General features: G+C 44.7%; 1 protein-coding gene and 1 long non-coding RNA gene across 3 annotated transcripts; both read left to right on the forward strand.

Moving 5' to 3' along the window:
* The first annotated feature begins 4,564 nt into the window (after window positions 1–4,564).
* LOC134483571 (disks large homolog 5-like) lies at window positions 4,565–51,284 on the forward strand. Of its 2 annotated transcripts, XM_063278809.1 has the most exons (3): window positions 4,565–4,731; window positions 5,762–5,921; window positions 50,548–51,284. In XM_063278809.1, exons 1-3 carry the CDS (start codon window positions 4,605–4,607, stop codon window positions 50,693–50,695), a joined length of 435 nt encoding a protein of 144 aa, XP_063134879.1. In that variant the 5' UTR covers window positions 4,565–4,604; the 3' UTR covers window positions 50,696–51,284. The 2 variants fall into 2 exon arrangements, with proteins under 2 accessions (XP_063134879.1, XP_063134880.1); XM_063278810.1 differs by lacking the exon at window positions 50,548–51,284 and having other exon boundaries at window positions 4,572–4,722; window positions 5,762–6,523.
* Window positions 51,285–51,300: 16 nt separating this feature from the next.
* Window positions 51,301–52,710, forward strand: LOC134483573 (uncharacterized). Its single transcript, XR_010060380.1, has 3 exons — window positions 51,301–51,490; window positions 52,211–52,315; window positions 52,433–52,710. It is a non-coding gene; the product is annotated as an uncharacterized LOC134483573 (long non-coding RNA).
* Window positions 52,711–72,089: the final 19,379 nt, after the last annotated feature.

Below are 72,089 nucleotides of genomic sequence, written 5' to 3' on the forward strand. Positions count from 1 at the left end.
ATATAAACCCATTCTAAAGGCAACTCATCCTGAGCGAAAGTGCCTGTAGGATATTCAAGAGTATTTAAACATAATTTAATAACTCTATCTGGATCAATACATGCCAAATATGCATCTTTCCATTTTCAGAAAAGATACCCTTGCATGCCTTCATATAAGCATTAATATCCCCAGCCTCCTTTATAGGTAATAATGCTCTCCTGTACTCTTCATTAGCATTTTCAAAAGCAAGCATTTGCAGCAGTTGTCCTCCAGCTTCCTCTCCTACCATTGTTCTTTCCAATGTTAATTTTAATATACATAAAAACTTAATACATGGTTCATAGAAAGCTACTACCTTTTTCAACCAACCAGTATCATCCTTTATAATAAGTCGGTTGGGCCACACCTTGAATCGATGCTAGCCTAAGTATAGGAAAAGAAAAAGCAGGTGAATTTGTCATCATCATCGTGTGAATCTAATGGTCAACATGCCATCCTCAGGAAACGACTTAGAAAAACCTGCTTCAGGCAGTGGTGCAGAGGGCAAAACTTTTACTTTCGTTTTGTCTTAATGAAGCTCTAGCTTCTTGTTCTGTGTTCGTTATTACCCTGTGTGCATTCATGGCCTTGAACACAGTAAAAATTACAGCCCAAAGAGACCAGAAATTGGAATCTTTTTGCCCTGCCTGACAGCCTTTTTCACCTTAACTTTCACTTTGACCCAGATATCAGAATCCCTGGAACCCTCCTCAGGGAACCAAGGAGTGTACTCTTGCAGTCTCTAAACACTTTTCTAAACCAGACTGATAGACATGAATTCCCTGCACTCTTAAAGATGCTTAAGCATAGCAAGATGAAGAGAAGATTTATCTTGTCCCATTTCCTTGTAATAAAATGTACTTACCTTATTGACTGTCCAGACTTACCTTCAGGGACCCTGTTCCAGTGCCAAAGGTCAACGTCTAGTGTATTGGGAGCCCTTCGTCCGGTCGCATTCCTTTCTGTGTTTCCCGATGCTCAGTGGCCATGCCACTCCAGCATGCTTTGAAATGAACCAGTCCGCAACCACCACCACCACCACCACCACCACCACCACCACCACCACCACCACCAGCACCACCACCAATTTGGTTTTGTAAATAAAGTTTTATTGACATCGCCATCCTCAGCATTTACATCCTGTTCAGTGCTGCTTCTGGCTGCAGCTGCAGGGCTTAGGAGCCACAGAGCCCTTTAGGCTCCCAGAGCTGAGAGCATTGACCTTTTGCCTTGTTTGTGAAAGAGGTGACTGACCCCTGTGCTCGAGGTGGCCTTTCTGTGCCCCTTAACCCATAGCATACGTCTCTGTGCCATCCTCTCCCTTTGCTGTGGTGTGCACTTCCTGGTACATTTCCGTTAGCTCTTGACATTTCCAGAGCATTGGGTCTTGCAAATTGAATTTGCATGGCACCAGGAATAGACCTGATAGCAGGGTGTGGGACACTCCCTATGGGGACCCTGCCCAGGGGCATAAGCTTACTTTTCCAGTCAACTCACTGAACAGTGAGCCTTTGTGGGACAAGGTACTTCACGACATGACTTGACCTCTCTGCAGTGCACCCAATCCCTGCTTGGCTCAGATGTCCCCCAGAGAGGTTGTGTGAGTGTCCCCAGTAGAGGCAGCACTCTGTGTGGTGGCATTGACATGGCATCCAGGAAAGTCAAAACCAGAGAGACATGTCGGGCAGTTGGAAGCAGATGTCTGTGTCCATGGAGAGAAGGATGGACTAGACACTCCTGCAGGGGGTGAGCTGAGAAGCACTTCCTTGGCTTTTTCACAACCATACATCCTGCATGCCATGCTGTGTACCCATGCTGAGCTGAAGCCCCAGGCTTTGAGTCTCCCACAGCTGCTGTGTCCTGGGGCCAGGTTAGGATTAAGCAGACTTCAGCAGGAGAAAGGTGAAAACCCTGGTTGCGGGGTGGGGATAGCACAGTCATAACACTCCTGCACATGAGGCCCCTGACTTAGAGCCGTATAGCAGCTGTGACAAGCCAGCTCTGGTGACACTCATCTGCAATCTCAGCCCATGGGGGGTAGAGGCAGTAGGATCAGTTGTTTAATTATCCTTGGCTACACGGCAAGTTCGAGGCCAGCCTGGGCAACTTTGTCTATGAAAATAAGACAAAATGAGGTCTTGACTCTGAGCATCACAGTCTGTACCTGGCACAGTTGCCCCACCCAGGTAAGAAACCCCTCTGTCCAGAGGCCATAACTGCAGGAGACCCCTGGCCAAGTGTCTATACAGGGCCCTGTTTGACTGGACTGTGCTGAGGACCAACCACGCTCTCCTCAACAGGAAGGACATGGGAGAGGCTGTTACTGTGAGATTCCGGGCCCTGAGAAGGCCAATAATAAACCCTGTCCTTGGGAAAGCCATGGAGACTGCGAACCCAGGGGATCTCTGCAAACACCAGGGCTGGCAGAGAACTCTGATCCTCTACGGCAGCTGCTCTCAATCTGTGGGTTCTACATCAGAGCTCCTGCACACCAGACATTTACACTACAATTCCTCACAGTAACAAAGTTACACTCATGAAGTAGCTCTCCAATAAGTTTATGGTTGGGATCACAACATGAGGAACTGAAATAAAGAGTCACAGTGTTAGGAAGGGTAAGAACCGCCATTCTATAGGAACCCAGGCATCTGCACTCGGTGTCTGGAAGTGTGATAGGCTAGACTTCACCCTCAGCGATGCCAGCATGTGGGCACCAAGCCCAGGTTCCACCCCAATGTTTCCTGGATATGTGCAGGCCTGGTTCCATCAAGAAGTAACAAAGGAACCTTGGCAAAAAACACTGGGTACCAAACAGGTCAGGAAAACACACCCCCTCTGCTGCAACTCCTCTCAGGACGGCTAGTCTTTCCAGGAGGCCCCGGCTATAACCAAACCTTGTCTCCCAGTGCTTGCCCATTGGTGTCTTGGCCATTTTCAGATTTGAGGACTTTGAACAGAATAGCTTCCAGCAGATTTGCATCAATGAATCCAACAAGTAGTTGCAGTCCTACTTCACCCAGCACACCTTCAAGCTGGAGCAGGTGAGAGTGGACACCTATTCCCCAGCCCAGCCCAGCCATCACCCTGAATGTGAGCTGTGTCCCTCAGTATCAGCAGGATGGGACCTGGGCACCATAGGTTCCCCAGGACCTAAAGTTATGTCCTTGAACTAAGTGCCATGCTCAGCCCTTCCAGCCTCTTTCAACCCTTCTGGAAGCTCAACTGCTCCTGCAGCAAGGCAGCAGTGTGCACATTCTGTCACGTCATTTGTGTGTGTCTACAGGAGGTCAGAGCCTGTCCCCTCTGGTCCTTTCTTTTGCTGTATTTGCCTTTCTGAGGAGGCAGGACCCACAGGTATGGGAGGCAGCCACAGGCATATTCTGCAGCCATGTCTGATTCCTCTGAGGCTCAGTCCCACTTACACACCTACCCTCCAACCTCCCAACCCCGTGTCACCCCTGGAGCTCTATAGACCTTCCTGCTTTCTGTTTTTATATAATTGGTGACACGGCAGCCCTCAGTGGTGTCATACAGTGTTAGTTTGTCTTTGCACTGCCTGGAGTTCTGACTTAGGAGAATGGCTACCATTCTCATTCCTGTTCAAGGGTCAGAAACTGAATCCTATGTAAGGCTGAATAATACTCCAGCACATGGCTGGACCATGTTGAATTTACACAGTCACCTATGGATTTTATATTTTGGCTTGTAAACACACATGTATAATACTCAAGTCACACCCAAGTGGAGAATTGCTGGAGGCCACCATTGCTTTCTGAACCGTCTGAGAGACCATCCTGTCCACAGTGTATACGGCACCTTCTCCTCATTGCTCACACAGCATGAGGAGAATAGTGGGGGTTAACCTGGCTTCTCTGTCTCCTACTTTCTGCCACACTAGCCCTAGCATCTTTCTGTATTGCAGCGATAGTTAAGAACGCAGGAGGATTCCAGCTTCCTTGCTCAAATATAGCAAGTTCCTCCTTGCCTGCTTTGAGACTGAGTCTCATGCAGCCCAGGCTGGCTTTGATCTCACCATTAGTTAAGATGGCCATGAACTCCTGGTTCTCATGCCTCAGACGTCTCTGAGTGCTGGGTGACAGGTATGCACCACTCTTAAGTCCTGCCACTGGGACAAGAATGAGCAGAGCCAGCTCTGAAGCACACACTTTGCTGGTGTCAGTGATGACTGACTTATGATCCTGTCTTCCTTGCCCATGGCCCTTCTCCTTGATGCATGCCATCCTTCCTCCCTGTGACTCATGGGGACACCAAGCCTGAGGATGTCAGGAAGAAGTTTACTTACTTCACTGGGTTGGAGGCTGTTAGGTTCCAGCATCAGCAGGAGATGCTCAGTAGCTCTGCCCCAGGAAAGTCTCCTGGAAAGGGCACCTCTGCGTACGCTCAGTACAGGGAGAACATTACCAGGGAGGCAAAGTCTGCTCCCCATGACATCTGCTGTCCCTTCTTGGACATTCTATTGTCTCCTAGAGAGTTCTGGCATCCTCTGTGATGTCACCAGTGTTGTAGTGACAACCAGTGCCCTAGTTTCTCTCAGTCTGAGTCTGGCGGTTACAAGCTAAGACATGTTTTCCCGTCTTCGCAAGCGTTTTGGGAGGGGGAACGTCGATTCTGGAGAGACTAGAGTGAAGGAGTCTGGCCTTTCGTCTCAAAGTAATGATGGACAAAGACAGCACTTCTGGGGTATGTGGAGTAAGTTCTGGGCAGTGTATTTTGAGCTTCCTGCCAGGGTGGCTGCAGGCTTACGCTGACCTTTCTAGCAATGGGCCACAGCAACTGGAGCATCTGAAAAGGAATTGAATTTCCATGAATATCACAATTCCTGAAAGTCAAGGATTTCAGAACTTTAGTTTCCCCATCCCCACTGGGAGGATATGGTAAGGCCAATGCTATTATACTGTGAACTTCTGGTCTTTACTTTTCAGTTCATTTGTTATGTTACATTGATATAATAACACCATCAGTAGTCATGGAGGGTCCACCTTTTCTGACTTTAGACAGGGCTGCAATGTATTTCACTATCATTGCTTCTTTAAATACAGTGGGTATCTGACAGTAGTAACAGGGAGAGATTGTGCTCCAGGCAATAACCTTATGTTCTTAGACCTTCTCTGATTTCTTCTAACTGGCAGGGTCATCGTTTGCTTTATATATTAGAGGTTGTATGTTACAAAATTTTTTCTACAATACCAAATCTATTTTGAACGTGTAGACCAAGATTCAGCCTGTAACCTATTCACACTTCTGGGGCATTTGGTATTTCACATAGGGACACTGATAAGTCTGTTGAATATATCCTCCCCGGAAATGTGTTTTAAATCCAAAGTTGTTGGCTTATAGTATCAGGGTAGGGCATCTGAGTGTCTCCAATCACTCAAGTTTTGTGGATGGTGAATTTATCATCTGAGTTCTGAAGCCACAGGAGTGAGGGTCCTGAAACCAAGCTCTACCCTGTTCAGCTGATAATAATCCTGGAGAAGCCATCTCCGTGGTACATGTAAGCACGTGATGTCCGGCATAGGGAACACCTGGCTGCTTACGTCTCTTGGTCTCTATAGAGTAGTGGGAGAACTGAGATCCCCTGAGGAGGTCTCTTAAGCATAGACCAATCGCCTAGCAGTGACACTGGGTTCCAGGCTTGTTCTGTTTAGGCCTCACTGTGGTCTATGTACACTCTATGCATTCTCCCCATGCAGGTTCACTTGTGTTCTTCTACCTACAGATGCTGGGAGAGAAACATCTTCCCCTGAAACTGCTCTAAGCGAGAAGCAGGCCAAGAAGGAAAAGGAGAGGCTGATTAAAGAGCTGCAGCTCATTACCGAGGAGAGAAATGACCTGAGAGATCGCCTGAGGTTCCTGACAGAGAGATCCATGAAGAACAGGTATGAATCGCTCCAAATGCTCTTGTTTCATTCCTGGGTCTGCAAGGTCACCTTCATCTTATTCTATTAAGGTTTTGGGTTCTAGAAAGCTGTGCCTCCCTAACCACCCTGTGCTAAACCTCACCTCCCATATAGAGGAGATTCAGAACCTGACCCTGAGGATTGAGATGGAAATTGGACTCATCTGCTTCCATTTATTTAAAAGCAGAACTTGTGGTCTGAATGAAGAATTCAGGGATAAAGTCAGGGAGAGTGAGTTCCAAGTGTGCATTTGCAAAGCCCTTGACAGCTGGTGGCTTTGCAAGATTGTAATTACAGTGAGTTTATGGTGAGTCTCTGTACTTGCTAGGCAGGGGACTGAGTGCTGGAAGATCCAGGCAGCAGCCTGGGGTAATGTAGGACCCACCCTGAGTTCATATATTCCTAAATGCCGATGTTCATTGTATTCTATCATTTGGGGCCAGGCCACACTTCAGGCCAAATCCATATTATGAAGACCTGGAGAGAATGGAGGAGGCGGTCATGTCAATTCTGCACAACTTAGAGATGGAGAACACTGAGGTCCATGAGAACAACCATAAGCTGAAGAAGGAGATTACCTTCTCTAGGTAAGTCCTGGTCAGAAAGGCTATCACTTGTGGAATGGGATTTCTGACTTTCTTTGTTCTGGATTGGACGGTCTTCAGCTCTGGTTCTATCTCTTGTGCTATTTACCCATCAGTGTTCCAGGGTCATTAGGACTCAGTTTTCAGTTCCATAAAAGACTGTTCCTCATCCCAGGGTTGTCTAGGCATCTTCAGAAGGCTCTAGAGAGAACAGCAGTGATTGAAGTCAGCAGAAGGTTATTAGGCTGCCCTGGACCTATGGTGTCACACCAGGTTTTACAAAACTCAGTGCGTGGTTAGCCACATGGTTAGCATGACCTTCTCTTGGTTCTACTGACCTCTTTGAGGGTGTTGGCCCAGTACTAATTGATGTTGGCCCCATACATTGGGCTTTCATGGATAGTTGTAGATCCATGTTCTTTCTCAGAGATGTGGACACTAATTGGTGTCAGGCCAAGCAAACAATTTATTCTTCCCCGAATTAACTCTTTATGGTTTGTGCAGCAGCCTTATATGTATCAAGATGCATTTTATTAAGTCTTCATGGGTATGAGGGACCTGGTAGAGTTAGTGGGACTTGGGAGTACGAATGGGAGAAAGGGCCAGCATGATCTTACTATGCATACTGTATTTCCAGAAACCTGCTCAGCCAGCTCCTGATGGAGAACACATGTAGGAAGAAGTTGGTCCCACTGAAGCAGGAGAGCAAGGAGGTACATCTTGATTGTGCACTGAACCAGAAATATTTGGTTGACTTCAACAAGAAAGATAAAGACCAGCAACGGCCAGAACCAGCATTAACAGGTAGGGACGAGCAGATATGTTAGCTTAACAATATCTGATAAAATTTGCCAATTTGATACATCTTTGCTCCTCTTACCACCTTTCTAATTCACACTCACAACCAGCCAACCACCTCATGTAATGGAATTGTTCATTGCTCTGCCTATGCACAAGTATTCTGGGAAGTTAACCACTTTTCAGAAACTGAATTATTGTGCAAGCATATTTTGCTGCTCTTTTTGAAGCTGCAGTCTAGAAATGGTGACAGATGAATAACATGTCTTATTATTGCACATGCACATGATAGATTGGATGCTCTGTAGAGTTTTGAACAATCTCTTGGTTCTTTGACAAATGACACTCTGTGGTCATGTGACCTCCTCTGTAGAAAGCACCTTTGGGATAAGTACCAAGTGCAAATGTCAAATTAGTACTTGTCATTGGCTTTAACCTTGGTGACATATGGACATCTCCTTTCTTCCTGCAACCCAATGAGGTTCCTTCCATTGCCCTGTTCTTGGTTTGCACTGGTATAAGTCTGGGTCCCATATTGGCAGCCCACATTACTGTGAGGCTCTGTGGGGATTTTGCCCTGCCCACAGAGTTAGCAACAATGATATCAGTTAAAAGCTCCATGTCGACTGTCCAATAGACCTGAGGTGGTAGAAGGCAGCATTCTGAGAGCTGGCTTGCATTTCCCCACCAAATCAGTGTCTTAAAAACTGCCTTCCTCTCCCAGGTCTCAGAAAGTGCAAGAGAGCTGGAATTGGACACACACCAGTAAGAGAGCTTCCTGAAGAATAAGTTGCTTTCTCAGGTGTCCCTGATGACCAACATCCTGAATGGTAACAACATTTTTTGGATGAGTATTCTTCCTCAGAGTTAATTTGTCATTTCTTAGAGACCCTAAATTTATATACCACTAAGCCAGCCTGACTGATTGAAGTCTTACTTTCTTCTCAGAAAACAGCACTTGAGAGACAACTTGGGGGACCGCCTTTCATTATGTGTGCTAGAGGAGAAACAGCAATACGTCTGTGCTTCTAAATGTTCGATAAGAATATGCTTTTAGAAATATTTTTGTTATGATTTTAATTGAAGTTTTCTTTTTGTTGTTTCATATTTATATGTTCTTGTTACTATTTTTACTTTCAAATATTTTTAAATATTTTTATTCATTTTAATCCTGTTTTGTTGTAATAATGTATTTGTTATGAATAAAAATTGAATTCTATCTATTGACTCTTAAGACCATCATTCTTACGCAAGGGTTCTGTCCCCTCCTGTGGACTTAGAACTGACAGCTAGAGAAGGATCTCTGCATGTTCCATGGATACTGGGCTAGTAAGTGAATTCAAAGTCACCAAGGGGTACCCAGTGTGATAGTGTCTTTTGTGTGGAGAATGTGGCTGTGTCTCCGACACACACTTTATGATGTAATCACTGACATGCTTTACCGAATTGTTAGGGTCCATGTGGTTCTTCTGAGAGAGCAGCAGATGCTCTACCCTGTGAGTCATCACCACAGCTCCTGCAGGTGGCTTCTGTTATTCCACATGAGGTGCTGTATTAGGTGGACAGGATCACCTCCAATTAAATAGAGAGATCTCAGGAGATGTGTGTTCACAGGGAACTTACTGAGCTGTGCGTGTTCAACGTGTTAGGTTGCCAGGCATCCCTACAGGGCTCTGGTGTCCCCACTGCTCATTGTGGGTCAGGATCATCCTTCAGCATCACTCAGTGTCCATATTAGAGCAGATCTTTCACCTAATATCAATGATGACCATATGTATTATACACATCTGATAAAATACAGAATAGAAACTAGCTTCTTGTAGGCCAGATCGGCATAATCAGTTTTTTGATTGTTAGCAAGAAAATTATTTTAATCTAAGCAGTTTAGGGAGGAACCTCCAGAGCATCCATAGTGAATGTAGCCTGCAGCTGTGAACAGAGGTTTCTGTTGGAGAGCAGGCCTGTGCAAGCCCAGAACTAGGTGGGACAGTTCAAGCTACCCTTTTTCCATGGCCAAACTGGGATCGTATTGAGAATGTATTTTTTCCAGGTGACTGATTTCCAATTTGTGGAATTGAACTAACTTACTGAGAGTGGAGGTGACTCAGAGAGTTAAAGTACAGAAGGACCAATCCAGTATGTCCACAAAAGCTTGCTGTCACCCCAGGGCTTTTAAAAGCTCAGCAGCTAGAGAAGCAATGTAGTATTTGGTTACTGTCATGCTTAGGTCTAGTCATTCATTATAAGCTGACCATGACACAAAAAGAGTCATCTGTGTCAAAATAGAAGCTAGTTGTAACTAGATTCACCCCACACTATCACATCACCACCGTATTTGAGGTTCTCAGTTACTATCTAAGAACCTGGAAGAGGCCTGGGTCTTGCTACACAAACTCATAATTTATGTCTTCAGGACACTGTGTGCTTTGTTCTGTTGATGCTACCATTGGCATACAATACCTTGGATACTTTGTGCTGACATCTGTGACATGAGACAATAGTTCATGTCATCCTATCCTGAATAAAATGTACTTAGAGTACAGTGTAGTGGGAGGGGCCTTCTTTTCCTATGAGATAGCAAAACATTTCCAGTCTTCAGTCAAGTCTGACAGCCATTGTCCAGTGCCTGTCTTGAGATGTCCACATTTTCAGCTGAGAGTCTTCATCGAGGCTGCTCTGTAATTTTGTAGAAGATTAATAGGTTCCAGCCCTAGGATTTAATTCAGTGTGACTGCACTTGCCGAACATGCTCAAAGCCCTGTGTTTCACCCTAGCCCTCTGTGCTTTAGAGAAAGAAAATAAAGAACCACATTGCACTTGAAGTTTCTCCTCCAACAGAAGGAGAGCCTGCATAGGGCCTTTAAGTAACTCTAAGCCCCAGCTTCCCCACAGCTCCCTCCATCAATTCCATTATTGGTGTGTTTTCACTACTACTCACTTTCTTCTGTGTGCAAAGAATGTGCACCATGTCAGTAAAGTGTGTGTGTGTGTGTGTGTGTGTGTGTGTGTGTGTGTGTAGTCCCTAGTGAAATGTGTCGAGGTGCATGCAGACTCATGCTACTACTGTCCCATGGTACCTTGCAGGGAACCCTGAAATGGTGTGCTACTTTAATACAGTCTAACCCGGGTGTGCATGGTTTCTGTAAGGTCACCACTACAGAGAGCAGGAAAAGCTTCAGTAGTCACATGGATGTGATCAATCAGTGTTAGTCATGCCCTTCCAGCATGGTAGACTGCAGGTTGTCTGTCCCCATCACTTTGCTCTCTTGTGCCCAAACAATGCTAAGGTCAGGGCCGTTGAGCCGTGAGGCAGAGGCTCACCACCCTCAGTGCTGCCTAAGACCCCTAAGACTGTCTCTTTCGGGTGTGTGCGTGCTGGACACTCATGGATCCTGAGATCTCCGCAGCTGAGGTGAAACAGTACCGGAGCCATTGCAATGAGGGCACACATTTGGTTGTGGAGCTGGGCCACTCTTTGACTTTTGGTGAGTGGAGAGACAACTGTTGGCTGAGCCTTTGGTGAACCGGATGGCCCCTGGCCACGTCAGCAGTCAGCAGTATCAAAGCTGAGCAACCAGTGTTTTATGTTCCATTTTGTCATCGCTGGTCAGTGTTCTGATGCCACAGCACATGGCTGGCCTCAGTCTCCCCATGTGGCCACAATCCCAAATTGATATGGCCTCCACTTCCCAAGTGCCACTGGGATTTCTGTAGAACCCCTAAGGCAGCAGCAAGCAGGAGCTCCTGGCTATTCCCTCCTTGCTCTCTGGATCTGCAAGTCGTTCTGTGTACATATGGCTATGTCCTCATAAACCCTTGATGCCATGATACCTTAATAAACACTTGAATCATGCCCTGATGGCCAGTTTTCAACTGCTACCTGACACCATCTATAATCGCCTGGGAAATGAGGGACAGTCTGGATCAGACTGGCCTTTGAGCATGACTATGCGTGACTGTCTTCGTTGCTGTGGGAGATGCCAGGCAACCTCTTTTCTGATCCTAGAGTCCCTATACCCAGCCACTTGTCCCCTCTACAGCCAGACCCTACTTCTGCTCCTAGGCACTGTCTTGGACTTCCTTCCCTCAGGTGGCTTCTCTCCTTTGGTTGCTACAGAAAACTGTTATGAGGACAGGAACAGGGAGTTAAGAGTTCAAAGCCATCTTCCCATTGATGTTCTTTCTCAGAGGTCAGTGGGACACTTAAAGAGTTTTGTGTATACATTTTATTAAGCAAGGGACAATCATGCATCAGACACAGGAAACTAACAGCACATCTACCGGACCTCCTTCAACACCCGGGCATCTCTTCTGGCCTGTGCTTCTGTGTGCTGAAACCTGGGGACCAACTTCCTGTGGTGTTTCCCAGGATGACTGTGCACATTACTACACTGGCGTAAATCCTCAAAACTCACAAACAGCAACGGGACCGCCCGCCACAGGAACGGTTCTCCATCAACAGATACCACAGACCAGCAAGCAGAAGCATGGGCGGGTGGTGCTGTGGTTCACACACTTCTCTTTCCTCACTAGGGCAGGTGACCCGCTGAAGAAAACAAGGAGGCAGCAGGATGGAAGAGGTAAACTACAACCCAGTCCTTGCATTAAACACCCAAGCACATTTAGACTAGAGGAGAGAAGTTTGCCAAGAATGAGGGCCACTTTGGGCATCCATCATCAATAGCCCTGGCTGTCTAGGCCAGCATCAGATCCAGCAGTCTCCAGGCAGGTGTCAGCCAGGCCCTCAAGGGCACTAAGAGCATTAACCATGAAAAATAGAACAAGATCTCTGCCTCTTGCCTGCCTGACAGCCAAGCATGTGTATGCCCTGGCTATGCTCACGCTGGGACCCCTGCTAGATATTAAGATATAGAGACCTGATAGTTGATTAGGACCCTGTTCGAAAATGAAGATACCGGATATTTCCCTCTGGCATCCATATGTGCATGCATGGTTGTACAAGCTGGTAGAATCTCTCTCTCTCTCTCTCTCTCTCTCTCTCTCTCTCTCACACACACACACACACACACACACACACACACACACACACGCACACATTCAAAGTTTTGAAGCACAGCAGAAGAATCTCTGGGACTCTAAGCCTGACCAGCCTCATCTGTGAGCCACAGCTTCTGTGTGAGAGCTCCTTTGTGTGAGAGGGGTAGGGTGACTGAGGAAGGTTGCTGGTGTCCATCCCTGGCCTGCATGTGCATGCATACAGAGACATGGACACATGCACATGCTGAGTACCCCTCATCCAATCCTGAAATCTGAAAACACTGAATTTCAAATCCAGGCATTCTCCTAATCTACACCTTCCCTCAGGAATTGGAGATGAGGCCTTGCAAGAATCCTCAACCAGTGAGACTGGCCCAGACCTTCTGAGATCCATTCTGCCCCAGGAGAACACAGCAGGTGGTATCAGGACAACACAGACACTCAAGACTCCAGCCTGACACAGGGACCGCCTGCTGGGTTAGGAGAAGACTCAGCATCAGGTTCCTGAAGGAAAACATCACCTCTGAACACATGGGGTCGCTGTGGCTATGCCTTCAAGGCATCTTCAGCAGCAGCTTAAATGGACTAGGGATGACTATGGGAATCTGCCTGCAGGGTGATGTGGGAATCCTTTTGCTAAGGCTTGATCACTAGATGTTGCCACAGAAACCCTTGAACTCTTCTTGGAGTACAGTCCAGGCAGAGGCTGAACACAAAACATTCTGATTATGAACAGAGCTTAACAGATAATCCGGAACCTGAAGGCCACAGGCCCAAAGGTCTGCACTGCAGGGGTGAGGCATCACCGCAGGGATGACCACACAGTGCAGGGGTGAGGTGTCACTTCAGGGATGACCACACACTGCAGGGGTGAGGCATCACTGCAGGGATGACCACACACTGCAGGGGTGAGGTGTCACTTCAGGAATGACTACACACTGCAGGGGTGAGATGTCACTGCAGGGATGACCACACACTGCAGGGGTGAGGTGTCACTTCAGGGATGACCACACACTGCAGGGGTGAGGTGTCACTTCAGGGATGACCACACACTGCAGGGGTGAGGTGTCACTGCGGGGATGACCACACAGTGCAGGGGTGAGGTGTCACTGCGGGGATGTCACACACTGCAGGGGTGAGGTGTCACTGCAGGGATGACCACACACTGCAGGGGTGAGGTGTCACTTCAGGGATGACCACACACTGCAGGGGTGAGGCATCACTGCAGGGATGACCACACAGTGCAGGGGTGAGGCGTCACTTCAGGGATGACCACACACTGCAGGGGTAAGGAGTCACTGCAGGGATGACCACACACTGCAGGGGTGAGGAGTCACTGCAGGGATGACCACACACTGCAGGGGTGAGGAGTCACTGCAGGGATGACCACACACTGCAGGTGTGAGGTGTCACTTCAGGGATGACCACACACTGCAGGGGTGAGATGTCACTGCAGGGATGACCACACACTGCAGGGGTGAGGTGTCACTTCAGGGATGACCACACACTACAGGGGTGAGGTGTCACTGCAGGGATGACCACATACTGCAAGGGTGAGTTGTCACTGCAGGGATGACCACACACTGCAGGGGTGAGGTGTCACTGCGGGGATGACCACACACTGCAGGGGTGAGGTGTCACTGCAGGGATGACCACACACTGCAGGGGTAAGGTGTCACTGCGGGGATGACCACACTGCAGGGGTGAGGTGTCCCTGCAGGGATGACCAGGAAGCTGACTGAGCTCCTCAGGGCTCTCCCTGTCCTGAAAGTGCTTCCTTCTAGGTGAGCACTGCAGCTTTCAGGGAGCTGGAGGCCTGTGTGGGCAGCAGTAGAAACTGCTAGCCTTGTTATTCACAGCTGAAACTATCACACAGGGCATTCCAGAAGTGAACACCACCAAAGTGGGGCCTTTCACAGCATTCTGGGTAGGATGGCACAAAGCCCCATGACAATTTCGCCTGCGATCCATACCAAATGTCTGCTGTCAGTGCCTGTCTCTTAGGAGCCACCTGGATGATCCAGAGGATGGTCCTAAAGAAAAGGCTTGGCAAAATTGAGGTCTCCAAAGCCAGAGGAGCAGTGAGGAGGTGCAGGGGCCATAGACCATGGAGACTGATATATGCTGATGTTAGACTACCCAGACTCATCCCTGTGTCCAAGTCTGGATGTCACAGAGGCACCTGGCAAAGTTCCCAACAGTGTCCTTCAGGATTCAGCTGTCTCCCTACTTGCCCTCCACCTAACCCACTTCCTGTGGTTCTGGGAGTCAAGGACTTCATCACCTTTTTCGTTTTCTTGTCATATTGCAGGTACTGTGACTCGACCACTCTTCCTCCTGCAGGAGACACATCATTTGTCACAGACAGGACTGCTGCACCAGGAAGACCCAGAGCATAACCAGGACGCTACAATGAAAACATGACTGGCCCTTCATGCTGAATGACAGGAAAAGCACCCAGCCTTCTCTTTGTTGCAGACTGGATTCCTCAGCCTTCCTGTTATAAACAGGGCACTAGTACCCTTCACAGGATACTTAGTGTTTATAAGACATTTATAGAATTCATCTTGTATATAGGCCATTGGGCTAGGAGCCAGCATCAAGGCATCAAGTAGGAGGAAATACAGAAACATTCTAGGAAGGGACAGCCAGGGGCCAGTGGGATGGCTCAGTGATTGAGGACCAGAGTTCAGATCCCAGCACCCACATGGATGTTCACAGTCATCTGTAGAATCAGATCTAGGGGGTCCCATGACCTCCCCAGCTCCCAAGCAGCTACATGTGTGCGTCTTAGACACTTCTCACTCACCGTTTAACAACCTAAGCCACAAAACATCCCACACCTTCTTGGATGGGCCCATCCCTGGGGGAGTCTTCTGTGTTCTGGGCTTCAACTCTAGGAAGGCTTGGCCTTGTTTTATAGGATGTCTTATTACTTGTATCAGCAGAGAGAGAAAAAAAAGATCCAGTCCTGGAACCCTAGAGGACACTGCCATGATGTCACTGCTGTGCTGGAATAGGCTTAGTGATATCTCCATGATCCATCCGAGTCACCTAGAGCTCAGGGAATGATGGAAAAGTCCATGTGAGTTCGCCCAGCCCTTGCAACCATGAGAAAGCTTGGAAAACACAGGGCACATGTGGTGTTTGATCCTGGGTCAGTTCAACCCTCTTGAGCCTGCAGCTAAGACAAACAGATACACTGGCCTGAGTGCACAGGCCAGATCTCAGAACCTGTTTGCCAACCATGGAACACTCTGGATTCCTCCTCTCAGCTGGACCTTGATCTGCTACACCTCATCCACCCAAGCTTCTCAAGAAATGAAGCTACCAGGTTAATACAACCACAAACTGAAGGCAGCAAGAGCCTTCACCCGCCCAGTGGCAATGAGGTCAGTCCATAGGTCTCCTGTCCCTGCACCCTCAGTACCTGTGAGAGCCATGCCCACCTATTCCCTTCCGAGGTGAGGACAATTATACCCACAACCTTGCTTTCAACAAATCCTGCCTTGGCCACTGGTGGGACCCTCATGAGATGCAGCAATCTGATGCAGGCCTCCTCAGACACTTTGGCTTCCTTTCTGGCTGCTGGAGCTTGGGCCCTCTGGTCTGGCCTAATGTAGGATCAGCAACATCCAACTCTGTCGGGCCTCAGCCATCCCACCTTGGGGGCCCTGCTTCACTCCTAGGTGCATTCTTTTCCCACATCTCTCCAGTCTCTCCCTCATCCCTAATTCCCCTCGCCTCTCAGGCCCAGCCCTTCAGTCTCTGATGGAGACTGTCCTGGAAGGACAGGAGCCCCTACCCTGAGATACTCTCCCACCCCTTGCTGCTGGGCTCTGACAACTCTGCCCTTGGGCTGACTCATCTCTACAGGCACAGCCTGCTGCTCCCCTGCCCCTGCAACCCACTTCCTAGCTCTGCTTCACACAAACACTCTAAGATCTCTACACTGGATTCCTGTTCTATTTTGCTCCCCCTCTCTCCTCCAGAAGTTCTGCTGCTCTCTCTCACCACAGCAGGACCCACCAAGACACTGCTCCTGACCCCAGCAGCCACCAGCAGCCCAGGTCATGGGGCTACTAACAGCTTTGGCCCAGGACTCAGGGCTCCTTCCTTCTTCAGTATCGAGACCAGGCTGAGACCATCTGGCCTGCTGCTGGGTCCTTGAAACCCTCAGTCTCACAGCCTCTGGGCACTCTGAGCCCTAGTCCTTATGGCTAACAAGTAGCTGCCCAGTCAAGCAACATGGGCCTCACTGGCTTCCTGGTGTGCCATGATGCTTTCCCTGCATGGCCGGGGATGACTGCATGCTAGGATTATGTCTGGAACTAGACCTGCAGGTAACACCTGATGGGTTGACCAGGCTGTCCTCCTACTCCTGTTCTCAGGAGATTCTCCTGACTAAGCCTCCCAAGTGCTGGGATGAGAAGTATGTGCCACCATGCCAGCTAGGGGTCTTCAGGTGTGATGAAAGACTGGGATCTGTGGTCCTGGTTACTTCCAACAGTGGGGACACCAGTGTTCTGAACATTCTGTCATCTAGGACTTATATTCCATGTACTTCACACGAACACTGGGAGACTTCTGCACTGGTTACCTGTTCTCTTTGAAACCTGTCTTCAGGTATCTGACAGTGGGAGTCTCCATGAAGTTTTTGTCACCCTGAGGATGTGGATATATTAATAAGCTCAGGCAGCATGCAAACACAGCAGAGGTTACAAACAAGACTACCAGGCTGGGGCCACTAAGTGATAGAGTGCTCCTTTGGCATGGTGAGGGCCCAAGTTCTCTTGCAACCAACATCTGCTGGGGATGTAGCTCAGTGATTAGGCACTTGCCTAGCGTATGTGAGGTCCTGGGCTCCATCCCTAGGACTAAACCCTCATCCCCTACCCTGAACTCACCAGGTCCAGGCATCACTGTCAATCCTGAGGGCTTGAGTTTGATCCTTAGGCCCTCTCTGATACAAAAAGAGAAAAAACTCCCTTGATTTGTGTTTGACCCCCACATGTGTCATGCCCGCCCCACTTCAAGTGTATAATTAAGGAAAGCATGAGTAAGTGGTTGAGAGGCACTCACTGCCCTTGCAGGAGACCCCAGTTTGCTTCTCAGCACAAACTGCATGTGACTCAGCAGGTCTCAGGGTAGAACTGGATATGTGACCCTGTGCTAAAGCACTGTCCTGAGTGGGGACTGCAGCTTCTGAAGAGGAATGCAGGCCTGGCCTCCAGACCTCCACCTTCCAGGCCTGTCTTGAGAGCCTGATGCCCTGGCCAAAGAGACTCCATCTCTCCAGAGGAGCACTGCACTCAAATGACACCTCATTGATGAAAACTATCAGTCCCCAAAGGCATGCCACTGAGCAGAGATAGCCTCAGTCATGCACCTCTGCCCATCCCCAGTTCCTCGTGTCAATAACTCAACCTTTCATGAAGTAGATGGCAATGCTTGAGGGAGGATGATCAGTAGTTTACTGGCCAGTCTGGGCTCTATGAGATACTCTCCCTGAAATCAGAGCCAGCAGGAAATTCAGCTTGAAAGCTCTTTGTAGCCGAGCTCAAGGACCTGGTTCAGAGCCTGGGACCCCACACGGTAGGATAAAGTGACTCCCATGGCTTTTCCTCCACCTTCAACACTCATGCTTTGGCATGCACACCCCTACAAGGAGATCAATATACATGGGATAAAAAATTAAACAGAAACATTAATGAAGACAATGCAGACACTTTTTAAAGGATCCCGGGAGCCCTCACTTTGTACTGTCCTTTCCTTTGCCTTGGGAACAGCACCTGCACCAGAGACTGGAGACTTCCTGCAAAAGAGAGAGGAGAGATGCACTGTTCATTCAGCCGGGGAGCTGTGCAAAGACCACAGCCACCCGCCTTTTCCTGACAGTGGGAGCTGGGCCCAAGTGTGGGCTGCTCCTACTAGAGGAACCACAGGAAGAGGACCACCTTCCTCAAACCTTCCTGGAAGTCAGAGCACTGGCTATGGACTTCCCTCAATCCTCAGATGACACAATTTCAGCAATGGCTCAGAGCATCTTAGGACAGAGAGGGACCAGAGCTTCCCCCCAAAGCAAGATCCCTGTCTTATCTGACAGGTATGAGGGCTTAGGGATGGGACAGAGGATGTGACAAGGTTACATGTAGCACAGGGCTAGGTTAATAAGGCAATCAAAGAGGAAAGAAACCTGGAAGATTCCTCATGTGTTCTTTTTGCTCTATTCGTAGGGATGAGGGGCAGTGTGGGGTAGAGGACTAGGACACAGCATAGCCTTCTCTGCTCATGGTGAGCTTTCTAGGCTGCCTGGTCACTGTGACCAGCATCTTTTCAACTGTGCCATTCTACTACCAAGGCTGACACAACTGATGCACCATGTAGCAATAGGACTTTACTGACTTAGGGACATTTGGAATCTCACAATGATCATGTGTCACAGAAGAGTTTTTTTTTTTTTTAAAGAAAAGGATTTAAAAAAAAACTATTTATTTTGTCCATATGAGTGAGTACACTGTCCCTGTTTTCAGACACAACAGTAGAGGGTAGAAGATGAGATTAGAAATGGTTATAAGACACAGTGTGGTTGCTGGGAATTGAACTCAGATCCTCTGGAAGAGCCGTCAGTGGTCTTAACCACTGAGCCATCTCTCCAGCCCCAGTATATTGTATTTTCAATATTGTTTGTTTTATTTCTTTTCTCACGTATGTCTGTATGGCGTTTCTGTGAGTACAGGTGCTCATGTGCTTGTGTAAAAGTCAGGGACAACCTGAGCACAGGTCCTCACCTTCTACCTCTCGTCCATGGCTGTGTATGCTAGGCTAGCCCTTCCCCCTAATCCTAGAGACTGTCCACTTTAGGCTCCTGTCTCCCTGTGGGAAGGGCTGGATGACAGACTCTACTGCATCCAGGTTCATGTGGCTTCTAGGGACCTAAACTGTTGTTGGGCTCGTTCAGATGAAAATAAACACCATTTCACAGCCCTGGCTGGGCCAGGCAGCGCACAGGTCTTTGCTGCTCTTGCAGAAGACTTGAGTTCAGTCTCCAGCACCAGGGTCAGGTGGCTCACAACCACCTGAGACTCCAGGTCCAGGGACTTCCAAGCTCTTCTGGGTAAAGCTACATGGCAAAAGCAGGGCTGGGAGCTGGAGGCTTCTAGTGTTGGCTTCTCCCTGCAGTAGGGGGCAAATCATGGGCATGTGAGGTAACATGGAACCCTGTAATTCTACAAAGTGCAGAAGATCCTGATGTCCCTCATGGTGCCCCAGAGCCTGCTCACCACACATGGAGGCTTCAGTAACATGGCCTTGTCCTGACCTGTGTGCACTCTGCATCCTCACTCTCTACCCCCTGCTTTTCGGCGTTGGAAGTCTCAGGTGTAGGAGGCGCCTACCATAGGCCTCTTCTCTCAGCATTTCAGCATTTTACATTTTATGTAGTTTGTGGTCTTCCTGTGCCATGATATGCACATGGAGAGCAGAGGACACAATGTGGACTCAGTTCTCTGCTTTCATCCATGATCAAACTGAGGCCATGAGGCTGGGTGGCAGAGCCTTTACCTGCTGATCTGTACCCACTTGACCTTCACCACGCATCCTTTGCTGTACACAGATATATCAGCCTGTGACTCTCATCCTCCAGTCTCTTATGAAGCAAACCCCATAGGTGTGGAGCTCTCACAGTTAGCCAGGGCTAAAGGGGAAGGCAGCAAGCCCTTTAGGAACTCTAGAAAAATGTCTATACTGGGACTAAACTCGTGCTGCCATGTAGGGCTACATTTTTCCTTTAAAACAGAAGGATGTGTGGTGGTTGTGGCACAGGCCTTTGATCCTAACACTTGGGAGGCAGAGGCAGACAGGTCTCTGTGAATTCTAGGCCAGCTCCCTCTACAGAGCTAGTTCCAGGTCAGCTACACAAAAGAAACCCTGTTTCCAAGAGTAAAACAAAGAAAGATAAAGAAAGAAAGAAAGAAAGAAAGAAAGAAAGAAAGAAAGAAAGAAAGAAAGAAGGAAAGAAAGAAAGAATTTATATTTTGTATACAATGAGATGCCTGCCTGTCTATGCCTGAAACATCATGTTAACTATAACTCTTGTCACATCTGCATTAATTCAAATACTGAAGGCCAAATGGTTAAATCTTAATGACAATACAATGGGGGGGGGTGCTGAAGAGATGGGTGGTTTAGTGGCTAAGAGCAGAAGACCAGGGTTCAGTTCCCAGTGCCCACATGGTGGCTCCTATTAGCCTGTAATTGCAGTTCAATGGAATCGTTCTGGACTTCATGGGCACCAGACATACCACATGGTGCACAAGCATTTATTAGGTGAAACACTCAGGCCCATAAAAATAAGTAAATAAAATATATGGTTAACAGACACTGTGATTCAGGAAGTTCTTAGTGACTTTGGTTATCATTTCTCTCTCCTGGAGACCTGTCTTCCTCATGCTCAGCCTCCCTGGCTTCTAGGACATTTCTTAGCTCTGTGGAGCATGAAGTACTCAACACCATAAGCCAAGCATTGCAAAGCCATCTGCACCTTCATTGCTACACCTTCACCATGGCTGTGTCTAAAGGGAGAGACTTGGATCCCACAGATGTAAGGCCAAACCTGTTGGGCTATGTGAGCCCAGCCACCCAATAGTCAGATCTTCTCCTGTCCTTGGCTATGGCATGAGGCTCTTAAGACAAATTAATCTGAAGGATCTCAACAGCTATGTTGTTAGACCTCTCATTGCTCTGCCCGACCTACAAGCTCCTTTACTGGCTCAAATTCACACCGGAACTCCTCTCCTGCCTCAGCCACCATCAGCTCTTCTATTCCTCTCCACCTGTGCTCTGAATAATCCACACTAAGGTGGACGTTAACCTCTCCATGGACCTCCAGACGTATGCTTGTGATTACTCTTCATTGGCTGTTTTGTATGGGTAGGTGGGTTCTTCTAGTCTCATGCAGAACACTGCTCACACATTTTGGATCTTACGACACCCTCTTGATTGAGAATTCTGACCAATGACTGACTGGGCCTTCCATGCCTGAAGTCACCCTCTGTCTCCCAGTCCAAGATGAGAATCCCCACCCTAACCCCATGGTGTCCAGTTTCATCTCAGAAGCTAGGCCCTGCACTAGCCAATATCATTTGGATCTTCGTCTCTAATTCTCTGTTCAATCGTTCCTCTCTTCTTTAAAACAAATTCATTTTGTTGTTTATTTTTTGAGACAGGGTTTCTCTGTTTGGCCCTGACTATTCTGACATGCTCTCTGTAGATCAGACTTGTCAGGAAACCATATATCTGCCTGCCTCGGCCTCTTAAGCACTGGGATTACTGGATTGTGCCAGCATGTTTAATTAAAAATTAATTAGTGGCAGTGCATGTTGGCACATGCCTTTAATTCCATGCTTTGGGAGGTAGAGGCATTGTGAGTTCCAGGACAGCCAGGGCTATAAATTAACACCTTGTCTCAAAGAAAACAAGCCAAAAATGAAACAAAAATGTTGCAATATGGTCTTAGGTATGTAACTGAGTCTGTTCTTGAACTCTGAATCCTCCCACTTTTACTCAGGTGCTAATCAGCAGGCTTCTGTCTTGACTTTCACTGAGCACTCAGGGCTGCCAGGACTGTTACCTCTCCCAGTGTAACTCCTGACTCTCTCATCAGCATCATCACAAAACTCCTGCTAAGAATTAAGGAAACCTGAATTCTAAGGAACAGTCGGAGCTCCAGTATTTCCAAAGCTCACTCTAATACAGATGGATCTTATGCTACAGTAAAATGGTCACAGCTGGAGGTCTTAATTCCAGGACTTGGGACAGAGGGGTTGAAGGATCTTGAATTCAGGGTTATTTTTATGTTACATTGTTGCTCAAAGCGAGTTGGGCTGCTACAAGATACCCTGTCTCAAAACTATACCAAACACACCTAAAATGAAACAGAGGAGTTTGAGTGGGCACAGATGGGAAAGCTCGGAACTTTATGGCTAAGCCACCTGCTGCCAGCACCAACGTCCATGCACAGCCCCAATTCTGAGCTGTGTCTGGGACCCCACTTAGGAGCATGCACCAAAGTAGCTCAGATCCAGGGCTTTTGGTCTAAGAGGAATTCAGGCAGTCACACTTTGGATGCCAGTTCTCCAGCTCAACTGCCTGTCAGCCCAGGATCTGGTCTTAGTCATGGCTTGGCATCCCTAAATTCCTCCCAGCTGTGCTCTGAACTCACCCTGTGCCCCGTTCTGATGAATCTGCCATTCTCCATGGGAGTAGCCTCAAGAAGTCCCTCACATCTGAAGCACCACTCTGAGTGCACTGAATACTGCAGGGGAGGGGCGTGGCCAGCAGAGCACCCACCCCTTTCAGCTGTAGAACATTTAGCTCTAGAGTGAGCACTGCTGTGCATTGTGGAACTTAAGCAGTATCCCAGCCTTGGCCTGGGAAGAGCCGTTGACACCCACACTTTATGGGGTGACATTGTCTCCTGAGAATAGAGTCAGGTCAGGAGCAGCAACTGATGTTCACGAGAGACAAACTTTCTTCACCACCTGCCCATGCTGGCCCTAGGATCTGGGCTTTTTGGGTGACATGAGTGCTGAGCTCCCTAGGTAGATGGGTTTTCAGGGGTAAGGTGGTTATTGTCACCAAAGGTATCCACAAGGATAAGTCATACTGTACTAATTCCCATATTAGATCCCTTCTCACGGGTCACAGAGGCCGTGCGGGGTCCTAAATGTGGACCCAGGTTCCTGCGCACTTTTGAGGAGACTGGTCAGGGCGCAGGCTTCAGGACATTTTGTTTGAATTATTTTGGGGGATTTTATTTTTACTGTTGGGGACAAACCTAGGGCTGCCATGTGCTGGGAAAAGGCTTTGCCACAGCTGTAGATCATCCCTAATTATAAACTCCTAAATTCTCCCAATCCTGGAACTTTCTAGGTCCCTCACATGATGCAACCTTTGGGGGATTCCTCACATAGAATCATGGGGTGGATTGCATCCCAAAGAGAGAAATGTTCCCCAGTGTCTGCCTGTGGCTGTGGTGATGAGAGTGCTGACCAGTGGATGGCAGGGCCCATGTGAAACCCTTTTGGTTTCCACTTGAGTGGAATCTTCACCATGCTTTTTTTTTTTTTCTTGAAACACAGGTTGGCCTGGAACTTACAGTCTTCCATCACTCTGACTCAGTTTCCCATGACTGGGATCACAGGCTTAAATTACTATGCCCATCTTTCTTTTCTTGTATTTATAAATCTTCTAAAAGCCAGAAGGATCTAGAATTTAAAATTTTGCGGTCCAAGGCATTTCCAACAGGGGATTCTTGACCTAGGAGTGTCCAGACCAGTGTTTATTGTGTGGGTACTTCATTCCCATAACAGCTTATGCTTGACAAAGAGTTCCAAGGTGTGATGTCACTGGGCATCAGGCGGTGTCCCAAATAGCAGCATCGACTCAGGTTGTAATTTAGGATGGAGAAACTTACTAGGACCCTGGTAATCCTAGCACCCTGGGGCCTCACATGTCCTTAGTCTGATCTAGTGATGAATCAACTGCTCTTGAGGGTGGATTGGAATTCTAGTCACTGTGAGGCAGGAGCATTAGTATCCTACAGCCACTCTGGGCTCCATAGGAAGACCCTGTTTCAATAGTAAAAGGGGTCACCTGCGAGTTCTTACTGTCTTCCCTGAGGCCTTCCTGCTGGAGTTAGAATAGCTGTCTCACCAAGTTGAAGTAGAGGGCAGAATGTTGGTGCATTGTATAATGAGGACTAGTGACAGATAGTCTATGGAAATTCTAGAAAGATCTACAGGTATGTATGTCCTGTGCATGGGAATTGCTGGCTTCCCTGTGTCCTTTGCCTTTAATTTGCAGTCCATGGGGCACCTGGGAATGTCCCAAAACCAGGCTGCACACAGGGCTTGTCCCATGATTCTCACTTGCACCCAGTGCCTGCCTGATTGTCATAAGTCTGAAAGAGCCACTGTATGCTCTCCTGACACCTGCAGAGAGCACTATATGAGACCCTACCATCCCCACACTGCCCATCAGGGTCTACAATGTCCCTCTATGGCACTGAGATGGTCTAAGCTGCTTCCCGCCTATATGCTGCATCAGAATCTGACCATTCCTAATTTCCTCCTCTCACACCCACACTAGAAGCCCTGTACCCACACTAGCCCCAGCTGGCCTGTTGCCTACTGACATCTCATGGACTCTGCCCCAATCCCCTGCCCCGCCCTGCCCTGCCCTGCCCCGCCCCGCCCCGCCCTAATGCCCTGCCCCAATGCCCTGCTGTGCCCTGCCCCAAACCCCTGCCCTGCCCCAGTGCCCTACACTGCCCTGCCCCAATCCCCTGCCCAGCCCTGCCCTGTCCTTACTCAGCTGACATTGTGGACATCTCAAGACAGTCACTGGACAATGGCTGACACACTTGTCTGGAGACTGGAAATGTTTCTCGATCTTGGAGAGGAAAGAAGGACCCTCCAACTACACTGAACTCTAAGGAAGTTTATACAGGTGAGGGATGACAGGGACTGTTTTGTCTCATGTCACACATGACAGTAGAAAATATCCTAGGTATTGGGTGCCGCTGTTAGCATTAACAGAACAAAACACATAGTGTTGGGAAGGATAATAAATTATGAGTAGGATTAGAAAACCCCACGCCTCTTCCAGGTCCTAAGAGGGCAAAAACTACCACCAAATATAGCATTAATGTGATAGGTTGGTTAAATCTAGTTACTAGATTCTAGTGTGATACCTATGACCCTTTTTGTGTCATGGTCAGCTTATAATGACTAGAGGACCTAAGCTTGAGAGTCACCAATGCCTTTCCCTTGCTTCTCCAGCTGCTGAGCATTGAAAAGCCCTAATGGGACAGCATCTGTTTGCAGACATACTGGATTATTCTTCTTCACTTTATCTCTCTGAGTCACCTCCACTCACAGTAAGTCAGTTTAATTCCATAAATTGGAAATGAGTCACGTGGAACATATACTTTCTCAATACAATCACAGATTTCCATGTAAAAGGTGAAACATGAACTGTCCCACCTAAGCTCTGGGCTTGCACAGACGTACTCTGCAAAAGAAACATGTGGTCACAGCTGCAGTCTGCATTCACTATGGATGCTCTTGAGGTCCTCCCTAAGCTGCATAGATTGAGATAATTATCTTGCTTTCTATCAAAAGAATTCATTATGCCAAGTTGGCCTGTAGAAGGAGGCTAGTCTCTTCTGTATTTCATCAGATGTGCTTAATATATATAATCATCGATAGTAAGTGAAAGATCTTTTTGGAATTGAAACTGAGTGATGCTGGAGGATGATTCTGAATGCACAATGAGCAGTGGAGGCACCAGAGCCCAGTATGGATGCCTAGCAGCCTACCACATTGAGCAGGCACCGCTCAACCACCTGTACATACACATCTCCTGAGATCTCTCTCCTTAATTGAAGGTGATCGTGTCCATCTAGTATAGCACATGCCCTGGAAGGACAAAAGCTACCTACAGGAGCTGTGGTGATGACTCCCAGGTTAGAGCATCTGCTGCTCTCTCAGAAGAGCCACATGGTCCCTAACAATCATCTACAATGGGGAATGCTATTCCCTCTTTTGGATCATGAGGGAAATGCACTGACGAGTGCATACATACATCCATACATTTGAAAAAAAATCCATTGAGTTAAATGATAAAAATAAATATAATCAGCAACAATAAAAAACACAGCATATGAATGATCAAGTGAAACAGCACCTATAAAAACCTATTTCCCAAAATGACGTTGATGGTCATTATCTTTGTGGTTTAATACTGATGCTGTATTGTAAGAAAAACTGAGGCACATGGTTCTCGATTAGGATTATTCTATATTCCTTTGTGAAAATTGTCATTTTTTCTGCAGCTCTACAGGCATGAGTGTGTGTTACTCAATATCTGGTGCACACAGTCAATAAGGAATGGGTGTTGTAGACTGATATAGACTAGGATGAGCAGAAGACATGACAGCATGGATACAGTATGTCAGTGATTACATCATAAAGTGTGTGTCCATAAAAAAAGTCACATTATCCACACAAAAGACACTATCACCCTGTGTACCCCTTGGTGTCTTTGAATTCACTGGACAATGTAAAGATCCATATCTAGCTCTCAGTTCTAAGTCTACAGGAGGGGAAAGGACCCTTGAATAAGATTGTCTTAAGAGTCAAGAGTTACAAATCAATTTTTATTCATAAGGAATACAATTTACAAAAAACAGGCATAAAATGAACAACTAAAATGGTATAAAAATGTAAAACAGTAACAAGAATATATAACTATGAAATAACAAAAAGAAAACTTCAATGAAAATCATAACCAAAAACACTTCTTAACAGCATTTTCTTAACAAACATTTAGAAACACAGTTGTAGTGCTTTTTCTCCTCTAGGAGGTGAGATGTCAAGGTACTCCCCTCAGTTGTCTCTCAAATGGTGTTGTCGGTATGAGAAAGGAGAAAGACCTCAATGAGATAGGCTGGCATATGGATACATAAATTTAGGGTCTCTATACATTGAGGAAATTATCTGAGAAGAAGAATATTCCCCCAAAATGTCTTTGACTGTGAGGATTGTCGTCACAGGGAACTCCTGAGAGAGAAACTCATTCCTCAGGGGGCGGTCTTCCTGGGATCCGTCCTATGCCATGTCTCCTGCAGTTCCTGAGACCTGGGAGGAGAAGGCAGCCATTAAGACACTGATTTGGTGGGGCCTGCATACCAGCTGTCAAGTTGCTGCCTTCTGTCCCCTCAGCTGCATTGGACAGACAGCACTGATCTTTTCACTGAAATCATTGCTGATATCTCTGCAGGCTGGGGAACATCACCAGCAACCCTCACAGTACTGTGGGAGAACAAGCTTCTCCTCAGACTCTACCAGTGCAAACCAAGAATGGGGAAATGGGGAGAGACCTAATTGGGGTGCAGGAAGAAAGGAGAAGGCCACATGATACCCAGATCGAAGCCAATGACCAGGACTCATTTGCCATTTGCACTTGGTTCTTATCCCTACAAGGTGCTTCCAACCATCACATGACCCCTGTATGACCTTTGTCACACGACCAAGAACTCGTTCAAATCTCTTCATAGCATCCAATCTGTGATAGGGAGATGCAGTCATGTGATATGTTATTCCTCTGTCACCATTTCTGGACTGCAGTTTCAAAAAGGGCAGAGAAGTATAATTGCCAATAATTCAGTTTCTGAAGAGTGGTTAACTTCCCAGAATACTTGTGCATAGACAGAGCAATGAATAACTCTATCACATAAGGTGGGTGACTGACTGGGTGTGGGGAGATTAGAAAGGTGATAGGGGAAGCAAAGATGTATCCAATAGGCAAATGGTATCAGACATTGTTAATCTGACTCAGCTGCTCGTTCCTACCAAATTTTGCTGGGTCTGGAGGTTGCTGGTCTTCTCCTGTTCGTCTTCATCATTCGGGTTCAAATCAAACAAATATCGCTGTACCTCCTTGCTCTCCTGCTTCAATGTGACCAACTTCTTCTTCATACATGCCTGGTCCATCAGGAGCCGGCTGTGCAGGTTCCTGGAAACACACTCTGCATAGTAAGATCCTGAAGCCTCTTCCTCCCATTCCAACTGCCAAATCCCACAAAGTCCACCAGGACCCAGATACCCATAAAGACTTCATAGAATACATCTCCATACATGTAAGGCTGCTGCACAAACAGCAAACGGCCAATCCAGGGAAGAATAAATTGTTTCTGTGACCCAAGCACCAATAAGAGTCCATGTCTGTCCAAAAGAACAAGGGATCTACAACTATCCATGAAAGCCCAATGCATCGGGGGAACATCAATTAGTAGGCGGCAAATAACCACAAGAGGACAGTAGAACCAAGGGAAGGTCATGCAAACCATGTGGTCCACACATCAAGCTTTGTTAAACCTGGTATGACCCCAGAGCCACAGGTTGGCCTAATAACACTCTGATGCCTGAATCAGTGTAGTTCTATGCAGAGCCTTCTAAAGATGCATAGACACTGTGGTGATAACTGACAGTCTCTTATGGAACTGAAACTGAGTCCAAAAGACCCACGGCACAGTGATATTTAAACAGCAGAAGAGATGGGCCCAGAGCTGCAGACCCTCCGGTCCAGAACAAAGAGAGGCAGACATGGCCATTCCACAAGTGATGGGCCCTTCTGACCAGTACTTACCGATAGAAGTTAATCTCCTTCTTGAGCTCCTGAAATTTCTCTCGATGTTCAATGTTCTTTGTGTCTAAGTTGTGCAGTAATGACATGACCTCTTTCTCCTTTATCTTCAAGTTTTCATAAAATGGATTTGGCCTGAAGTAGGGGCTGGCCCCAGGAAGATAGAACCCAATGAACATCGAGGTTTAGGATTATATGAACTCAGGCTGTGCCCTGTACTACCCCAGCCCTGGAAGGACACTTTTTGAATTCTACATATTTGGATCTTCTTCAGCTTCAGAAACTTGGAATTGTGTGCCCAGGACCACAGAAGCTAAGCACCCAGATAAAGGGTTCCCTGGCTCACTTTTTTCCATCAGGAGGGCTGGATCTGCATTCAAACCTGTTATGCTGTCAAGAGCCTAGGCCACAGCTCTTACGCTAACACACACACACACACACACACACACACACACACACACACACACACGCACATCCAGAAACCTCTGATTTCATTTTTCCTGTTTTGACAAGTGGAATGCTACAAGCTGAATAACTAATATTCTAGAGGCAGACAGTACACATAATTCTGGAGTTGAGACCAGATATTGCCACAAACTTATAATCTGCCCAAGGCATACAAATGTATAGACAAATGTGACCACACAGGCAAAGAACTGTACTGTTGAAAGTGGGGCTTCCAAAATAAAGTACTTACACCTCCATGAAACTATTATACAGGTATATCCTGAGGTCAAAAAACAGACCCCTAAATTCCAAGTGTGCAGGGACATAGAAACATATAAAAGTTGTGCATATGCATGCAGACTTGTGCACACACAGACACACAAACTGGGACACACCCACAAGAAAAGAAAAGTAAACAGACTCAGAGAATGAGAAAGAGAGACAAATATGGAAAGAGCACAATGGGAATCAGTAGAAATGTAAGCACCATTACTGTCTCAGTGTTTAAGGCACACAGACAAGAAGGAACAGGCCTGAGCCTCAGGCCTTCTTTTTTTTTTAATTTTTTTTTTGTTCTTTTTTTCGGACCTGGGGACCGAACCCAGGGCCTTGCGCTTCCTAGGCAAGCGCTCTACCACTGAGCTAAATCCCCAACCCCGCCTCAGGCCTTCTAGTTAAGCATGGAGATGAACAATGTGGGACCTGTCACCTAAGGGTGCTGCCAGGAGATGATAGCGTTCAGTCACCTTCCTAGCAAGTACAAACACTCTCCACAAACGCACAGCACCTAGAACCTTGCAAAGCTGCCACCTGTCAAGGGCTTTCCAATTGTACACTGGGAACTCATGCTCCAGTGACTTTATCCCTGAATTCTTCACTCACATCACAAGTTCAGATTTTCAACAGGCGGAATCAGAGAGTCCATTTCCAAACTCACTCCTCAGTAAGGGTCAGGTTCTGAATCTCCTCTATATGGGAGATGAGGTTTAGAACAAGGTCCTTTGTTTGGAGCAATGCATACCTCTTGCTCATGGATCCACCTGTCACATAAAGGAGGCGATCTGTCAGCTCATTTCTCTCCTTGGTAGTTAGCTCCAGTTCTCTATTCAGCCTCTCCTCTTCCTCGTTGGCCTGCACCTTGTTTAGGATATTTTCAGGGGATGACATCTGTCTGCAGGCCTCTGTAGGTAGAAGAATACAAGTGAACCCGCATGGGGCGAATGCATAGAGCATACACAGACCACAGTGAGGTCCAAACAGGAGAACATGCTTGGAAGCCAGTGTCACTGCAAGGAGTTTGGTCTATATGTAAGAGGCCTCCTAAGTGGATCACAGTTCCCCCACTACTATATAGAGACCAAGAGATGTAAGCAGCCAGGTGTTCCCTATGCCCGCCCACACAGGCTTACAAGTACCAGAGAGATGCCTTCTCCAGGATTATTATCAGGTACGCAGGCTACAACCTGGTTTCAGGACCCTCACCCCTCTGGTTTCAGAAGTCAGATCATCAATTCAGCATCCACAATGACTTGATTGATCAGGGATACTCAGATATCCTACACTGTTACTCTAGTCCAATAACTTTGCATTAAAATGTCATGTAGGGGGAGGACATGGTCAACAGACTTATTAATTACCCCTACTGAAATGACAAATGCCCCAGAAGTGTCAGTAGGTTACAGGCTCTTTCTCTACCTGCCCCACATAGTTTGGCTACTGTAGAAAAATATCTTCCACACAGAACCTCTAATATATGAAGGTAAGAGTGGCCCCGTCAGCCAGAGGTAGTCAGAGGAGTTCTAAGAATATAAGGTCATGTCAGGAGCACAATTCTCTCCCTCTTACTACTGTCAGATAGTCACTGAATTTAAAGAAGCAATGAAAGTGAAGTACATTGATGCCCTGTATAATTCAGAAAAGTTATACCCTCCATGATTCCTGATGGTGTTATTATATCAATTTAACATACCGAATGCACTGTAAAAGTAAAGACTAGAAGTTCACCCAATAATAGCATAGGCAGTGCCATATCCTCCATGTGGTTATGGAGAAACTAATGATGTGAAAACCTTGACTTTCAGGAATTGTGATAATCATGGAATTCAGTATCTGTGGAGATGTTCCAGTGGTTGTGGCCCATTGTTATAAAGGCCAGCGGAAGACCCCCACACACACCCCTGACAGGAAGCTCAACATACACTGCCCAGAACTTACTCCACATTCCCCATGTCCTGTGTCCATCATTACCTTTAGGTTTCATTTGCTTCACTCTAGACTCTTCTCTAACAACATCAACTCTCCCAAAGCGCCTACAAAGACGGGCAAACATGTCTGTGGATATATCCTTTGGACACTAAGAGAAAAAGTAGGGAATTGGTTGTCACAACGATACTGGTGACATCACAGGGATTCCAAGGTCTCTCTAGGAGACAATAGAATGTCCACGAAGGGACGGCTGATGTCATGGATAACAGACTTTGCCTCCCTGCTAATGTTCTGCCTGTACTGAGCAAAAGCTGATGGACCCTTTTCAGGGGACTTCCCTGTGGCATAGCCACTGAGCACCACATGCTTCCAAAGCCAAATTTGGCTCTAGGCTTGATTGGAAAAACCTAAGTCATTGCTATGTATCTAAGTGAGTGCTTCCTCCCCAATCCCTGCACAGAAATGTTTCATCCTACCTCAAATTCTCCTCAGTCAGCAATATTACCCATTAAAGATTACTGAGAAATCACACCAGTTCCTATAAGTAGCCAAAGAGGTCTCCTGTCTCATCATGTGCAGGTGCATGAAATCACACCCAGAAATAGCCTGTAGGGTAGGTTGCGATGTGGGTGTGTGTTATAGGTACAACCTGAAGCTTTGTGCTTAACATTTGACAGTTGCCACCAGATTCCTTAGGAGAAAGAATTGCACTCATTATGGTCCTGGCAACATTGTGGTGATCTGTTAGGAGAGGAAACTGAAATATTGGATCCACCAGTGAATACACCCTCAGGCTGAGTGTGGGGCTCTCCTCTTTGCACTTAAGTTACCAAAGTAGGATTGCTTACAGGCCTCTCTAAGCTATAACGTGTGATTTCATCTGAAAAATAAAATAGTCAGCAGATGTGGGGGGTGCAGCCAAAGGAGTAGGACAAGCCTAGAGACATAACTCAGTGGACAGAGTAAGAAACAAGCATCTTCACTCCTGTTTCATGGATCACCCCACAAAACACAAAAGCATGTATCGTACTAAAAACAAAAACCAAGTTATTTTATTGGATGCACACACTAATACTGTTTACAGTATTAGTAGCAAAGCTCAGATTTTGGGGGCAGATGCATGACTTGAACTATCTTCCTCACAACATATAAAGCAAAAAGTAAATAAATAAATAAATAAATAAATAAATAAATAAATAAATAAGAAAAAAACAGAAAAATAATAAAACACAAAAAGCACAAGCCTCTCATGTGAAGTTACAGAAGAGTGATCCAGTGGTCACTTCTGACCAGGCCATTTTAGCTATGACGGTGCATAGTGACCCTTAATTTGATGGGTCCTATATAAAGCTTTGTGCAATATTGTCATTTTAACAAACCTCATCCAGAACATACATAACGACACAGGATATGATTGCCATGTCCTTGCTGTGTATCAAGTTATTTTTCTGTGTCCTTGATTGTCAGGCATATTACACCAACAATCTGAGATGGCTGGTAGACTTGGAAGAAAGTGGATATGAAAGATCCCCGTTTGATATCAGAACAGCCATTTCGTAAGCATGAGAATCTTTTAAGCTGGCCCTCGCTTAGCCCCTAGACGTTAGACAATAGACCAGAAAGTACAGAAAGCACATTCCCACCCACTCTCTAGGAAGCTGCCCGACCATAAGAACAGAGGGTATAGAACATATTTACTGCAGGGCAATTACAAGACAGGAAACATCTCTGGGAAGCTGACTGACCACTATAGAAGTGAGATATCCTTGGTACTGAATGCAGCTGTGCTATAGGCTGACATCACTATAGCCTTGTCCTGGGAACTCCAGAACAGAAACACCTGCCAAGACAGATATACTTGATCCTTGTCCTGGGAACCCCAGGATAAGAAAACATATATCAAGTCAGAAATCCTTCCTACTGAAATAGCTACATTGATGTGGTTACGGCCTTATCCCCAGGACGAGAAACATCTGCCTAGTTATTCTTGGCACCGAAATAGCTGAGCTAATGAAACTGTGTGATCATAAATGACGGTTTAAGCTGTACATTTCTGTTGTTTGAGGCTCCTTACATCCCTCCTCGTGAGGACCGTGTCGAGCCCCAGTGCATTGGTATCCCAAAGTAAACCTCTTGTTTTTACATCAAGACTGAGTCCTGTGTGTTCATGGGGTGGTGATTGTCCTCAGGACTGGAGCGAGAGTCTCCTCTGTCTGAGGGTCTTTCAGATAAAGCTATAGTTGTGGGTTACACACCTCAATTCTCATTGGCTAATGCTGTCCTCACAGTCCTTGGAGGCCCCTTTGTAAGACTACCTTTTGGAAAGTAGAAGCAGCTTTATTTGAGCTCAAAGTGAACCTGACGAGCAACGTAGAGAACAAGATGGGGTAATTGAGAACCTGTCTAAAACCAGCACAGAAACCCACCCTTCATTCAAAGCATCATCTACCAATTCTTGAATTTTTACCATTCTCTACCAACCAGTCTTTCATTCAGGAAAGGTAGAAAAAAACTGGAAATGATCTTTTTATTCTAAGGATCTTGATCTGTCTTTCCTTTGGTCCACGTTAAGAACAAATGAAATGGGTATCACCATCTGAACAACTTAGTATCACCTACTCAGCATTTCTAGCCTAATACTGTGCCTATGGTAATCTCAAGCTTCCCTGAGTGTTGCTGCCCCAGCAAGAAGAATGAAGAACTGAGGTCAAACCCCACTGAACCTTTCAAGGTTTTAGAAGAAAGCCATCAGAGATACTGCACTTCTTTGTCCTTAGATTAAATCAAGATGATACAACGTGAATCTATTGGGATATTCAACCATACATCTTCCTCACAACCCCACCTATCTGAGTTCATTGCTTGGCAGAATTCATGCACCACCATCCTAGATATTTCTTGATTGATTGCTGCCAAGGGCCAGATTTCCTTTTTTTGTTTTTTGTAGAATTGGGTGTAGTCAATCATAGTTGCCCTCTGTAAGAAATGACAAATATCTATAATAACTGACCACACTGGACTTGTGTATACAAGTACAGTAGTGGAAAATTCAGCATAACTGAGGAGTGGGAAATCACCACTGTGTCCTGGCCTTTCTCTGCCCATATCACAGCTCACAGGCAGCTGGGGCAAACCTTGAGTTCCTCTGTAGAAACAGAGTGATGTTGAATGGACACTGAGCAGGCAGAGCAACACAGCTGAGGCAACTCAATTCCAGCAATAAATGCATTATTTGTTTCCCATCTTAACAGCTCCTTTTGAGGACTTGTCCCCACACCTAGCTTAAACACAGCAATTTTCATACATGCCAGCCTGCTATTTCATATTGTTGCTGTAATACGCCTCCACATCATAGATTTCAAAAAAGAAAGAAAATAAACCTGACACTGAGAAGGGTGATGCGTGTCACCATCTAGTGTGTTAGCGGCCCAGGTATGGTCACAAATAACCAGGACACAGGGGATGCAAAGCAAAGGCAGATGCAACTGCATGCAGCTGCAAGCTTATTAACCCTTATACAGGCATGAATATGCATTACCTCACATTCCCTTTTGGAAAGATATAATAAGATCGTTATTCCCATGATACCAGGAACGACCGAGGCAAGACTAGGCAAAGAAGTGAGACTAAGCAAAGGCTTCTTCTTAAAATATCTGTATAGCAAATCACCCCTCTTCCTAGTATCACAATATACTTGTCATAACCCAGAGAGCATGAGAGCCGCTTCCACAAAAAACGGACACAGTACAGCATAGTGTGAGGTAAAGTGAGAAAAACATTTTCTTCTCAAGGGCGGCATTGCAGCCCCTGCTTGCATCTCTCAGCCGTCTTTCCTTGATCCTGTCTGGGAAGTGTCTCTCAGTGACTCCTCAATTTCTCTCTTTGTCCTTTTGTTTTAAAAGTAACACTTTCTATAACATAGCTAAATGTCCTTGAAGGGGTTTAATCATGCAAAAAGAAAGCAATATAATATATAATGTATGCAACCTTTAATGAGTGTATCTATTTTCTTAGGGGTATTATTCAGATACCTTCCCAGATCTGGATTTAACTTTGGTAATTGTTATCTGTCTACAAAATCAACAATATCGAATAAATATTCCAGTTTTCTGGCATAAAGTCCTCGGGAGTAAGAACTAATGATTTTGGAATTTGCTCGGTGTCTATTGTTATGTCCCTCATTTCATTTCTGATTTTTAATTCATGTATTGTCTCTCTTGTGCATTGTTAGTTTGAGGAAGGGGTTGTCTCTATTGTGGATCTTCTCAAAAAAAAAAAAGAGGAAGAAAAGACAGCTCTTGCTTTCCTTGACTTTGTATTTTTCTCTTTGTTTCTAAAGGCTTGATTTCAACCCTGAGTTTATTTCCTTTCATCAGATCCTACCAGACTCTCTATGGGATGAGGCTTTGCCTCCTCTTGGTAACAGCAGCATGGAATAAATGAAGCTTCTGCTGATCTCTGTTGTGGTGTTGCACATCACAATCTCACCGAAAACCATGCAGAGCCTTGTTTAGGCTCTATTAAAGCGGCCCACTAATTCAGTGTTCCCTGCAAGGTGCCATGGAACAGTAGTAACATAATTCTGCATGCACATCGACAGGTTTCTCCACAGTCTTATGGGTCATTTGATAATAATTTATAGTGAGTTCATGGATGAACACACACACACACACACACACACACACACACACACTTTACTGACATGGTGCATATTCTTTGCACACCAAAAATAAAGTGAGCGTTACTGAAAATGCACCAATAATGGAATCGAAGGAGGGAGCTGTGGGGAAGCTGGGGCTTAGAGTTACTTAAAAGACCCGATGCACATTCTCCTTCTATTGGAGGAGAAACTGGATAGACAATGTGGTTCTTTATTTTCTTTCTCTAGAGCACACAGGACTAGGGTGGCAGCTAGGGCTTTGAGCGTGTTTGGCAGGTATTGTAGCACTGAATTAAATCCTAGGGCTGGAACCCTATTAATCATCTACAACAATTACAGGGCAGGCTGGATGACGACACTCAGCTGACATTGTGGACATCTCAAGACAGTCACTGGACAATGGCTGACACACTTGTCTGAAGACTGGAAATGTTTCTCGATCTTGGAGAGGAAAGAAGGACCCTCCAACTACACTGTCCGCTAAGGAATTTATTCAGGTGAGGGATGACAGGGACTGTTTTGTCTCACGTCACACATGTCAGTAGAAAATATCCTAGGTATTGGATGCCGCTGTTAGCATTAACAGAACAAAGCACATAGTGTTGGGAAGGATAATAAATTATGAGTCGGATTAGAAAACCCCAAACCTCTTCCAGGTTCTAGGAGAGCAAAAAAAAATACCATGAAATACAGCATTAATAGGATAGTTTGGTTAAATCTAGTTACTAGTTTCTATTGTGATACATATTGTCAGTGCCTGCGCCAACAGTGTGTGAATATCGGGTGTAGGTTTGTGGGGTTGAAAGAAAACACGTACACGGGTCACCCCTTTTTAGCGAGTGCCACCAAGGCTTTACTGAGATCTCCTTATATACCAGAGGCAAAAGCCGTGGAAAAACAACAAGGCAGGTGAAAATCCCTACCAGGAAAATAGGACAAGTCTGTGTGGTGAAAGTTCCAGCCCAATCAGGGGCATAAACAGCTTCTTAAAAACAAGAAGCAGGAAAGCTCAGTGGGGAGGAAGGGTGCCATGGAAAATCCCAGCCCCAAATCAGGGGCTAAGAGCAGCTGTCAAAGGTGTACACAATTTCTTGCTATAGCAGGCTGAAAGGCTCAGGGAGCGGGGAGGGAAACACCAAGGTAGGGCCCAACAGGAGCCTTCAATGGTGGCTCTAATGTTTCACTTTCCTATGCCAACTGGCCTCCACACTGTTTCTAGCACCATAATGATTTCAAGTCTTCCTCCTAAGGAATTTTGTGGCAACCGTTGAATGCTAAGCACAAGGCTTCATGAGTGTTCCCCTAACACACACCCATGTTGCAACCTTCCATGCAGGCTATTTCTTGATGTGATTTCAAGCACCTGTACATAATAAGACAGGAGAACATTTTGAGTGCATATTCAAACTGGTATTATTTCTCAGGAATTTTTAATGGCTAATATTGGTGAAGGAGGATAATTTGAGTTAGGATGAGACATTTTTGAGCAGGATTTGGAAGGAAACATTCATTTTGATGCATAGGAATTACTAAGGTTTTTATAATCAAGCCTTGAGCAAAATTTGGCTTTGGAGAAGGAGATGCTCAGTGGCTCTGCCCCAGGAAAGTCTCCTGGAAAGGGGACCTCTGCTTATGCTCAGTACAGGGAGAACATTAGCAGGGAGGCAAAGTCTGCTCCCCATGACATCTGCTGTCCCTTCTTGGACATTCTATTGTCTCCTAGAGAGTTCTTGGCGTCCTCTGTCACCAATGTTGTAGTGACAACCAGTGCCCTAGTTTCTCTCAGTCCGAGTCTGGCAGATACATCCTAAGACATGTTTTCCAGTCTTAGAAGTGTTTTGGGAGGGGGGATGTCGATTGTGCAGAGACTAGGGTGAAGGAGTCTGACCTTTCGTCTCAAAGAAATGATGGACAAAGGAAGTGGTTCTGGGGAATGTGGAGTAAGTTCTGGGCAGTGTCTTTTGAGCTTTCTGTGGAGGCGGGGGGGGGGAGGGAAGGGATGATGGGGGTCCTGCAAGCTTAAGCTGACCTTTCTAGCAATTGGCCACAACAACTGGAGCATCTGCAAAGGAATTGAATTTCCATGAATATCACAATTCCTGAAGGTCATGGATTTCAGAACATTAATTTTCCCATCCCCAAAGAAAGGATATGGTAAGGCCAATGCTACTATTCTGTGAACTTCTGGCCTTTACTTTTAAAGTTGATTCGTGGCTTGTTTTTTGTTTGTTTATTTATTTATTTAGTTGGTAATATTATTTATTGCCAAAGTCAAACACCTGGTTACATCCTGGGACCCACATGACAGAAGGAGAGAAATGGCTCCTGAAAGTTGTTTGGTCATGTGCTGCACACACACACACACACACACACACACACACACACATACACAGACACTCATACTCATACTCTCACTCATACACACACAAACTTTAAAGCAATAGTAATTTTTCTTAGAGTCTGATATAATTGGTTCTAATACAAGGACAGCCTGAGTGTAGTTACTATATAATTAAATAGTACTCATGCTCTCAGGCAAAGAGTTTAAAGTTTATAGGTACCTAATAAAGTAGCATTGGGACATATAAAGAACATTTAAATGTTCAGCAGAAATACAAAGAACAACTAATTTAATTTGTTAAAAGTGAAAGCTTATACAATTCTGAAGGTTTTTATACTGGTTTTATTATACGTGTAACTATGAAAAGAAAACATACATACTTGATCAATGAAATGAGGAAGAGTGATTTAATGAACAGAAAAATGGATGGTACTTCAAAATTTCCATGATTACATATTATCTATTTAATTCCCTCCACAATAGCAAGAAACAGACATTATTATTTACTTAAACCGAGAAAATATTAATTGTTTGGCCTGCTTTTCTGAGCTTCCTTAAGGTATAGTTAATTGACAGAGCTGTGGTTTAAAATTAGGGTCCATATTCTTCTGTTTAAATGTGTGCCTTTTCTTTCTATTTTTTTTCTCCATCTTTATTAAATTGGGTATATCTTATTTACATTTCAATTGTTATTACCTTTCTGGGTTTCCAGGCAAACATCCCCCTAACCCCTCCCCCTCCCCTTCTCTATGGGTGTTCCCCTCCCCATCCTCCCCCCATTACCACCCTCCCCCCAACAAGCCCCTTCACTGGGGGTTCAGTCTTGGCAGGACCAAGGGCTTCCCTTTTATTTCTAGTGGGTGCTGCTCTCCCTGCTCCATGGGAAGTGGATGGGGGGAACGCCGGGGCCTGAGGTGAGTTGGAACTGGGGTAGAAAGGCATAGGGCCTCCTAGGTGAGAATGCCAAACCACCACTGCTGCTGCAGCCACCATGGAGAAGCCCTTGTTCCTGCTGCAGGGAGGAGAGTCTGGTGCCCACAAGATGGCTGAAGGGGAGCTGAGAGTGGACAGCTTCATCACCTGCCTGCTGGAGGTATGAGGATATCGTCCGGGAAAAATTGTGCAGATGACTGGAGCAGAAGTCCGAGGGCTGTGTATCATGTCTCGTGAAATCTTTCTTAGCCAGCCAACAGCTGTGAACACAGGTTTCTTTTGGAGAGCAGGCCTGTGCAGGCCCAGAACCTAGGTGGGACAATTCAAGCTACCCTTTTTCCATGGCCAATCTCAGATCATATTCAGAAAGTATTTCTTGGGCTAAAGAGATGGCTTAGCGGTTAAGAGCACTGACAGCTCTTCCAGAGGTCCTGAGTTCAAATCCCAGCCACCACATGGTGGCTCACAACCATCTGTAATGAGATATGATACCCTCTTCTGGTGTGTCTGAAGACAGTCACGGTGTACTTGTATATAATAAATAAATAAATAAATCTTTAAAAAAAAGAGTATTTCTTCCAGGTGATGGATTTCCAATTTATGGAATTGAACTAACTTACTGATGGTGGAAGTGACACAGAGAGTTAAAGTACAGAAGGAATAATCCAGAATGTCCACCAACAGTTGCTGTCACACCAGGGCTTTTAAAAGCTCAGCTGCTAGAGAAGCAATGTAGTCTTTGGTTATTCTCAAGCTTAGGTATTCTAGTCATTATAAGCTGACCATGACACAAAAAGAGTCATCTATATCAAAATAGAGAATAGTAACTAGATTCACACCACACTATCACATTACTACTGTATTTGAGGTTCTCATTTAATATCTAAGACCTGGAAAAGGCCTGGGTCTTGCTACACATACTTATAATTTATGTCCCCATTGTCAGCTGAGATTCTTCATGCAGCCTGGGGTCAAGGAGGTCATCCCACAAAGCAGAAAACACCCATCTCAGATAAACATGTATAGTTTATTGAATCCAAAATATCCATGAATTTCAGGACACAATTAAATGTTGAAACCTAAGGATAATAGATAGAGAAGAGAATTAAGATTTCTAGTTCATAGATCCAGTAAACACCTTCAACAAATCATAGCAGCAAACTTCCATAAGGTAAAGAAAGAAAAGGCCATAAAGTTACAACAAGCCTACAGAACATCAAACTAATTGTACCAGAAAAATTCCACCATTCACATAATAATTAAAACGCTAAATGCACAGATCAAGAAAGAACATTAAAAGGGGTAAGGTATAAATATCTAGTAACAAATAAATTCAGACGTATCTGAATTACACCAGACTTCTCAACAGAGATTCTAAAAGTCAGAAAATCTTGGGCAGATGTAATGCAGACACAGGCTCCTATATCCAGCATAATCCTCAATCACCATAAAAGGAAGAACCAGGATATTTCATGACAAAACCAAATTTAAAGAATTCTTTTCTGTAAGAAAGCACAACAGAGGCTAATAGGAGGAAAACTCCAAGACAATGAACTAAACTATACCCAAGAAAAACCAAGAAATTAATCTTCTCTCAATAATTTAAAAAAAGAGAAGCACACAAACATAAATTCACCTATAACCAGAAAAAGAAGAGAATGCCGCAATCATTGGCTTTAATATCTGAACAGATCTTCTTTCCCTAATCCCCAAGCTCCCAGGGGCCAAACTGCCAGACAAAGTGTATGCAAGGATGCTCTATGGTTCAAGGTGAGGCCTGTAGCCCCACCAAAGGCAGATCCTAGAGGTGTGAGGTGGGAATGGATATGTGTGGGTGCAGGAGCACTGTCACATAGGCAAAGCTGAGCAGAAATGGGATGTAAATTTGATGAGGGGAGTCTGGAAAGCAGGACAACAGTTGAAATGTAAATAAATAAAATAACCGATTAATAAAAAATAGCCAAAAATAAAATAACAAGTAAAAAGGTAAATGAAAATTAAACCAAACCAACCGAACAAACAAACAAAAACCCCTGTAGTGTATTGGCCTAATTCTGCTTGTATTTTAATGCTAATTTGTGGAACTCAGGACTGGTTAACCCCAAATAACTGACCCTGCTCCCAGTTAACTGTGATTAATAAGAAGACAACAGCCAACAGCTGCACAGCAGACAGATGGGGGAGGGGAGCTTTGAGGGCTTTGCTAGAGAGGATCATGAGGAGGGAAGAAGGAAGAAGCTGCCAGAGAATAAAGGAAGAACGTGTGTGATGGAGAGGAGAGAGGAAGAGGACAGCAGCTATGGTTAAGGGAGAGGAGAGCCTGGTCCTGAGGGCTGTCCAAGGGGAACAAAGAGCAGCCAAGATGCTACACAGTCAGTAAGAGCAGCTCTCAGGCGAGCAGAGATCACCAGAGACCCCAAACCAACAAGCTACGCAAGCATAACTCCATCCATACTCCCTCTCAATATCCCATGTCCTCCATGGGTCTGGCCTCAGCGTGTGTCCTGCGTCAGCACATGTGTCTGTCTCAGCTGACATCATTCTGCCCATCAGCCTGAGGCCAAGGAAACAGTGAGAAACTACACAGCCCATCAGAGGGGTTTTTGCTGTGGTTCTATGAAGTCCCAGCAAATGCAGCTCAACTACAGAATGCAAAGCAGACCAATGCATGTGTGTCCTTAGTGCAGAACCCTTCATCACGTGTCCTTTCACATGCGTGCTTTAGCAGAACATCCTTTTACCTGCGTCTGCCTCAGTGAAACATTCCTTCACACATCTGCCTTAGCCTTTCAACTGTGTCCGCTTCAGGGAACCACTCCTTCAGGTGTAGAATTTCTCAAGATTAGCAAACTGCATACTGAACATTCAGAACAAAACAAGGTGTGTGGTCAGCATGTCCTTGAGCCAAGTCCCTTCTCCTTGTCAGTGTCGGCAGGCGTGTTACAGCAACAATATGAAATGGCTGGCAGGCATGGAACAAAATGGCAAAGCTATTCTGGGGGATGTCACACCATACCAGTCACCCGCTCAGCTGAATTTTTAAGTTTTGATGTTACAAGTGAATATACTTGACCTTCAAATGCTGAGAGAGCCCATTATAATATGAACTATATAATCTAGGCCAAGACCGCCTCTAGGGCAAAGGCCCTCAGCCTGGGGGTCGTGACCCACACGGGGTCTCCTATCAGATAGTTTACACTACAATAAAGATTCATTACAGTAGCAAATTTACAGTTGTGAAGTAGCGACAAAATAATTTTGTAGTTGGGGTCCCCACAGCATGAGGAACTGTTCTAAAGGGTTGAGGCCATAGGAAGGTTGAGAAACACTGCTCTAGGAAATTATGTTTTCTTTCTCTTTCATATTTTTCAGACAGAATCTCAAACTGTAGCTGAAATTGGCTTGGCTTGGAACACGTGTGTAGTTCATGCTGGCATCAGACTTATGGCAATTCTCCTGCTTCAGCCTCCTACTCAGGAGCCTACCAGGGTGAGATCACAACCACGGGTAATGGGATTGCTGTTCTTGGATGTCAACTTGAGTGTACCTGGAATTAACTAATGCCAAATGGCTTGACGCCCTGTGAGGGGGATCTCTCTCTCTCTCTCTCTCTCTCTCTCTCTCTCTCTCCTTCCGTCTTTCTTTTTTCGTCTCTTCAACCCCCTCCTCTTGGTCCTCCTCCTCTTCTTTGTTTTTTTTGAGACAGGGTTTCCCTGTGTAGCTCTGGCTGTCCTGGAATTCATTTTGTAGACCAGGCTGGCCTTGAACTCAGTGATCCACCTGCCTCTACCTCCTGGATGCTGAGGCTAAAGGCATAAGCACCATTGTATTTTTTTTCTTAATTAAATTTTCTGAAGCAAGAAGACCTACTTGTAATCCAAATCTTGGAGATCAGAAGATAAATCTTTAATTCAGATCTTTTGAGATGGAAAGGCCCACCTCTAATCTGACCACACCTTTTTTCTTTTTATTTTTTTCATCTTTATTAACTTGAGTATTTCTTATTTACATTTCGATTGTTATTACCCTTCCCGATTTCCAGGCCAACATCCCTCAACCCTTTCCCCTCCCCTTCTATGTGTGTGTTCCCCTCCCCATCCTTCCCCCATTAGCGCCCTCCCCCTAACAATCATGTTCACTGGGGGTTCAGTCTTGGCAGGACCAAGGGTTTCCCCTTCTGCTGGTGATCTTACTAGGCTATGCATTGCTACGTATGCAGTTGGAGTCCAGGGTCAGTCCACGTATAGTCTTTGGGTAGTGGCTTAGTCCCTGGAAGCTCTGGTTGGTTGGAATTGTTGTTCATATGGGGTCTTAACCCCCTTCAAGCTCTTCCAGTCCTTTCTCTGATTACTTCAACGGGGGCACCGTTCTCAGTTCAGTGGTTTAATGATGGCATTCAGCTACGTATTTGCCGTATTCTGGCTGTGTCTCTCAGGAGAGATCTACATCCAGTTCCTGTCGGCTTGTACTTCTTTGCTTCATCCATCTTATCTAATATCTGTATAGGTATGGGCCACATGTGGGGCAGGCTCTGCATCGGTGTTCCTTCTGCCTCTGTTCTAAACTTTGCCTCCCTATTCCCTGCCAAGGGTATTCTTGTTCCCCTTTTAAAGAAGGAGTGAAGCATGAGCGTTTTGGTCATCCTTCTTGAGTTTCATGTGTTCTGTGCATCTAGGGTAATTCGAGCATTTGGGCTAATTCCACTTATCAATGAGTGCATACCATGTGTGTTTTTCTGTGATTGGGTTAGCTCACTCAGGATGATATTTTCCAGTTCCATCCATTTGCCTATGAATTTCATAAACTCGTTGTTTTTGATAGCTGAGTAATATTCCATTGTGTAGATGTACCACATTTTCTGTATCCATTCCTCTGTTGAAGGGCATCTGGGTTCTTTCCAGCTTCTGGCTATTATAAATAAGGCTGCTATGAACATAGTGGAGCATGTGTCTTTGTTATATGTTGGGGCATCTTTTGGGAATATGCCCAAGAGAGGTATAGCTGGGTCCTCAGGTAGTTCAATGTCCAATTTTCTGAGGAATCTCCAGACTGATTTCCAGAATGGTTGTACCAGTCTGCAATCCCACCAACAATGGAGGAGTTTTCCTCTTTCTCTACATCCTTGCCAGGATCTGCTGTAACCTGAGTTTTTGATCTTAGCCATTCTGACTGGTGTGAGGTGAAATCTCAGGGTTGTTTTGATTTGCATTTCCCTTGTGACTAAAGATGTTGAGCATTTCTTTCGGTGTTTCTCAGCCATTCGGCATTCCTCAGCTGTGAATTCTTTGTTTAGCTCTTAGCCCCATTTTTTAAATAGTGTTATTTGTTCCCTGAGGTCTAACTTCTTGAGTTCTTTGTATATTTTGGATATAAGCCCTCTATCTGTTGTAGGATTGGTAAAGATCTTTACCCAATCCGTTGGTTTTTGTTTGGACCACACCTTCTGCTGGATCATATCAAGGACATGGAAAAAGGAAGTTTGCTTTATTAATTTTCCTTCTTCTTCAGGATTCCTGCATGTACTGAAGACCAGCTGAAATATCCAGCCTTATGGACAAAACCGTTGAGGTCCTGGAGTTGCCCCATAAACCACACAAACTCTGACCTCACTTAGACAGGAATGGTTTATTAAATGCCCACCCTAAGACTGATCATCAGAGATGTAGCTGTGAATTTGTCACGCTAGGACCCTGGATATTTTCTATGTCAGTTTATAAAGACTAAAATGTGAGCTCATAGGCAGGTGCTGGAAGGGCTGTCTGGTTGTCAGCCCTGACTCAAGCCATTTTAGACAACAAAGGTTCATACTGACTTTTTATCTGTTTAAAGATTTATTTATTTATATATAAGTATACTGTAGCTGTCTGCAGACACACCAGAAGAGGGCATCAGGTCTCATTACAGATGGTTGTGAGCCACCACGTTGTTGCTGGGATTTGAACTCAGGACCTCCGGAAGAGCAGTCAGTGCTCTTAACCATGGAGCCATCTCTGCAGCCCTCATATTGACCTTTAATTTTATTGGTCCTACATGAAGCTTATAATTATGAAATTTAAGATTAAGAAACCTCACAACATAAAGAAATTCCTTCCAGTGGTTCCGGAATGGGTGGGTGGGGGAGCACCCTCGAGGAGGCTGGGGAAGGGGGTGGAATGCAGGGTTATTGTAGGGGAAACTGGAAAGGGGCTTAACATTTGAAATCCAAATAAACAAAATAACCAATAAAAAAAACATACACAAGTTATGTGATCATTCCTGACCCTGCTCTGAGTTAAATTATTTTCAGACAACCATGACAGGCAGACTTATTACGGCAAGAATATGAACTATCTGGCAGGCATGGAACAAAATGGCTACAGCTATGCTAGGGGGATTGGCTTCAACAGGGGCAACTACTGCGTTTTAGACCTTCCATTCCTTGTTGAATTAGCTGTACCACAGCCTATAAACCATTCTAATAAATTTTCTTTCTCTATATACAGTCATTCTAGGAGGGATGATTGGTTATGCATTGTTAAATGCAATACTGATCACGAAACCCCATCACTTTCACAGCAATATGCAAGTGTAAGTAAGTTACTGAACAATTGAACAGAAATTAAAATTTACTGCATTTATTGCATGTGTCAGAAGGCATAGGGAACACCTGGCTGCGTACATCTCTTGGTCTCTATAGAGTAGTGTGTGAACTGAGACCCACTGAGGAGGTCTCTTAAGCGAAGACCAAACTCCTTGCAGTGACACTGGATTCCAGGCTTGTTGTTTAGGCCTCACTGTGGTCTATGTACACTCTATGCATTCTCCCCATGCAGGTTCACATGGACTGAACTCAGAAAGCTGGGGTTGGCAGAAAGATGCATGTTTAAATAGCCCACCAGGTTCACATTGTGTCAATGTGATTTAATCTAAGGACAAAGAAGTGGAGTTTCTCTGATGGCTTTCTTCTAACCCCTTGAAAGGATCACTGGGGTGTGGCCTCAGTACTTCATACTTCTTGCTGGGTCAGCAACACTCAGGGAAGTTTGAGATTGCCATAGGCACTGTATTAGGCTAGATATACTGAGTAGATGATACTAAGATGTTCAGATGGTCATACCCATTTGCATGAGTTCTTAATGAGCACCTAAGGAAAGAGAGATCAAGGTCTTCAGAATAGGAAGATCATTTCCAGTTCTTTTCTACAATTCCAGTCTGAAAGACTGGTAGGGAGAGAATGGTAGATAATCAAGAATTCATAGATGATGCTTTGAAGGAAGTGTGAGTTTCTGTGCTGGTTTAGACAGGGTCTCAAGTATCCCATGTTGCCCTCTTCCTACCTGGCCAGGTTCACTTTGAGCTCAGATAAACCTGCTTCTACTTTCCAGTAGACAGTCTTACAAGAGTGGCCTCCAGGGACTGTGAGAACAGCATTAGCCTTTGACAGTTGAGGTGTTTAACCCACAACTATAGTTTTAGCCACTTTGTTCCATGTCTACCAGCTATTTCAGATTGTTGCTGTCTATGCTTGACAATCACGGACACAGAAAAATAACCTGATAGAGAGCAAGGACATAGTGATCACATCCTTTCCTGTTCTGTATGTTCTGGATGAGGCTTGTTAAAATTCCAATATTGCAGAAAGCTTTATATAGGACCCATCACCTTAAGCATCACTGTGCACTGTTCTATCTAAAATGGCCTAATCAGAACTGACCACCAGATCAAACTTCCTGCAATCCTCATATGAGAAGCTTGAGCTTTTTGTTTTGACTTTTTTCTTTCTTTCTTATTTTTTGCTGTATAAGTTGAGAGGAAGATATTTGGGGCCATGGATCTGCCCCCAAAATCTGGGGTATGGATCTGATCAATCAGTGTTGGTGTGTGCACTCAATACAGTATCCATTTTTTACTGTGACAGATGCTTTTGTGTTTGTGGGGAAGCCCATGACCCAGAGCACAAGTACTGGGTCATTGCTCTATCCACGTAGTGATGTGTATAGCCTCGTCCTACACCTTTATGTGCACCCCCTATATCTCTTGACTATTTTATTTTTCTGATACAAGCTCAGCTTCTGATAGAAGGCCTGTCAGCAGTGCTCCTTTGGCGACATTGGCGCAGAAAGGAGAACCCCACAAGCAGCATGAGGTTCCCTTCATTGGTGGCTCCAATATTGCATTTTCCTCTGCCAACTGGTCTCCACACTGTTCCTAGCACCAAAAAGACTTCAACTCTTTCAACTAAGGAATTTTCTGGCAATTGTCGATTGCTAAGCACATGACTTCATGAGTGTTCCCCTAATACACACGCATGTTGTAACCTACCATGCAGACTATTTCCTGATGTGATTTAAAGCACCCGTACATAATGAGACAGGAGAACTTTTGACTGCATATTCAAGCTGGTGTGAAATCTCAGGAAGTTTTAATGGCTAACATTGTGAATGAGGACAATTTGTGTTAGGATGAGACATTTTTGTGCAAGATATGGAAGGAAACATTCATTTAGATGCATAGGAATTACTAAGGTTTTTATAATCAAGCCTTGAGGAAAATTTGGCTTTGGAAGCAGGAGATGCTCAGTGGCTCTGCCCCAGGAAAGGCTCCTGGAAAGGGCACCTCAGCTTATGCTCAGTACAGGGAGAACATTAGCAGGGGGGCAAAGTCTGCTCCCCATGACATCAGCTGTCCCTTCTTGGACATTCTATTGTCTCCTAGAGAGTTCTGGCATCCTCTGTGATGTCACCAGTGTTGTAGTGACAACCAGTGCCCTAGTTTCTCTCAGTCTGAGTCTGGCGGTTACAAGCTAAGACATGTTTTCCCGTCTTCGCAAGCGTTTTGGGAGGGGGAATGTCGATTCTGGAGAGACTAAAGTGAAGGAGTCTAGCCTTTCGTCTCAAAGTAATGATGGACAAGGCAGCACTTCTGGGGAATGTTGAGTAAGTTCTGGGCAGTGTATTTTGAGCTTCCTACCGGGGGCCTGCAGGCTTAAGCTGACCTTTCTAGCAATGGGCCACAACAACTGGAGCATCTGAAAAGGAATTGAATTTCCATGAATATCACAATTACTTAAAGTCAAGGATTTCAGAACTTTAGTTTCCCCATCCCCACTGGGAGAATATGGTAAGGCCAATGCTATTATTCTGTGAACTTCTGGTCTTTACTTTTCAGTTCATTTGTTCTGTTACATTGATATAATAACACCATCAGTAGTCGTGGAGGGTCCACCTTTTCTGAGTTTAGACAGGGCAGCAATGTATTTCACTATCATTGCTTCTTTAAATACAGTGGATATCTGACAGTAGTAACAGTGAGAGATTGTGCTCCAGGCAATAACCTTATGTTCTTAGACCTTCTCTGATTTCTTCTAACTGGCAGGGTCATCGTTTGCTTTATATATTAGAGGTTGTATGTTACAAAAATTTTTTTTCAATACCAAAACTATTTGGAACGTGTAGACCAAGATTCAGCCTGTAACCTATTCCCACTTCTGGGGCATTTGGTATTTCACATAGGGACACTGATAAGTCTGTTGAACATATCCTCCCTGGAAATGTGTTTTAAATCCATGTTCCTAAAATACCAAAAGTATTTGGAACATGTGGACCAAGATTCATCCTGTAACCTATTGGAACTTCTCGGGCATTTGGTATTTCAAGTAGGGGAACTGATAAGTCTGTTGACCATGTCCTCCATGGAAATGTGTTTTTAATCCAAAGTTGTTGGGCTAGAGTATCAGGGTAGGACATCTGAGTGTCTCAAATCACTCAAGTCTTGTGGATGGTGAATTTATCATCTGAGTTCGAACCCACACGGGTGAGGGTCCTGAAACCAAGCTGTACCCTGGTCAGTTGATGATAATCCTGGAGAAGCCATCTCCATGGTACATGTAAGCACGTGATGTCCGGCATAGGGAACACCTGGCTGCTTACGTCTCTTGGTGTCTATAGAGTAGTGGGAGAACTGAGATCCACTGAGGAGGCCTCTTAAGCATAGACCAATCGCCTAGCAGTGACACTGGGTTCCAGGCTTGTTCTCCTGTTTAGGCCTAACTGTGGTCTATGTACACTCTATGCATTCTCCCCACGCAGGTTCACTTGTGTTCTTCTACCTACAGACGCTGGGAGAGAAACATCATCCCCTGGCACTGAACTAAGCGAGAATCAGGCCATGAAGGAAAAGGAGAGGCTGATTAAAGAGCTGCAGCTCATTACTGAGGAGAGAAATGACCTGAGAGATCGCCTGAGGTTTCTGACAGAGAGATCCATGAAGAACAGGTATGAATCACTCCAAATGCTCTTGTTTCATTCCTGGGACTGCAAGGTCACCTTCATCTTATCCTATTAAGGTTTTGGGTTCTAGAAAGCTGTGCCTCCCTAACCACCCTGTGCTAAACCTCACCTCCCATATAGAGGAGATTCAGAACCTTGACCCTTCCTGAGGAGCGAGATGGAAAATGGACTCATCTGCTTCCATTTATTGAAAAGCAGATCTTGTGGTCTGAATGAAGAATTCGGGGATAAAGTCAGGGAGAGTGAGTGTCTAGTGTGCATTTGCAAAGCACTTGACAGATGGTGGCTTTGCAAGATTGTAATTGCAGTGAGTTTATGGTGAGTCTCTGTACTTGCTAGGCAGGGGACTGAGTGCTGGAAGATCCACGCAGCAGCCTGAGGGGCCTGGTACCAAACTGTTCATCTCAATGCTTGACTAGAAGGTCACAGGCTCAGGCTGTTTGTTATTGTCTGTGTGTCTTGCCCTCTGAGACAGCAATGGTGGATGCATTTCTCCTGGTTTTCACAGTACTCTCTGTTTCCATATTTCTCTTTCTCTTTCTCTGACTCTGTTTTTACATTTCTCTTTTTTGTGGGTATTTCTCAGTCTGTGAGTCTGTATGTGCATACATCCAAATGCATATGGACAACTTTTATATGTTTATATTTCCCTCCACACTTGGAATCTAGGGGTCTATGTCTTGGCCTGAGTATTTACCTGTAACACTTTCATGGTGAAGTGAATGCTTTGTTCTGGGAGCCCCACTGTCAACAGCACAGTTCTTTGCCTATGTGGCCACAATTGTCTGTTTATTTGTATTCCTTGTGCAGATTATAATTTTGTGTTGATATAAGGTCTGTTATCAAAACAGGAGAAAAGAAATCACCGGTTTCTGGGTGTGTTGGGTGGGGAACATGGAGAGGTGCGGCCTAGGCTCTTGATAGCTCAACTGGCTTGACTGCAGATTTCCTCTTGATTGAACAAAGGGAGCCAGGGAAGCCTCCATCTGGATGCCGAGATTCTGGTGTCCTGGACGCAGAAAAACACGTTTCTGAAGCTGAAGAAGATCCAATATGTAGAATTCAGAAGGTGTCCTTCCAGGACTGGTTTAGTACAGGACGCACCCTGAGTTCATATATTCCTAAATGCTGATGTTCATTGGATTCTATCATTTGGGGCCAGGCCACACTTCAGGCCAAATCCATATTATGAAGACCTGGAGAGAATGGAGGAGGCAGTCATGTCAATTCTGCACAACTTAGAGATGGAGAACACTGAAATCCATGAGAACAACCATAAGCTGCAGAAGGAGATTACCTTCTCTAGGTAAGTCCTGGTCAGAAAGGCTATCACCTGTGGAATGGCCATTTCTGACTTTCTTTGTTCTGGATTGGACGGTCTTCAGCTCTGGTTCTATCTCGTGCTGTTTACACATCAGTGTGCCAGGGTCATTAGGACTCAGTTTTCAGTTCCATAAAAGACTGTTACTCATCCCAGGATTGTCTAGGCATCTTCAGAAGGCTCTAGATAGAACAGCACTGATTGAAGTCAGCAGAAGGTTATTAGGCTGACCTGGACCTATGGTGTCATACCAGGTTTTACAAAACTCAGTGTGTGGACCACATGGTTAGCATGATCTTCTCTTGGTTCTACTGACCTCCTTTGAGGGTGTTGGCCCACTACTAATTGATGTTGCCCCCATGCATTGGGCTTTCATGGATAGTTGTAGATCCATGTTCTTTTTGAGAGATGTGGACACTAATTGGTGCTCGGGCCAAACAAATAATTTATTCTTCCCGGAATTTACTCTTTGTGGTTTGTGCAGCAGCCTTATATGTATCGAAATGAATTCTATTAAGTCTTCATGGGTATCTGGGTCCTGGTGGAGTTAGTGGCACTCGGGAGTGGGAATGGGAGAAAGGGGCAGCATGATCTTACTATGCAGACTGTATTTCCAGAAACCTGCTCAGCCAGCTCCTGATGGAGAACACATGTAGGAAGAAGTTGGTCCCACTGAAGCAGGAGAGCAAGGAGGTACATCTTGATTGTGCACTGAACCAGAAATATTTGGTTGACTTCAACAAGAAAGATAAAGACCAGCAACGTCCAGACCCAGCATCATCTGGTAGGGTTGAGCAGCTGTGTTAGCTTAAAAATATCTGCTAAAGTTTGACAATTTGATACATCTTTGCTCTCTCCTACCACCTTTCTAATTTACACTCACAACCAGCCAACCACCTCATGTAATGGAATTGTTCATTGCTCTGCCTATGCACAAGTATTCTGGGAAGCCAACCACTTTTCAGAAACTGAATTATTTTGCAAGTATAAAGTCTGCTCTTTTTGAAGCTCCAGTATAGAAATGGTGACAGATTAATAACATACCTCATTATTGCATATCCACGTGATAGATTGGATGCTCTGTAGAGTTTTGAACAAGTTCTTGGTTCTTTGACAAAGGACACTCTGTGGTCATGTGACTTCTTGTGTAGGAAGCACCTTTGCGGGATAAGAACAAAGTGCAAATGTCAAATTAGAACTTGTCATTGGTTTTAACCTTGGTGACATATGGACATCTACTTTCTTCCTGCAACCCAATGAGGTTCCTTCCATTGCCCTGTTCTTGGTTTGCACTGGTATAAGTCTGGGTCCCATATTGGCAGCCCACATTACTTTGAGGCTCTCTGGAGATTTTGCCCTTCCCAAAGAGTTAGCAACAATGATATCAGTTAAAAGGTCCATGTTGACTGTCCAATAGAACTGAGATGGTAGAAGGCAGCCTTCCGACAGCTGCCTTGCATTTCACCACCAAATCAGTGTCTGAAAAACTGCCTTCCTCTCCCAGGTCTCAGAAAGTGCAAGAGAGCTGGAATTGGACACACACCAGTAAGAGAGCTTCCTGAAGAATAAGTTGCTTTCTCAGGAGTCCCTGATGAAAACATCCTGAATGGTAACCAATTTTTTGGATGAGTATTCTTCCTCAGAGTTAATTTGTCATTGCTTAGAGACCCTCAATTTATATAACACTAAGCCAGCCTGACTGATTGAGGTCTTACTTTCTTCTCAGAAAACAGCACTTGAGAGACAACTTGGGGGACCTCCTTTCATTATGTGTGCAAGAGGAGAAACAGCAATACATCTGTGCTTCCAAATGTTCGTTAAGAATGTGATGTTTAGAAATATTTTTGTTATGATTTTAATTGAAATTTTCTTTTTGTTGTTTCATATTTATATGTTCTTGTTACTGTTTTTATCTTTTCAAATATTTTTAAATATTTTAATTTATTTGTTTTAATCCTGTTTTGTTGTAAAAATGAATTCCTTATGAATAAAAATTGAATTCTATCTCTTGTCTCTTAAGACCATCATTCTAACTCAAGGGTTCTGTCCCCTCCTGTGGACTTAGAACGGACAGCTACAGATGGATCTCTGCATGTTCCATGGATCCTGGGCTAATAAGTGAATTCAAAGTCACCAAGGGGTACCCAGTGTGACAGTGTCTTTTGTGTGGATAATGTGGCTGTTTCTCCGACACACACTTTATGAAGTAATCACTGACATGCTTTACCCAATTGTTAGGGTCCATGTGGTTCTTCTGAGAGAGCAGCAGATGCTCTACCCTGTGAGTCATCACCACAGCTCCTGCAGATGCTTTTGTCCTTCCACATCATATACTGTATTAGGTGGACAAGATCACCTCCAATTAAATAGAGAGATCTCAGGAGATGTGTATTCACAGGAAATTTACTGAGCTGTGCATGCTCAACGTGTTAGCTAGCCAGCCATCCCTACAGGGCTCTGGTGTTCCCACTCCTCATTGTGGGTCAGGATCATCCTCCAGCACCACTTAGTGTCCATATTAGAGCAGATCTTTCACCTATTATCAATGATAACCATATGTATTCTGCACATCTTACAAAATACAGAATAGAAATTAGCTTCCTGTTGGCCAGATTGGCATAATGAGTTTTTTGATTGTTAGCATGAAAATTATTTTAATCTAAGCAGTTTAGGGAAGAACCTCAAGGACACCCATAGTGAATGCAGCCTGCAGCTGTGAACACAGGTTTCTGTTGGAGAGCAGGCCTGTGCAGGCCCAGAACCTAGGTGGGACAGTTCAAGCTACCCTTTTTCCATGGCCAATCTGGGATCATATTGAGAATGTATTTTTTCCAGGTGACTGATTTCCAATTTATGGAATTAAACTAAATTACTGAGAGTGGAGGTGACTCAGAGAGTTAAAGTACAAAAGACCAATCCAGAATGTCCACAAAAGCTTGCTGTCACCCCAGGGCTTTTAAAAGCTCAGCAGCTAGAGAAGCAATGTAGTATTTGGTTATTCTCATGCTTGGGTCTAGTCATTCATTATAGGCTGACCATGACACAAAAAGAGTCATCTGTGTCACAATAGAAGCTAGTTGTAACTAGATTCACCCCCACACTATCACATCACCACCGTATTTGAGGTTCTCAGTTACTATCTAAGAACCTGGAAGAGGCCTGGGTCTTGCTACACAAACTCATAATTTATGTCTTCATGACACTGAGTGCTTTGTTCTGTTGATGCTACCATTGGCATACAATACCTTGGATACTTTGTGCTGACATCTGTGACATGAGACAATAGTTCATGCCATCCTAACCTGCATAAACTGTCCTTAGAGTACGGTGTAGTCAGAGGGGCCTTTTTTTTCTCTCTGAATTTTCAAAATATTTCCAGTCTTCAGACAAGTCTTCAGCCATTGTCCAGTGCCTGTCTTGAGATGTCCACATTGTCTCCTGGGAGTATTCATCCAGCCTGCTCTGTAATTTTGTAGAAGATTAATAGGGTTCCAGCCCTAGGATTTAATTCAGTGTGATTGTACTTTCCAAACATGCTCAAAGCCCTACATTCCACCATAGCCTGTGTGCTTTAGAGAAAGAAAATAAAGAAACACATTGCACTTGCAATTTCTCCTCCAACAAAAGGAGAGCCTGCATAGGGCCTTTAAGTAACTCTAAGTCCCAGCTTCTGCATAACTCCCTCCATCGACTCCATTATTGGTGTATTTTCATTACTGCTCACTTTATTTTTGGAGTGCAAAGAATGTGTACCATGTCAGTAAAGTGTGTGTGTGTGTGTTTGTGAGAGAGAGAGAGAGAGAGTGAGAGAGAGAGAGAGAGAGAGAGTGAGAGAGAGAGAGAGAGAGAGTTTGTGTTTGTTTGTGTTTCTGTGCAGGTGTTTGTGTATGTTCATCCATGAACTCACTATCAATTTTCATAAAATGACTTAGAAGACTGTAATGAAAACTGTCGAGGTGCATGCAGACGTGTGTTACTAGTGTCCCACGGCACCTGGCAGGTAACACTGAAATGGTGGTCTACTATAATACAGCCTAAAAACAGGCTGTGGATGGTTTACACAGAGATTGTGACGTCATCACCACTAGAGAGAGCAGCAAAAGCTTCATTTATCACATGCCGCTGTTACCAAGATGAGGCAAAGCCTTATCCTACAGAGAGTCTGGTAGGATTTGATGGCAGGAAATAAACTTAGTACTAAAATCATTCAATTACAAACGAAGAGGATAATACAAAGAGTCATAGGAAGCAAGAGCTGTTTTTTGAGGAGATCCATAAGAGAAACAACCCCTTTCTGAAACTAAGTACACACCACAGTGTCAATACCTAAATTATCAAATCAGAAATGAAAAGGGGGATGAAGCAATAGACATGTGAGTGAATTCAACAATCATTAGGGCTTCTTCAGAGTCCTTTACTACAGAAAAGTGAAAAATCTATTTGATATTGGTAATTTTTCTACACAGATAACAAATACCAAGTTAAATCCAAATGTGGGATTTAACTCATAAGATTATTCTCATAAGAAAATAGATAGTATTTAAACGATGCCACTACAAAAATTAAAAAATATATATGAGGGCCACTAGGCTTTAATGCAGCCTTTCTACCAGACGTTTAATGACGACCTAATAACAATAGTGCTTCAATTATTCCTCTGATTTGAAAGAGAAGGAACATTGCCAAACCCCTTCTCTGAGTTTCTCTTTTTACCTAGAATTCCTGAGTCTGTTGCTTCTTCCATTGTCACCCCATCAATAGAGCTGCAGGGCGAGTCTGTCCAGCCCCAGAGGGTATCTGCCAGCTGACAGGGCTGGGTTTTGCTCTGCTTGCCCCTGCTCCTGCCCCCGCCCCTGCTCTTGCCCCTGCCCACGCCCCTGCCTCACACCCGCACTCAACATCGCCTCCGACCCATCCCACCCTCCCAGTCCCACCACCGCCCTCGACTCAGACCTGTCCCAACCCCCACCCCAGCCTGCCCTCGCCCCTACCCTGCCCCCGCCCCGACCCCCCCACACCCGTCCTCTCCTTCACACCCCCCCCGGCCTCCGCCCTCGCCGCTGCTGCTTGCCTTGCTACCATTCCGTCTTCGACACCCCTGTTGACCCCACCTCCACTGCTGCTACCTTCTCCCACTTCTTTAGCCCAAGACTTTTGAGATCCTGGCTTGCAGCGCTCTGCACTAGGAGGCTAACGGAGGTGAGGAGAGCCTAAGGGACAGACCCCAGGCCTGGCCCCAGAGACTTGTGTCTCCCCCCTCCCCCGAAGTGCTTTCCCGCAGTTCTCCATTCTGGGTTCAGTTTGTGGGGACCCCAGCAGGTGGCAGGCTTTGCTGATCCTCAGGTGTGAGTCTGGGACAGTGGTGGGACTTATGGTTGAGGGAAGTCTTTCAGGTAAATGCAGGCTTTTCTCAAACTCTTGGACCATCTGGTGCCCTCCCTGGGGTCACAGGACCTGTGGAAGTGGGGAAGCCACTTTTCACTGTCCTGTGTGACTTTCCCTGCAGAGTGAGCTCTCCTGCAGGAGGTACTCTCACATGCTTCTTTAAAAGCACCTGTTCCTCAGATCCAGATCAGTTGTGAAAACAGGCTTCTTCATGTCAGTGTGCCAGCTCCCCCTCCCAGCTCAGAGCTGCCACACCTAAGGATCTTCCAGCCCCAGTACTGGTTGGGTCTCATGGAGGAGTTAGAGCAAAGTGCCCCTTCTGAGAAGTGACTCAGAACAGAAGGTTCCTACAACCCAATGAGGTCTCTTCCAGTTGCCCTGTTCTTGGTTTGCACTGGTATAATTCTGAGTCCCATATTGGCAGCCCACATTGCTGTGAGGGTTGCTGGAGATTTTGCCCTGCCCACAGAACAGAAGATTCAGAAGAAAGGCCAGTTTGGCATAATGAATTCTTTTGATAGATGGCAACAAAATTATCTTAATCTAAGCAGTTTAGGGAGGAACCTCAAGAGCATCCATAGTGAATGCAGCCACAGCTGTGAACACACGTTTCTTTTGGAGAGCAGGCCTGTGCAAGCCCAGGAAATAGGTGGGACAGTTCAAGCTACCCTTTTTCCATGGCCAATCTGTGTTTGTATTGAGAAAGTATTTTTTTTTTCCAGTTGACTGATTTCCAACTTATGGAATGGAACTGACTTACTCAGAGTGGGGTTGACTCAGAGAGTTAAAGTACAGAAGGAATAATCCAGATGTCCACAAAAGCTTGCTGTCACCCCAGGGCTTTTAAAAGCTCAGCAGCTAGGGAAGCAATGTAGTATTTGGTTATTCTCATGCTTAGGTCTAGTCATTCATTATAAGCTGAACATGACACAAAAAGAGTCATCTGTGTCACAATAGAAACTAGTTGTAACTAGACTTATACCACATTATCACATTATTACTATATTTGAGGTTCTCAGGTATGATCGTAGAAACTAGAAGAGGCCTGGTTCTTGCTACATATAGTCATATTCTATATCTTCACAACACTGTGTGATTTGTTCTGTTAATGCTACCATTGGCATACAATACCTAGGATATTTTGTGCTGACATCTGTGACATGAGACAATAGTTCATGTCATCCCTTACCTGAATAAACTGTCCTTAGAGTACAGTGTAGTCGGAGGGGCCTTCTTTTCCTCTGAGATAGCAAAACATTTCCAGTCTTCATACAAGTCTGTCAGCCATTGTCCAGTGCCTGTCTTGAGATGTCCACATTGTCAGCTGAGAGTCTTCATCCAGCCTGCCCTGTAATACTGTAGAACATTAATAGGGTTCCAGCCCTAGGAATTAATTAAGTGTTCTAGTACTTGCCAAATATGCTCAAAACCTAGTTTCCACCCTAGCTCTGTGTGCTATACAGAAAGAAAATAAAGAACCCCATTGCACTTGAAGTTTAGCCTCCAACAGAAGGAGAGCCTGCAGAGGGCCTTTAAATAACTCTAAGCCCCAGCTTCCCCACAACCCCGTCCATCGATTCCTTTATTGGTATGTTTTCATTAATACTCACTTTCTTCTTTGTGTGGAAAGAATGTGCACCATGTCAGTAAAGTGTGTGTGTGCGTTTGTGTTTGTGCATGTTCATCCATGAACTTACTATAAATTTTCATAAAATCACTCAGAAGTCCCTAGTGAAAACTGTCGAGTGCAGGCAGACTCATGTTACTACTGTCTCATGGCACCTTGCAGGGAGCACTGAAATCGTGGGCTACTTTAATACAGTCTAAAACGAGGCTGTGCATAGTTTTCAGTGAAATTGTGACGTCATCCCCACTACAGAGAGCAGCAAAAGCTTCATGTATCACATGCTGCTGTTACCAAGGTGAGGCAAAGCCTCATCCCATAGAGAGTCTGGTAGGATTTGGTGGCAGGAAATAAACTCAGAACTAAAATCAATCAATTACAAACAAAGAGAATGATACAAAGAGCCAAGCAAAGCAAGAGCTGCTTTTTTTTTTTTTTTTGAGAAGATCCACAAGACAGACAAACCACAGAGCCTATATCTAAAGTACCAAATCAGAAATGAAAAGGGGGATATAACAAAGGACACTGAGTGAATTCAACAATCATTAGGGCTTACTTCAGAGGCCTTTACTACAGAAAAGTGAAAAATCTATTTGATACTGGTGATTTTTCTAACAGATAACAAATACCAAGTTAAATACAGATCTGGGAAGGTAATGAATAATTCCCATAAGAAAATAGATACAGTCATTAAAGGCTGCCACTCCAAAAATTAAAAATAATAATAATCAGGGCCACATGGCTTTAATGCATCCTTTCTACCAGACTTTTAATGAAGACCCAATAACAATAGTGCTTCAATTATTCCACTGAATTGAAAGAGAAGGAACATTGCCAAACTCATTCCCTGAGTTTCTCCTTTTACCTAGAATTCCTAAGTCTGTTGCTTCTTCCATTGTCACCCCATCAATAGAACCATTTAAAATGGGATGTAATCGATGTCTGGAGCCTCATTCTTTCCCTTGACCTCCATGCGGTGTCCAGAAGGCATGCCTGTTCTCATGGACATGGATTCATCTCTTTTTGCTGCAGCAAGAAGAAAGCCAGCAGAGGAGGCAGGAGCTTACAAAGAGTCAGTAGGATTTCTAGAAAAGAAGCATCCAGATCTCCATTCTCAGAAAACCCCTGGCTTGCTCTCATGTGACTGGGTCCTCAGACACCAGCAGCCTTAGATGAGACCAAGGAAAGCTGTGCAGAGTCCTGGGTCCCCAGGTTCTTGACCTCCTGAGTGACAGCTGTAGACAAGTCCTCCAGGGAATCCTTACAGCTGGTGACATCTGGACAAGGTGAACCAGATGCCAAAATGAGACATGGGAGAGAAATCCTAGACTGTTTGGAAGGAATCAGTCTCTGCTATTGCTTCTCTCTCTGTGTGCCCTGCTGCTATGATGTTCATGGGGAGCTCTCATGCCAGTGGGTCTCCTCCTAATGTGTTTGTTGTTGCAGATGTCCTGGATGTTCTGGACCCCATCAGAACTCAGCCCGTGCTCAGTCACGGAGGTCAGCACCTTCCTGTCCATCAGGTCATGAGACCTGAGACAGTTGAGGTAACGGCAGTTGGCCTGGGTGAAGTGCTCACAGACTTGGACTCTCTTGCATGGCTGTGGCTTCAAGCAGATCTGTTTGTGGCTGTCTCCTTTGTAGTAACTTTTGCAGGAGAAAAGCATCCCCCTGTACCAGGAAGAAGGCCGGCTCCTCTTGGTTAAGCCCAGAAAGCTCATGATTCTTCAGGACCTGGAAGCTCTGTTCCTAAAAACTTGGTGTGGATATTTGCAGAGGTTTCTCTGGGATTTTGCATAATGACTCTGTCCCAGAAGTTTGAGCTTGCAGAGGCTTGGGCAATCTGTAGCATGGTCCCTGGATGCACTTGAGATTGAAGCCACAGGCTTCAGTAGTAGCCGCCACCTACAGCGTGATCCCTGCCTGATCTCCAGTCTCCAATAGGAATAAGCAGTCTTGCCCAGCAGCTCATAGAGCTCTGCCTCTGGAGCCTGATCCTACTCTGCAGTTCCTTTAAGGTCATGCAGCCACTGTGGGTCCACAGGATCTTGGTGATGAAACAGTCTGCCCCAGGATCCCCCATGGTGCACTATGGCTGCAGCTGCTCAGGCTTGTGAGCTGGACTCTGCTTCGTGGAGAAAGGAAACTGGAAAAGGGGATAACACATGAAATGGAAATGAAGAAAATAACCAGTAAAAATTAAAAGAATTAAAGTCATCATCTCAGGAGAATGAGTGGGAAGCCAGGTCCTTAAGCAGGCAGGTTCTCCACAACAATGCATGCTGGGTTCAAGACTGGACATGAGGTGCCCTGAGCTTGGGACTGCCAGGCTCCTACTGGGAAGAGAGCTTTCTTCTTCATTTCCATAAGTCTCTCTAGTTTTCTTTTAAGGCTTTCATCTCATCATTGACTTTCCCAATGACCTTTTATGACAAGCCATTATGGTTAACAAGAATTAAGTAAGGGCTCATTGAGCTGTTGGTAGTTGGAGGTCTGGGGGAAGCCCTGGACAGCGAGATCTTGCCTGCCAGGGGTGGGATGTGCATGGTGGGAGGGACTAGTGGAGTGTCATTGGCCTCAGTATGCACAGGCTTGGGGCTGGTGCCTGGCTGCCTGGTGCGCCTCTGTGGCTACTTGGCCTGGGTCCCACCGCAGATGCCCATGGTGGTTGCTGGCCAGTTGTGCTTGCTCTCCCTGTCCTCGGGGCTTCTGTCAGGGCTGACCACAGCCTTGAACATGGACAAAATGGGCCGGAAATCGGAGGATCATGGGAGCATCTTCAACTTCCCCCTCCCCAAGCACTGGCAGTTGCAGCTGGAGGACAAGCCACTGTGAGTTTCCCCACTTCCAGGCAGGTGTTCTGCACCACCAGGAGAGCAAGGGCAAGCACTGCTGCCACCAGTCCCACATGCGCAAGGCCTATTTGCTGACTGGCAGGGCTTCACTTTGCTCTGCCTGGCTCTGCTTTGCCTTGCTCTGCCCTGTGGGCTCTCACTTCTTTGGCCAAAGACTGTTGAGATCCCGGCTTGCCTCACCTTTCAATAGGCACCTCTGTGAAGTGAGGAGAACCAAAGGGAGAGAAGGCTGACCTGGCCCTGGAGACTTGTGTCTCCCCCTCCACCAAAGTGCTTTCCTCAGTTCTCCACTCTGGTTTTAGTTTGCAGGGATCCCAGCAGGTGGCAGGCTTTGCTGAGCCTCCCCTGTGAGAAGGGGACAGTGGTGGGACTTATGGTTGTGGGAAGTCTTTCAGGGAGATGTAGGCTTTCTCAAACTCTCCGACCATCCATCCAGTGCCCTCCCTGGTTCCCATTCCCTGTGTTTGTTGCGAAGTCACTTTTCGCTGTCCTGTGTGACTTTCCCTGCAGACTGGGCTCTCATGCAGGAGATACTCTCACATGCTTCTTTAAAAGCCCCTGTTCCTCAGATCTAGATCAGCTGTGAAAACAGGCTTCTCCATGCCAGGGTGAGAGCTACCCCTCCCAGCTCAGAGCTGCAACACCATAGGATCCTCAGGCCCCAGTGCTGGGTGGGTCCCATGGAAGAGTTAGAGGATAGCTTCCCTTCTGAGAAGTGACTTAACACAGAAGGTTCACAAGTGACAGTCAACCCCCAAGTATTTCTTCCAGGAGAAAGCACTCAGCTCTCCCCTTTAAACAGTTTAGGCTCCCACATGGCCCAGTTTTGTGATTGGGGAAGATTTTCTGGAGCTTAGTTGGCCAGTCAGAGTGGGGCTACATTCTTTTTTTTTTTTTCTTTATTAACTTGAGTATTTCTTATTTACATTTTGATTGTATTCTCTTTCCCCGTTTCCGGGCCAACATCCTCCTAACCCCCCCTCTTCTATATGGCTGTTCCCCTCCCCATCCTCCCTCCATTACCACCCTCCCCCCAACAATCACGTTCACTGGGGGTTCAGTCTTGGCAGGACCAAGGGCTTCCCCTTCCACTGGTGCTCTTACTAGGATATTCATTGCTACCTATGAGGTCAGAGTCCAGGGTCAGTCCATGTATAGTCTTTAGGTAGTGGCTTAGTCCCTGGAAGCTCTGGTTGCTTGGCATTGTTGTTCATATGGGGTCTCGGGCCCCTTCAAGATCTTCCAGTCCTTTCTCTGATTCCTTCAACAGGGGTCCGGTTCTCAGTTCAGTGGTTTGCTGCTGGCATTCGCCTCTGTATTTGCCGTATTCTGGCTGTGTTTCTCAGGAGAGATCTACATCCAATTCCTGTTGGTCTGCACTTCTTTGCTTCATCCATCTTATCTAATTGGGTGGCTGTATATGTATGGGCCACATGTGGGGCAGGCTCTGAATGGGTGTTCCTTCAGTCTCTGTTTTAATCTTTGCCTCTCTATTCCCTGCCAAGGGTATTCTTGTTCCCCTTTTAAAGAAGGAGTGAAGCATTCGCTTTTTGGTCATCCTTCTTGATTTTCATGTGTTCTGTGCATCTAGGGTAATTCAAGCATTTGGGCTAATATCCACTTATCAATGAGTGCATACCATGTGTGTTTTTCTGTGATTGGGTTACCTCACTCTGGATGATATTTTCCAGTTCCATCCATTTGCCTATGAATTTCATAAAATCATTGTTTTTGATAGCTGAGTAATATTCCATTGTGTAGATGTACCACATTTTCTGTATCCATTCCTCTGTTGGGTTCTTTCCAGCTTCTGGCTATTATAAATAAGGCTGCTATGAACATAGTGGAGCACGTGTCTTTTTTATATGTTAGGGCATCTCTTGGGTATATGCCCAAGAGAGGTATAGCTCGGTCCTCAGGTAGTTCAATGTCCAATTTTCTGAGAAACCTCCAACTGATTTCCAGAATGGTTGTACCAGTCTGCCTCCCACCAACAATGGAGGAGTGTTCCTCTTTCTCCACATCCTGGACAGCATTTGCTGTCACCTGAGTTTTTGATCTTAGCCATTCTCACTGCTGTGAGGTGAAATCTCAGGGTTGTTTTGATTTGCATTTCCTTTATGACTAAAGATGTTGAACATTTCTTTCGGTGTTTCTCAGCCATTCGGCATTCCTCAGCTGTGAATTCTTTGTTTGCCTCTGAACTCCATTTTTTAATAGGGTTATTTTACTCCCTGCAGTCTAACTTCTTGAGTTCTGTGTATATTTTGGATATAAACCCTCTATCTGTTGTAGAATTGGTAAAGATCTTTTCCCAAGCTGTTGGTGGGGCTACATTCTTAATCCATACTCATTCACACAACAGAACATCTTCCCCCCCACCCACGAGGCCTTGACTTGAACCCAGGTCCTTCCAGGACCAACAGACCTGAGAGAACAGATTGTAGCACAAGAGAGAAAAGAAGCCAGAATAGTTTAAACTGGAGAAAACCCACATATAGGCCATTTACCAACTTTAGGGGTTGTGCATATTGTGGACTTCAGAATCTTAAGGTCAGATTTTTCTGATTACACCTTATAGGTGAAGCTGAAGTCTACTGAGGGTGGGATCATCCCAGGCAGGGAGGGGATCTGACTCTGCAGGCCTGGCCACCCTCTGCATTCTCCCAAAAATAATTTTTAGTCAGCTGTAAATCTGAAGTGAAATTTGTTTTTTGTCAACTCAAACAGTTGACATTTCAAGTCTCACACACCATGTGAGAGACACACATTTATCCACAGGGGATTTGAACTTACTTCTATAGAAATGACTGTGGGCCAACAGAGGGAAAGCATTCTTGCCTTTAGCATTCTGTCTGTATCAGAGACTACATGGACTGGCTCCCTGGACAGACATGTCCCAAGCAGACAGACATTGTAATGAGGGAAAACTTAGGCAAGAAATGACCTGGGGACAGTGATTTCAGATTGTGCCTTTAGCAAGAAATCTCTGTTGTCATTAAGGCAAGCAGTCTTGGGCCTGCCAAAACTTGTCAGTATTTCAGGGCTCTTACAACTGCTCCAGGTACTTCTGAGGTGAAAGCCTTTCATTAAAAAAAAAAAAAGTTTATAGAACAATATTTCTCAACCTGTGGGTGGCAACTGCTTCACAGAGATTGCATATCAGATACATTGTACATTATGACTCATAAGAGTAGCAATATTATTTATGAAGTAGCAATGAAATAATTTTATGGAGGGGATCATCACAGTATGAAGAGCTGTATTAAAGGGTTGCAGCAGTAGGACTGTTGAGAACCACTGCCATAGAAGCTGACACATGGGAGCAGACTCCTCATGTGAGTAGAGACCTATGGCAAGGGATACTGTGTCCTACCTTAGGAACCAGAGGCAGAATCTACCCCAGGAGTCTGTGGGTCACCTTGTCTTAAATTCTCCCAGGGTCAAGAATAGCATTGATCATCTCAGCAGAGTCAGCTTGCACAGCCACATCAGGCCCATGGCTTCCCTTTACAGAGAAGGATGTGGGTCTAAGTGACAGACAGTGAGACTGAGGGGACCCTGATAACCATTTGCTTTGAGCTGTGGTTTCTTCACCTGTAAAATGGACGTGTTTCTGCTGAATTGTGTTTTTGTGGAGATTAACAGAACATACAACCTGCTCAGTGTCTGCCTGGCATGGACCCTGCTGGTTAAATGGAAGCTCTCGATGGTGATGAAGTTAAAAGTAGAATTTCTAGCCAGATAGTGTTAGTTGCGGGGCGCCATACAAGTGTTCTAAGCATTTTCTGATTCTAAGACCGCCTCACCTTACAACCTAAGGCTCTTGATTTAAATTTAAAAAAAAAGAATAAATATAAAATACCAATATGAAAAAATCATAATCAGAAATGAGCTAATTCCTGTGAAGTCATTTAGCTTTACATTTTCTGCTTCTATTTCCAAGGCATCTAGAGTAGCACTATCCGAGATCCTAAAGCCTTCTATTATGGTGCTACCCATTCATTCCTCTCTCCTTGAGGACTTCTCAGGTGATTTACCAGAATCAGATGGCTTTTAAGATTGTGACCATCAGGTGCGATCTCTTTGTCCATGGGCCTTGCCCAAAGTTGCAGGGCCAACCTGTTGTTTTACAATCCAAAATTCCAGACATTAATTTTACCAATGAAGTTTCAGGAGTCAGATGCTGAAGTCAAGTAAAGCTCCCAACTGTCTTTCCTGATTCACTGACCTCCCAGAAGAAGAGCAGTCCTGTTCCCTCTGAACACTTTCTTAAAAATCCTTTAACTCAAAAACTTTCCATTGGTTTAGTTATCTAGATTTCCTTTCACGTTGTGTCTTGATCTGCTGGACCTAAGTGCACTTTTAACCTTTGCCATACATGTGTGTGGTAGGTGAGCCATACCGTAATTAAGTCCATGTTTACATGAATAAACAACTCTTGCTTTAAATGTCTGTGCCATGGCCCTGCTATACCACACACTAGTTTTTCAGTAAATAATACATTCTTGGAGATCACAGTGTGATCAAATATTTTGTAACATGACTTAGTAACGTTCCCTCGATTTTATAAATCAATTTCTTTGACGAGGATTCTGGGTGTTGTCTGTCAGGTCTGAGTGCATCATCTTGGGAATCCCAAGGAACATCAAACTTGGGCTTTTGAAACTGTTGCATATGGCCAACCCGGAGCAAAAACCACCCGGGAATCTACTGATACTTGACACACATTAATTCACCCGCCTTTTTCATATAGTTTATGGCAAGAGGTCACCATTCTTGACCTTGTTTCATTATAAAACGTGGTACTAGATGTAAGAGTTGGGGTCAAGGAGATCACCCCACAAATCACAAAATACCCATCTCAGATAACCATGTATGGTTTATTGAATACAAAACATCCATGAATTTCAGGACAGAATTAAAAGTCCAAACCTAAGGATAATAGAATAGAAGAGAATTTAGATTTCCAGTTCACAGGTCCAGTAAGCATATTCAGTAAATCATAGCAGAAAACATCCATAAGGTAAAGGAAGAAAAGGCCATGAAGGTACAACAAGCCTACAGAATGCCAATTTAATCATACCAGAAACAATTCCTCCATTAACATAATAATTAAAACACTGTATGCACAGATCAAAGAAAGATCCTTAGAAGGGGTAAGGTATAAATAACCAGTAACAAATAAGTTCAGACCTATTTGAATTACACCAGACTTCTCAACAGAGACTCCAAAAGCCAGAAAATCTTGGGCAGATGTAATGCGGACCAAGGATCCTATACCCAGCATAATTCTCAATCACCATAAATGGAGAAACCAAAATATTTCATGACAAAACCAAATTTAAACAATATTTTTCTCTAAGAAAGCACAACAGAGGATTGTAGTAGGGAAACTCCAAGACAGTGAGCTAAACTATACCCAAGAAAAACCAAGAAATAAATCATCTCTCAATAATTTCAAAAAATGAAGCACACAATCACCATTTCACCCATAACCAGAAAAAGAAGAGAAAGCAGCAACTATTGGTCTTTAATATCTAACCAGACCCTCTGTCACCAATCCCCCAGCTCCTAGGGAATAAACTGCCAGCCAAAGTATATACAGGGTCTATGGTTCTAGGTAACTGTGTAGAAGGGGACTGATTTAAGTGGCACCCATGTGGCGGGAGGCCATTGACTACGCTGAGGCCTGTTACCGACCAAAAGTAGATGCTGGAGTTGTGAGGTGGGAATGGATATGTGTAGGTGGGGGAACACTGTCATATAGGCAAAGCTGAGCAGAAATGGGATGTAAGATATGATGAGGGGAGTGTGGAAAGCAGGACAACAGTTGAAATGTAAATAAATAAAATAACCAATTAATAAAAAAATAGCCAAAAATAAAATAAAAAGTGAAAAAGTAAAAGAAAACTGACACAAAAACAAAACTAAAGAAATCCTTGTAGTGGATTGGCTTAATTCTGCTTGTATTTTAATGCTAATATGTAGAACTCAAGACTGGTTAACCTCCAAAAACTGACCCTGCTCCCAGTTAACTGTGATTATAAAGAAGCCAACAGCCAACAGCTGCACAGCAGAGAGATGGGGGAGGTGAGTTTCTGAGGGCTTTGCTAGAGAGGATCATGAGGAGGGAAGAAGGAGGAAGAAGCTGCCAGAGAATAAAGGAAGAGCATGTGTGATGGAGAGGAGACAGGAAGAGGACAGCAGCCATGGTTAAGGGAGAGGAGAGCCTGGTCCTGAGGGCTGTCCAAGTGCAGCAAAGAGCAGCCAAGATGCTACACAGTCAGTAAGAGTTGAGCATTATTGTTTGGAAAGTAGATCTGATACCATGGAGGGCAGGTAGCTGCCCAGCTACTGTGCTGATTAAGGCATATGATGAATAAATTTACAAAATATGTATAACCAGTAAGGAGCTCTATAGAGGATCGTAAAAGGAATATTTTAGTTTGAAGAGAAGGATAAAATACCAGAGGAAACAGGAAATAATTTAACAAAACTAGAACAGTCAATCAAAAGAAGCCAATAAAACCCACAAAAATTAACAAAATTAAATACATAGGTTTAAATAATATTTGCATGTCACTAAACTCAATTCCCTAGTGAACAGACATTATTTAGCCAGAAACAGGATCACCATCATGAGACATGTAGAGGATATACTAGGGAAACAGACCTAAGACACAGGTCCCTATAGCAATTCTATGCAGTTTCTCTATCCAGCTGACAGAATAGATTTCAAACCAATCCTGTCCAGAAGATGTAAGGACATTCATTTCATACTTTGCAATTACCAAAAGATACTACAATTCTAAATATATACATATTAAACACAGCAGTCACAAATTTAAATATATAATTATCAGATAGATCTGAAATTAACCATTAGCTATAATAGTGGTTGTGATTGTTTTTAATAGTCTATTCTGACCACTTGGCAGATCACATGCAAATAAACAAAAGAGAATGAGCAGAATTCAGTGACATCATCAGTCAAATGGACCTAACAAACTACACTGAACTATACATATATTTTCTATCAGCCTGTGGATCTGTCTCCAAAATTGACCACGGATTAGGACACAGAACAGCCCTCAGGAAAGATAAGAAAGCTGAAGTAGTGTCATGGATTCTATCTAAGCACAAAGGAATCAAACTGGTATCACAAAATAGAAAGTGCAGTCAGTACACACTCTTGTGGAAAGTCAGCAACACAAACAACACACTACTGAAAGGGCCAAGGGAGAAAAACATAAGGAAAATTAAAATTCCTAGAAATGAGTGACAATGAAAACACAACCACCACAGATCTATGCGATACAGCATAGTTTTAGGAATTATGTTGCAGTCAGCAAAGCCAGAGCAGTGGACCCATCTAATCCCTTTGTCATGCATCAGAAGTAGAGAATGTGGACTGTGCCCTGTTGGGTTAATGTCTTGAACTGGCTCACCACATTCCCAATTTCCCTTTGCAATGATAACATATTTTTGGCATTACACATTGGATGTATGCAATTTGCCTTTTGATTTCATAGGGGAATAATTAAGGGACTTCCTGGAGTGTCGAAAAGCACTGTGGATAAACTGTGTAGAGACCAAAAGACTACAGGGGTTTTGGAAGCTGAGCTAATGTATTTTTATTATGATATGTTTAAGAATCTATGAGGAATTGGGAGTGGAATGTGGTGATTTGAATGATAATGGCCCCCATAAACTCACATATATGAATGTTTGTTGCTGGTTAGTGGAAATATTCGGGAAGAATTATAAGATACGGATTTGTTGGAGGAGTGTATGGGATTGGGCTTTGAGGTTTCCAAATTCAACACCATCTATAGTTAACACTTTCTCTGTCTCCGACTTGCACATAAGATGTAAGCTCTCAGCCAGTTCTCTAAAAACATGGTGTCCTACCTGCTGCCGTGTACCCCAGCATAATATTCATAGACTCATGATCCTTGAAACTGTAAGCTGAAATAAACTCTTTCTTCTACAAGTTCCCTTGCTCATGGTGTCTCTTCACAGCATAGAAAAGAAACTAAGATTGGAAGGAACAGTTAAGTGAAAAATTTCTCAATAATATCCTGGAAAATAAAATTCAGACATTTACCAAAAATGTCAGGTACCATGATCAAGCTGGCTTGACTGCAGAGGTGCAAGAATGTTTCAACAAATACAAATGAATAAACAATTCACCACAGAAAACCAAGAACAGGAAACACATGATCACTGCAGTAGAGGCAGACAATCTCTTTGGCAAAATCCCACAGTGATTAATGCAAAAGTCCTGGAGAATCTGGGATATGGAGAAGACATACCTTAACATTATAAAGGCGATATGCAAGGCCAACAGCATCCTAACTGGAGGAAATCATAATGGATTTCCACTAAAATCAGGAATAAGTCACAGATGTTCATTCTTTTCATCTAATTCAACTAGTATGTGAAGTCTTATCCAAACAATATGACAATAGAGAGATGGAAAGGCATGTTAATATGAAAGAAAGCAGTCAGAGCATTCTCATTAGCAGGCGATATGATCCATATATAAAGACCACGAAACCACTAGCAAACTCCTATGGCTCATGGACACATTCACTAAAATCACAGTAAAATCAATAGAACTCCTGTATACCAACAATAAATAAGACGAAAGAAGCCAAGAAAACAAACCCATTCAGAATAAAAATCTTGTAATATCTAAGGAAGTAAAGACTTGTTAAAATGAAATCATTAGGAAAAATAAAAAAAACTGAAGAAACCAGAAAATGAAGAGGCCTCTCATTTTCATGTGTCAGTATGATTTATATTATTATATCGAATCCTACCAGAGTCATCTACAGGTTTAAATCCATCCCATTATAATCCCAATACAGAGCTTCATGGGAATGAAAAAAAAAAATCTCAGAACTCACATGAAAGCACAACTGAGCAGGGCAGTCAGACACTGCTAACTAATAAGACAGTAAAGCACTGCGGGAGGCATCACCTTTAATGATTTCACCTTCATTTTGGGGAATAGTAAAAAAGAAAAACCAGCATGTTAATATCATGAGAGCAGACACAGTGCCTAATGGAATAAAATTGAAGAGCCTGATATTGGCCTATGTTCTTATCAGCATTTGGGTTTTGAGAAAAAGGAAAACAAACAAACAAAACAAAAAACTCACAACCACCCCTCCCACCACCACACACAAGTGCAGTTTTCAACCTGTGGGTTGCAAGCCCTTCAGGGAACAACCACATATGAGACATACTTTATACATGCTATTTAGCCACCTTACATTTATGACTTAGCAATGAAATAATTTGGTAGTTGGGGTTGGTTACCACAATGTGAAGAACTGTATTCCTTGAGTTGTTCTTGGTCATAGTATTTTTCTGCAGTAACAGAAATGTGACTGATATATAAACTGGTACCGAAGTGAGTGGAGATGTTTGTGAGGAATCTCTTGATTTTTTGGAGGAGGGTGGGAGACTTTGTATTGGGAAAACTGTTGAATTATTTAAGGAGATCTTAACAGTTCTTTTAGTTTGCCACATGGGAGACATAAGTATTGTGAGTCTGTGCAAAATAGAGCCTCTCTGATGAAACTTCAAAGGACTGCAGGAACTCTATTGGTGACTGGCTTAGAAGCAATTGATATAATTTTGGCAAACAATCTGTCTATTTCTGCCTGTTTACTAAGAAGTGACCTGAAGATAAATAAAAAGCTAATTGATTAATTGTTTGAGCAAACTTCAAGGGGTAGATATCCGGTGACCTTCCTCATATGGTAGGAATGTGTGTTTGTATTTTTCATTGTTAATGTAGCCAGGACTTCAGTTAATCCTGCCACATTCAGGGTCTGGACGCATAGGAAACTGCAAGATCTCCCAGGATTTGGAAAATGTCCCAATTGTTGTAAGGTCCCCAAAACATGTTGTCACCCCACACACATTGGGAAGCAATTTAAAGGAACATGACCCCCTCATTCTCAAGAGGAAGGGTGGGTGGGTGGTTATTTGACTGCCATGGGTTATGGATGATTATTGTCAGTTAGGGGGTTGGTTGCAAGTTCTTACTGGCCATGGTCAGGGAGGAAACAGTAAAGCAGATTAGAATCAGGAATGTCTTTCTTCCTTTCTCTTTGTCTCCTCAATTCTCTGTCTAATGTTGTGGGAAATCAGGAGAAGGGACTAAAATGACAAAATCATAGATCACTGTATCTCTATGTATACTAGAAAGCAATACCAAATCTCAAATATTTTAGGATGGCATGGATTTTTGAATGATGATAGAATTTAAAATTGTACTTGCATAAATGATTCAATTCATTTTTAAGATATAAGTATATGCAACTTATTCACAATGTGGTGTAAAATTCTAATTTTATAAAATTACTACTGCACACTGCCGTGGATAATTAAGGAGTTCAAGCTAGTACTTTCCAACTATAAATAATCAGTCTTCCAGTCATGTTAGGTACTGCTTTAGTTAGGTACAGAAATAAGCTTTATTTAACTTCCTGTGTATGTTTTTAAAGTTAAGTAGGAAGTAAATCACTTGGGAAAAAAAGCCACATTTGTCCACTGAGATAGACATTACATACAAAGGTGGTTCTCAAATCCTTTAGAGATCTGAAGAATCTGCCATTTCAGATGTCCTAATAGTTAAAGGCTTTTCACAGTGGGAGAGACCTCAACTCCTGGTAGTGTCCCCAATCTATTCTGAAAAAGATGATGGGCTCTAAAGAACCATTGGGTGAAATACTACCTACTTACCTCTACTGCTGCCAGAAAGCTGTCCAGACTGTGCAGAAGTTGATCATGGGGAAGTCTGTGTCCCAGTTTTTGGAAAAAAAAAATAGGATAGTCCTTCAAGTGACCTGCTTCAAAGGATTGTTGTCAGAGCTCCTGGCCCAGTGAGTTGAAGGTGGATGCCACAGTGACACAGGAATATTTGCTGACTGACTCCCAGGGTAGCCAACAATTTCTGTCATTTCTTAGGTTTGGAAGCTGTTTGCTCTGAATTTCCTTTTATTCAGGCAACATTTCTCCTCCTCAGATCTTGGATGGGGTTGAAGATTAGATAGTTTAGTCTTAACCTTTTCTTGTTATGAGAATCAGAAAAGCAAACTTGTTCACCATCGTGCAGAAATGTGACAGCCAGGAACCTAGACAGGAACAGGGTGGACATGGGAGGCTCAGAAAGCAGGGCTCTATGGACAGTCCACAGCAGTATCAAAACTCCTGCGATAACCGCTCTGGCACCATAAGTCCTGAGAGAGGATGGGGATGCCAGGAGAGTGTGCGTGGTCTGCCCACTGCCTGGGACTTTTAAAAGCTTGTACCACCCCCGAGCACATAGAAGAGCTTGAGCAGAAAGAGGCCGATGCCCAGAAGCCGCTGCTGTGGTAGGAGGCAGTTATGGCGGTTGGAGGTGGGGGTAGAGGTGGAGGAGGGATGGGAGAAGACCGAGGAGTTTCCCCAAAAGACAAGAACAGACACCATCCTTACTACTCCAGAACCCAGGCCAA

Source organism: Rattus norvegicus, chromosome 19 (assembly GCF_036323735.1).
Source record: "Rattus norvegicus strain BN/NHsdMcwi chromosome 19, GRCr8, whole genome shotgun sequence".
In the NCBI taxonomy this organism is placed as follows: domain Eukaryota; kingdom Metazoa; phylum Chordata; class Mammalia; order Rodentia; family Muridae; genus Rattus; species Rattus norvegicus.

What these genes read in the sequence shown, in the direction of transcription:
- LOC134483571 (XM_063278809.1), top strand. Translation starts at nt 4,605, where the DNA reads ATGTTTTCCCGTCTTCGCAAGCGTTTTGGGAGGGGGAACGTCGATTCT. An exon ending in GCACTTCTGGGGTATGTGGA is followed by an intron (nt 4,732 to 5,761) that starts GTAAGTTCTGGG and finishes TTCTACCTACAG; the next exon opens with ATGCTGGGAGAGAAACATCT. An exon ending in GAGAGATCCATGAAGAACAG is followed by an intron (nt 5,922 to 50,547) that starts GTATGAATCGCT and finishes ATTTGGGGCCAG; the next exon opens with GCCACACTTCAGGCCAAATC.